The sequence below is a fragment of the Hippopotamus amphibius genome, chromosome 3 (genome assembly GCF_030028045.1).
Source record: "Hippopotamus amphibius kiboko isolate mHipAmp2 chromosome 3, mHipAmp2.hap2, whole genome shotgun sequence".
In the NCBI taxonomy this organism is placed as follows: Eukaryota; Metazoa; Chordata; class Mammalia; order Artiodactyla; family Hippopotamidae; genus Hippopotamus; species Hippopotamus amphibius.
Genome location: NC_080188.1, coordinates 83,293,026 through 83,364,243, shown reverse-complemented (window position 1 = coordinate 83,364,243; position 71,218 = coordinate 83,293,026). Strand labels below are relative to the sequence as shown.

Sequence of the window (71,218 nt, the reverse complement as noted above, 5' to 3'; positions counted from 1 at the left end):
TCCTCTGGTTCTCAAGAGCCAAACTGGTCCTCTCTGCAAAGCAGGATTTTCTTGGTGGTGCTTGAACCCAGGTCCCCGTTTGGGCTGGTCCTGGGAGCACCCAGAAAACCCGATCTGCTGGCCCCGTTTGCAGCAGAGCCATGCCAGGGGGGATTTATGGTGGAGCTGGGATGTGACAAGTGGGCCGGGAGCCTCCTCCCCCAGCAGGTGTACGGCAGCTGAGGGCTGTGGGCCCCCAGGGCCCGTGAAGCTTCTGGCAGCCTCTATTTCAGAGCCACCTGCCCCTGACTCCCTCCCCGGGTGTCTGGGCTCTGCTCTGCCCTCAAGGTTTCTGGCTACGGGAGCTCAGCAACCCAGTGCTGTCACTTTCAGGGAGTCACCTGCCTTCCTCCCACCTGGGCTCCTGACAAAGGCCCAGGGGGCACAGAGCCACTTTGAACTTGCAAATAATGCATTGGTCCTGAGGCTGGGTCCTCTTGCTGCTGTTCTGTGTTCTCTAGAGCTCTGGCCATTGCTGGATGAAGGCCGTTCACAAAGATCTCCCTTCCCGGAGGCTGCAACCACAGAAAACAGACTCCGGGAGGAACCAGTCACAGAACATCGTGCTGGATAGCTGTGTGCTCCCTCTGTGGATAGCAGGAGACAGGAGGTGACCTGGGCTGACATCGTGAAGCCCGTGCCTTGTCCTGTGTCACACAGCGGCTTCCTGGTTAGATCAGAGCCACTCAGCTCTGCTCATTCCCACCCCGTCCAAGGCCCCGTCCGCTCATCCTACCGTACTTGCTGCGTGGCAGTGACCAGTGTCTAAATGCCTTCATATTTCCATGACTGTTTCCCGTCTCGCATGTCCACCAGCACATAAGCTCCCTGGGACTTGTTTTCGCTTGTCCCTGTTGCACCCCATGCCTGAACAGTGACATGTATTAGGACCTCCGTAAACAGCTGTTGACTGACTGGTGGGCTCCGAGTCCGCGCCTCCCATCTGCCCTCAGTAGCCCCATGGACCAGGGATTTAAGAAGAAACCCCAAAGCCCAGGCCCGCTCCGGTGAATAAAATGGCTTTCCCTCTCTATTCCCTTACTGAGTGGACGCGGCTGGTCGCAAACTGGACACCTAAGGAGAAGAGCTGTGCGTCACCCTCTTCGCTCCTGCTTTGGCACTGGAGCGGTGACCTCACCCACCGCCAGGCAGGATGGACTGCTGGGTGACTCACCTGCCAGGGAGCTCAGAACCAGCTGCAAGCTCTCCCTGACGGGCACGAGGCCGTGCTGAGCAAGGGCATGGAGCGGGCTCCGTGTGTGCAGCGTGCGTACACGTGGTGGGAGGAAGCCTGGGAGACGCACGGGCTCCCATGAGCGCCATCAGCAGGGTTGGGGGGGGCAGGGGGGGTGACTCTCACCTTGTGCTGTACACATGTGCAAGGCGCAAGCGTTTGAAATAAAAACCTGCTGTGAGTAATGAAAGCTAAATACATTCTCCCTGAGAATCCAGATGGCTGTGCTTTCCCCTCCCCCTCCTCTCTTTCTATTCGACCTGGGCTGCAGGCAGACCCAGGAACTCAAAGACCTGGCCGACACCGTAGCCAAAGAGTCCAATTCAGACATACAGGAGAAGGTCTAGGCTTCAGAAGTGGAGACCCCTGGGGACGGAGGTCAAGGGTTTCACTGACCAACGCGCCAAATAGCTCTCCGGGTTCCATGGACACAAATTGCCCCTCCGACCCCCAGCAACTGCCTCCTTTTTTCTAACTGCTTTCCCAGGCCTTCTCTCCCTGGACTTAGCATCTTAATGACCGGGTCCTCTCCTAGTGCAAACAGGGCACTCACGATATGTGTTGGGGCAGCACGGTCCAGACTCTGGGTTGCACCAAACCCCCTGGGGAACTGTCTTGAGGATTTGCACCCTGCGGACCCTCTGGAAGCCCACCCGCAGTCCAGGGAGGGTCGGAAGTGACAGCTGGGACGGAGGAGGTGAGGAGGGGAGTGGGGGCAGGCTGGCCATCCCAGGGAGAACCTTTTGTAAAAAAAAAAAAAACAAAAAAGAAACCACCTGAATTTATTATTATTTTTTCATTTAAAAAACAAACCCCCGGGTGATTTTGTCCCCAAGTCCTGTTTCCACAAGGAAATGAAAGAAGCTTGGCGTCCCTCAGCCAGGCCTGAGGTGCTGGGGGCTGCAGCAGGGGTACGAGGGTCACCAGTGGGGAAAAGACATGAAAGCCCCATTTTTGGCACCATTTCTAAGCGTAGGGAGCTTACTTCTGCCAGGAAGCTGGCTGTAGCCTGGGGTTTTCCTGGTCGGACCGGGCTGGTCTGACAACAGATTTCACAGGTCTTTGAGGGGCCTAGCAGGGCACTGGCTGCGGCTGCTGCTGCTTCTGGAAGCCGGGCGGGCCGAGGGGACGAGGACCGCAGAGGCTGCGCCGGTGTTCCGCTTGGCCGCCTGGTGAGGGACCTGAGGTCAGGGGACATAGAAGAGATTCAAAGGAAGCAAACCGACTGACAGAGCAATGGGTGGGGGGACAGCGGGAGGAGGAGGATAGAGGCCTGAAGGCACGGGAACCCCCAGACACTTTCTCAGAGAGCGGCCCAGCCTGAAAGTCCAGTTTGGTAAATGGGTGGAGAGGATTTCTCTTTGGCAAAGCACAGGGTGAGGTCAGCACAAAGATAATGGCTTCTCCCTAGCATGGCCTCGCCAGGAGGGTCCTACCCATTTTAAAGCCTGCTTTTGAGGTTTCAGTTCCAGGAGAGGAAGGAGAAAGTCCTCCCTCAAGGCCTGTGAGCACAGGTGGGAAGAGAAGCCCCTCCCTGTAAGGGAGCCGCCCTGCCGGGCCCCCTCCGTCCTGAGAGTGGGGACAGCCAGCTGGGGGCCTGCATGGCCTCTCCCAGAGTCTAAGGGAGGGGCCAGGTCCTGCATCTTCCGGGCAAGACGGACACTTTCCTGGTGGCCTTTCTTGCGTCTGGAAAACAATTTTGCTGATGGCGGTTTGCACGACGAAGCCGGGGAGGCATCTCGGCTCAAAAGTGCTCTCTTTCTATTTCCCCCGGTGAGACCCTACCCACTGGTTCCCTGGACACCTCAGCTCTCCTTTAGACACCCATGGCCACAAATGTGCATACCTTCACACAGATGTGTAATCTTCTAAAGGGCACGCTTTCTCTTGCCACTGCCCCGCTTACAATTCTTCCATACATTATTGCCCTTGGGACACAGTCCGAGTGGCCCCTCAGAGCTGCACCCTGCTTCTACCCTCCCATCTCCCCCACGTCCGCCTTCCCCCGCAGCCTCGCCTCCCTGCTCCCCAGACCCGCAACCCTGCCTCCCCGCCTTGGACCTCAGGCTCCAGGAACAGACCCCGCCAGCCCTGACCACACGTGTGGTTCCGACCCAGCCTTCGACCCGGCGCCGCTGCTCGGATACCCTTCACCCATCGCCTCCTTGACAAAATACGACCCCGGCCATTACCCCCTCCATGCGGCTGGAGGTGACCACTCATTCTTCCCTGAGGCCAAGGTCCTGGGTGATGACTCATTCCTTTTTTTTAAAACTCATGTCCATGCATCCTAATGGTTAGTCTCCTGTCCCCTCCCCTCTGGACAGTGACCTTGCCAGGTCCTAACCCAATGACGGTCAATGAGAGAGAAAGGAGGGGCAGGGAAAAGAGAGAGGAAGGACCAGGCTAGACATTAAACTTGAGGTCAAAGCTTTTCTAAGGCAAAACAACCTGCAGTCAGGGACTTCCCTGGTGGCACAGTGGTTAAGAATCTGCCTGCCAATGCAGTGGATGTGGGTTCAAGCCCTGGTCCTGGAAGATCCCACATGACGCAGAGCAGCTAAGCCTGTATGCCACAACTGCTGAGCCTGCGCTCTAGAGCCCACTAACCACAATTACTGAGCCCACGCGCCACAACTACTGAAGCCCATGCGCCTAGAGCCTGTGCTCTGCAACAAGTGAAGCCACCGCACTGAGAAGCCTGCGCACTGCAATGAAGAGTAGTCCCCGCTCGCCACAACTAGAGAAAGCCCACATGTAGCAAAGAAGACCCAACACAGCCAAAAATAAAAAGTATAAATAAATGAAAAAAAAACAGTACCTGCAGTCAGAGTGGGGTCTAGGATAAGGCAAGGGAGACCCTAATACGTCACGTTGCACACGTGCAGACTGACGCCTGGGGGCGAAACCTCCTTAACTTTTGTGCCCTTGGAGCCTCTCTTCCCCCACCCTGGACCCAGCCCTGCCCAGGCTTCATTTGGATTCCTTGCAGCCCAAGTTCACTGCTGGCACAAATTCAGTGCCTGTTGGCTGGGACCTGCTGGACCAGCTCTGTTTTAGGTGTGGGACCTAATCCGACGGCGGGTGAGAAAAGCCCTGCCCTTGGAGAACTTGCAGTCTAGGAGGAGAGGAGAGAAACAGTCAACAGATCACCTTTAATGACAAACCATTGTACGGGTTATAAAGAAGGGGATGTGTGGCCTCAAAATGGGAGCCAGTCACTGAAAGACACGCCTTCCCCGGGGAAGGGAAGCCAGAGCCAGTGCCAGGCAACTCAGCCCAAGGCCACCCATGTTCATGGGCCCTTCTCCAGGCCAGGCCTCCCCAGCCCTGTGCAGCTGCCTCCCGTCCCGCCCAGAGAAATCTGGCAGGACCTACGACAGTGACTATACATAGACTTACACGCGGGGCAGTCCGGAGAAAAGCTCTCCAAGTCCTTAAGGGGATGTGTGTGGAATTGTCGACCATGGCGCCCCGTGTGGTGACGCAATGCATGGGTGACATAGGGCTCCATCAGTAGGGGACGAGTAGGAGCAACGTGATGGCCACCTTCCTACTAAGGACTCCTGTGCATCAGTAAGAATTAACAAGCTAGACGGGGACTTCCCTGGTGGTCCAGCGGCTTAGACTCCACACTTCCAGTTTTGGAGGCCCGGGCTCGATCGCTGGTCAGGGAACTAGATCCCACATGCCACATCTAACAGTCCACATGCAACTAAAGATCCTGCATGCTGCAACGAAGATCCTACATGCCGCAACTAAGACCCTGCACAACCAAACAAATAGTATTTTTTTAAGCTCTTTATTGGAATATAATTGCTTTACACCCTTATACCAGTTTTTGAGGTACACCAAAGTAAATCAGCTGTATTTATACATATATGTCCCTATCCCCTCCCTCCCGCCACTCCCTCCCACCCTCCCTGTCCTGGCCCTCCAAAGCATCACCCATCATCGAGCTGATCTCCCTTTGTTATACAGCAACTTCCCACTAGCTATCTATTTTACATTTGGTAGTGTATCTATGTCTATGCTACTCTCTCACTTCATCCCAGTTTCCCCTTCACCCCCCACACCCCCAACCCTGTGTCCTCAAGTCCATTCTCTACATCTGCATCTCCACTCTTGCCCTGTCACTGGGTTCATCAGTACCATTTCTTCAGAGTCCATATGTATATGAGTTAGCATACAATATTTGTTTTTCTCTTTCTGGCTTACTTCACTCTGTATGACAGACTCTAGGTCTATCCACCTCATTGCATATAGTTCAATTTCATTCCTTTTTATGGCTGAGTAATGTTCCATTGTATACATGTGCCACATCTTCTTTATCCATTCATCTGTTGATGGGCATTTAGGTTGCTTCCATGTCCTGGCTATTGTAAATAGTGCTGCAATAAACATTATGATACATGTTTCTTTTGGGATTATGGGTATATGCCCAGTAGTGGGATTACTGGGTCATATGGTAGTTCCATTTTTAGTTTTTTGAGGAACCTCCAAACTGTTTTCCATAGTGGCTGTACCAACTTAGAGTCCCACCAACAGTGCAGGAGAGTTCCCTTTTCTCCACACCCTCTCCAACATTTGTTGTTTCTAGATTTTCTGATGATGGCCATTCTGATCGGTGTGAGCTGATACCTTATTGTGGCTTTGACTTGCATTTCTCTAATGATTAATGATGTTGAGTATCTTTTCATGTGTTTGTTGGCCATCTGGATGTCTTCTTTGGAGAAATGTCTATTTAGGTCTTCCACCCATTTGTGGATTGGGTTATTTGCTTTTTTGGTATTAAGCTGCATGAGCTGCTTGTATATTTTGGAGATTAATCCTTTGTCCGTTGCTTCATTGGCAAGTATTTTCTCCCATTCTGAGGGTTGTCTTCTTGTCTTGTGTATAGTTTCTTTTGCTCTACAAAAGCCTTTAAGTTTCATTCAGTCCCATTTGTTTATTCTTGATTTTATTTCCATGATTCTAGGAGGGGGGTCAAAAAGGATCTTGCTTTAGTGGATGTCATAGAGTGCTCTGTCTATGTTTTCCTCTAGGAGTTTTAAAGTGTCTGGCCTTACATGTAGGTCTTTAATCCATCTGGAGCTTATTTTTGTGTATGGTGTTAGGAAGTGTTCTAATTTCATTCTTTTACATGTAGCTGTCCAATTTTCCTGGCACCACTTATTGAAGAGGCTGTCTTTTTTCCATTGTCTATTCTTGCCTCCTTTGTCAAAATAAGCTGCCCATATGCACTTGGGTTTATCTCTGAGTTCTCTATTCTGTTCCATTCATCTACCTTTCTGTTTTTGTGCCAGTACCATACTGTCTTGATCACTGTGGCTGTGTAGTATAGTTTGAAGTCAGGAAGCCTAATTCCACCAACTCCATCTTTCCTTCTCTAGATTGCTTTGGCTATTTGGGGTCTTTTGCATTTCCATAGAAATCATAAGATTTCTTGTTCTAGTTCTGTGAAAAATGCCGTTGGTAATTTGATAGGGAATGCATGGAATCTGTACACTGATTTGCGTAAGATAGTCATTTTCACAATATTGATTCTTCCAATCCAAGAACATGGTATGTCCCTCCATCTGTTTGTATCGTCTTTGATTTCTTTCATTAGTGTCTTATAGTTTTCTGCATACACGTCTTTTGCCTCCTTGGGCAGGTTTATTCCTAGGTATTTTATTCTTTTTGTTGCAATGGTAAATGGCACAGTCTTCTTAATTTCTCTCTCTGCTCTTTCGTTGTTAGTGTATAGGAATGCAAGAGATTTCTGTGCATTAATTTTATATCCTGCTACTTTACTAAATTCATTAGTGCTAGCAGTTTTCTGGTAGAATCTTTAGGGTTTTCTATGTATAATATCATGTCATCTGCAAAGAGTGACAATTGTACTTCTTCTTTTCCAATTTGGATTCCTTTTATTTCTTTTCCTTCTCTGATTGCTGTGGCTAAAACTTCCAAAACTATGTTGAGTAATAATGGTGAAAGTGGGTGCCCTTGACTTGTTCCTGTTCTTAGAGGGAATGCTTTCCATTTTTCACCATTTAGAACGATGTTGGCTGTTGGTTTGTCGTATATAGCTTTTATTATGTTGAGGTAATTTTCTTCTGTGCCCATTTTCTGGCGAGTTTTTATCATAAAAGGGTGTTGAATTTTGTCAAAAGCTTTTTCTGCGTCTATTGAGATTATCATATAGTTTTTATCCTTCAGTTTTTAATATGGTGTATCACATTGTTTGATTTGCATATATTGAAGAATCCTTGCATCCCAGGGATAAACCCCACTTGATCATGGTGTATGATCTTTTTAATGTGCTGTTGGATTCTGTTAGCTAGTATTTTGTTGAGGATTTTTGCATCTATATTCATCGGTGATATTGGCCTGTAATTTTCTATTTTTGTGACATCTTTGCCTGGTTTTGGTTTCAGGGTGATGGTAGCCTCATAGAATGAGTTTGGGAGAATTCCTCCTTCTGCTATATTTTGGATGAGTTTGAGAAGGATAGGTGTTAGCTCTTCTCTAAATGTTTGATAGAATTCACCTTTGAAGCCATCTGGCCCTGGGCTTTTGTTTGTTGGGAGATTTTTAATCATAGCCTCAATTTCCGTACTTGTGATTGGTCTGTTCATATTTTCTATTTCTTCCTGGTTCAGTCTTGGAGGATTTTACTTTTCTAAGAATTTATCCATTTCTTCCAGGTTATCCAATTTATTGGCATATAGTTGCTTGTAGTAGTCTCTCATGATCTTTTGTATTTCTGCAGTGTCAGTTGTTACTTCCCCTTTTTCATTTCTAATTCTGTTGACTTGCATCTTCTCCCTTTTTTTCCTGATAAGTTTGGCTAATGGTTTATCAATTTTGTTTATCTTCTCAAAGAACCAGCTTTTAGTTTTATTGATCTTTGCTATTGTTTCCTTCCTTTCTTTTTCATTTATTTCTGATCTGATCTTTATGATTTCTTTCCTTCTGCTCACTTTGGGGTTTCTTTGTTCTTCTTTCTCTAATTGTTTTAGGTGTAATGTTAGGTTGTTTATTTAATATTTTTCTTGTTTCTCAAGGTAGGACTGTATTGCTATAAAATTCCCTCTTAGAGCTGTTTTTGCTGTGTCCCATAGGTTTTGGGTTGTTGTGTTTTCATTGTCATTTGTTTCTGGGTATTTTTTGATTTCCTATTTGATTTCTTCAGTGATTTCTTGGTTGTTTAATAGCGTATTGTTTAGTCTCCATGTGTTTGTATTTTTTCCAGTTTTTTTCAGGTAATTGATATCTAGTCTCATGGCATTGTGGTCAGAGAAAATGCTTGATACAATTTCAATTTTTCTGAATTTACCAAAGCTTGATTTGTGACCCAAGATGTGATCTATCCTGGAGAATGTTCCGTGTGCACTTGAGAAGAAAGTGTATTCTGTAGTTATTGGATGGAATGTCCTATAAATATCAATTAAGTCGAGATGGTCTAATGTGTCATTTAAAACTTGTGTGTCCTTATTTATTTTCTGTTTGGATGATCTGTCCATTGATGTAAGTGGGATGTTAAAGTCTCCTACTGTTATTGTGTTACTGTTGATTTCCCCTTTTATGGCTGTTAGCATTTGCCTTATGTATTGAGGTGCTCCTATGTTGGGGGCATAGATATTTACAATTGTTATAGCTTCTTCTTGGATGGATCCCTTGATCATTATGTAGTGTCCTTCCTTGTCTCTTATAATAGTCTTTACTTTAAAGTCTAATGTGTCTGATATGAGTATTGCTACTCCTGCTTTCTTTTGACTTCCATTTGCATGGAATATCTTTTTCCATTCCCCTACTTTCAGTCTATATGTGTCCCTTTGTCTGAAGTGGGTTTCTTGTCGACCGCATATGTAGGGGTCTTGTTTTTGTATCCATTCAGCCAGTCTGTGTCTTTTGGTTGGAGTATTTAATCCATTTACATTTAAGGTGATTATTGACATGTATGTTCCTATTACCATTTTCTTAATTGTTTTGGGTTTGTTTTTGTAGATCTTTTCCTTCTCTTGTGTTTCCTGCTTAGAAAAGTTCCTTTAGCACTTGTTGTAAGGCTGGTTTGGTGGTGCTGAATTCTCTTAACTTTTGCTTGTCTGTAAAGCTTTTGATTTCTCCATCGAATCTGAATGAGATTCTTGCTGGGTAGAGTATTCTTGGCTGTAGGTTTCTCTCTTTCAGGACTTTCAGTATATCCTGCCACTCCCTTCTGGCCTGCAGAGCTTCTGCAGAAAGATTAGCTGTTATTCTTATGGGTTTTCCTTTGTATGTTATTTGTTGCTTTTCTCTTGCTGCTTTTCATATTTTTTCTTTGTGTTTAATTTTTATTAGTTTGATTAATATGTGCCTCGATGTATTTCTCCTTGGGTTTATTCTGTATGGGACTCTCTGCACTTCTTGGACTTGAGTAATTATTTCCTTTTCCATGTTGGGGAAGTTTTCCACTATAACCTCTTGAAATATTTTCTCAGACCCTTTCTTGTTTTCTTCTTCTTCTGGGATGCCTGTGATTCAAATGTTGGTGCGCTTAATGTTGTCACTAAGGTCTCTGAGACTGTCTTCCATTCTTTTTATTCTTTTTTCTTTTTCCTGCTCTGTGGCAGTTATTACCCCCATTCTATCTTCCAAGTCACTTATTCATTCTTCTGCCTCAGTAATTCTGCTGTTTTTACCATCTAGAGTATTTTTAATTTCAGTTACTTTGTTATCTATTACTGTTTCTTTGCTCTTTAGTTCTTCTGAGTTCTTATTAACTGTTTCTTGTATTTTCTCTATTTTGTTATCGAGATTTTCAGGCAGTTTTCCTATTTCCTCTTCATTTATTTGGTCTTGTGGGTTTTTACCTTGTTCCTTTATCTGTGATATATTTTTTTGTCATCTCATTTTCCCCCCACTTTGGATGGGTGGGATTGTGTTCCTGTCCCACTGAGTGTTTGGCCTGAGGTTTCAAGCACTGGAGTTTGTAGGCTGTTGAGTAGAGCTGGGTCTTGGTGTTAAGGTGAGAACCTCTGGGAGACCTCACTCTGATGAATATTCCCTGGGAACTGGGTTTCCCTGTTAGTCCAAAGTTTTGGACTCAGAGCTCCCACCTCAGGAGCTCAGGCCTGACCCTGGGCTTGTGAATTAAGATCCCACAAGCTGTGTGGAGCAGGAGAACAAAAAAAATTAAAAAAAAAAAAAAAGTAGGAGAGCAGCAGAAAAATAGCAAGATAAAAAATGCAATAATAGGAAAGTAACAGATGTGTCAGAAAAAAAAAAGATGGAGCAACAACTGGAAGGTAAAACAACTGTAATAGCCTAAGTGAGGAGGTGGGAAGAAAAAAAAAGAAAAAGAAAAAGAAAAAGAAAAAGAAAAAAAAAAAAGCCAGAAAAGGCCTTGGCTGTAGGGGTGGGGCTTAGACATGGGCAGGGTGGGGGGATGGGGGGGAGGTTAGGCAATGGGCAGGGCCTACACTTAGAAAAGGCCCTGGGGGTGGTGGGAAATGGAGCTTAGGCACAATGAGGCAGAGGGGCCCAGGAATGCCTCTGGTCCTGGGGGCGAAGGACCAGGTCTAGGTACCCAGCGGGCTCCCTGGACCCGAGTTGCTGGGAGAAATGCTAGGCACCTCCCCTAGTCCTCCAGTCTCGGAGGGTCCCTCCCCCTTGGGTTCTCTTCTTCCTCACCCCCTCCCTCCTATTCCCCTAGGACTCTCACAGCTGCAGAGGGCACTGGAAGGCAGGAGACCAGACTCTGACGCCCAACAGGCTTCCCAGGGCCAACGGAGCTAGGGTAACACCTGCGGCACTTCCCCAGATCTCCCAGCCTTGTAGGGTCCCTGTCTGTCTCTCTTCCTCTCCCCCACCCCCCACTCTCCTAGGTCCCAAGCAGCTGGAGGGGGCCCTGGAGTGTGAAAGACCAGGTCTGTGAGCCTAGCAGGCTTCCCAGGGCTAGTGGGCAGGGGAAATACCTTCTCCGCCTCCCTGGATCCTCCAATCCCAGAAGGCCCCCTGCCCTGCCCGCCTCTCCTCTTCTCCCCTGCTTTCCTTCTACACCCCTAGGACCAGTGAGACCTAGAGGGGCCCCTGGAGGACCGAAGACCAGGCCTGGGGTGCAACAGGCCTCCCGGTGCCAAGTGGGTAGGGAGATTTCCTGCAGTGTCTCCCCTGATCCTCTGGTCCTGCAAGGTCTCCCCACCACTGTCTGCCTCCCCTCCTCTTCTCCTCTCCTCCCTCCCTCCCACACCTGTACGACCCACTCAGCCAGAGAGACCGAGGGACCAGACTTGGGAGCCCAGCAGGCCCACTGGGCCCAAGTGGGCAGGGGAAAGGTCCTCCGCACCTCCCCTGGTCCTCTTCTCCTGGAACATCCTGCCACCAGTCTCCTGCCATGCTCCAACTTTCCCAGGACCAACGCATCTGGGAGGGGACCCTGGAGAGTTGGAGACCAGGCCTGGGAGCCCAATCGGCCTCCCTAGCCAAGAGGGTAGGTGAAATGCCCTCTCGCCTCCCTGTCCCCCAATCTCAAAACCCCCACCCCCTCCTGTCCGCGTCTCCACATCCTTGCCCCTCCTCCCTCCTTCTCACACCCCCAGGACCCAGGCAGCCCTGCAAGGGGCCTAGGACGGTGGAGGAGCCTGCTGGGGAGTCCAGCAGGCTCCCAAGCCGAGGAGATCAGCAGGCCTCCTGGCCTCCTGGGCAGGAGAAACCCAGTTTCGGTTTCCCGAACTCCCCAGCCCCCAAGGGTCCCTCCAGGCTGGAACCTCCCGCCTCACCCAGCCACCCCCCAGGGGCGCCGATCCAGTCCGACTTCCCCTGCCCCACCCCCGTGAGCTCTCCCAGGTCCTACCCGGTTGCTCCCGGGATCCTGCCATCTGCTCGGGCCTCAGGTCCCCCGCCGGCCTCCGGCAACTGACTCCACCCCCCCGTAAATATTTTTTTAAAAATTTAAAAGTAAAAACCTTAAAGAAAAAACAAGCCTGGCAAACATACAGCAACATGGAAGGATCATAAAAACTGTGTAGAATGAAGAAACAGGACGGGATTCATAGCATGCTATCACTTATATAAATTAAAAATACGCATGCAAAACAATGGGATCTACCTATATACAGACATATAGACACAGACACGCACTCACGCACACACACGCAAATCTAAGAACAGACCTTAAATACCTGATGGGCTCCTGAGGAGAGGGGGAGGGGGAGTGGAGACTACAGATGGGGGATAAAACAGCATCCAGCGTGAAAGGGCTTTGCACAGGCTGATGGTGACTGTGCTCCGAGACTGAGCCTGGGCAGCTTTATTCTGGGCGCCTGTGCTCCCACACAGAGCAGGACAGCTCAAAACCATCCAACCAACCACTAAAAACCCTGACCCAGAACACGTCACACGGGCACAGTGATCGCATTCCATTTTTCTCAGGGGTCTTAGGAATTATTCCAGTCCAATTCCCCACTTTAAGGTTGAGGAAGCCAGAGCCCAGAGAGGGCATGTGAGTTGGCCCAGATGCACAGCACTTTGGTGGCCATTGGAAGACTTGATGCAGGTCCTAACCCCTGGCTGGCCCTCCGTGTGCCAGTCTCTATCCGGTTCCATTTTCTGACCGCTCAGCCCAGCCTCCGCAGAGTGTTTGTTTAAAGGGCTTGGCTGTTTGTTTTAGCACAGGGGCGCCTAGGCTGAGGTAATTCACTGGCGTTAACAGGCCCTTCCTGTTCAGAGTTCAGGGTGAAAGCCTCCTGGGGAACTGGGAGGCTCAGGGACTACTTTATCTTTGTTGTTTAGTGTTTTTCCTCTTTCCAGGACAACTGCCTCTAGCTCAGATGAGGTCATTGACTCACCTGGGCAGGTAAGTGCAGAACCTGGACAGGGCTTTAATGGGAGTGAATCCTATTGGGAGGAAATGATATCATCGTGCTGCTGAGCGGGGGAGGAGCGAGCCTTTAAAGGACCCATCTTTCCCACAGCCCGTCCAGCGTTCGCCCTGCCCGTGGCATGTCCAGAAGCCCCGCACCGGGTGGGTATGACGTGTTGATGTCAACAGATGTGCTGGAACGCACAGAACCATAGAACTGCTGACAGGAAAATTGAACGTGGGTAGTTGGTGGAGGGTTATAGCTGTACCTTTCCTGAGGGAGGGGGGTGAACGCGTGCCGGGGAGCCTCTCCAGGGAGCAGCCCTCAAGATGGGCGACATAACGCTAATGTCCCCCAAGTCTGCGTGGCCCGGCTTTTTATAATGAAAGCACAATGTACATGCTGGGGGGAAACAGTGCACACCAGAAGAATGAACGTTCACAACTTCGACACACCCATGTACTCAATACCCGGATCAAACTGCAGAGCATTCCCAGACTGCAAAAGCCCCACGTGCCGCTTTCAGGTCCCTGCCGGCCCCCTGGGGGGTCACCCCTGTGCTGACTTCTCATGACATAGATGAGTGTGCGGCCCCGCTTTACCTCTGTCAGGATCAGGGTCAGGGTGTCCGCAGACAAAAAACTCTGTGCTAGTCGATTAAAGCCCCTTTAAACTAGGGACGTGTTTGCCCCCACTGTCCTCTAGAGAGACAGGCAGGTGACAGGCGAGGTTCCCATCCTGGGGGCGGCTGAGGCACCAAGGGAACTAAGGGATTGCCTGGTCTTGGAGTCCCACAGGCAGTCAGCAGAAACCCGGCCGCTCGGCCCTGGCCCCGGGCTGGCTCCCGGCTTGCCCTGCTCCGTCCGATGTCCACGGGCATCATGCAATGGGCGGCTGCTCTTTGCTGAGCCATCTGGGCCCTGCTGGGAGCACACAGGTTTGACATGTGATGTAGGCGCCCGGGCTGAGCTGTCAGCACTTTCCTTTAAGAGGCTTCGACGGTGACAAACCTCAGAGCCTTAAAGACATATTGGATTGTGGGAAACAGCCAAACATTGTAGCCACATGTGAGAAAGAGTGATCTCATATGCTCAAATCACTCTTAGAATTTCTCTTGTAGAAATTCCTTTGGAACCAGATGGTAAGTCACTGTTCTTTTATGTTGGGGTTGTATCACTTCTGTGTTGAAAGATGGTTATAAGCCTGTTGGACTATCCACTGTTTTTCTCACATGAGTGCCCATCAGAAAACAGAGTCCTGACCAATTGTCACCAAGCAAATGGGAAACATTCATGGAACAGACTTCCCTAATAATCCCAGTTACCACTTATTGAGCACCTTCTATGCACCAGAATATGTCTCTCCTTTTAGTAACAACCCCCAAAGGTGGGCATGATTTTTCCCATTTTACAGATGAGAAACTGAAGCTCGAATGGTAAGTGATTTCCGCAAAAGTAACCCAGCTAGCAGAGCTGGGATTCAAATCAGGTCTGTCCATCTCCACAGTCCACGCTCTCACAGGTCCTCAGAAAGGCCCTTTGGGGCAACCACAAAACCAGCGATGAGTGGGCTCTTGGAGCCCCTTCTTGGGTGAGGAGTGGAGCTACTGGTGTGAGATGTGAGAGAATGGAACAGAAGGGGTGGGCTCTGGTGTGGCCCCAACGTCCCTCACACCCTCGCCAAGAACCAGATCATTAGAATCAAAGACCGTCAGCCCTGATGGGAACTGGGAGGGCGCGGTGCCCCACCATCCTTGGAGGAACAAGGAAACAGACATTTAGAGAGGATGTGTAACTGGCCAGGCTCACTTAGGGCAGGATGAGGAGGGCTCAGGAATTCCAGGCCCCTGCACTTTCTGCAGAATTGGGTGGCCTCCTTTGTCTGTCTGTCTTGTCTTCCTTGAAGCCAGGCTGGCAGGTTTTAAGTGGGTGGAGGACACACCCACTCAGGTGGCCAAGGGCAGCAGGTAGTCCCACAGCAGAGTCAGGAAGGGAGGGTGAGCTGGGCTGCGAAGACAGAGCCCCCCCAACCCCATTCCTCGTGCTCCTGCCGGGCTTCTTTGACCTTGAAGGAGACTCCGCGCATAGCGTGTTCCCTGAACCAACACCGAGCTTGCTGCTACTGAGAGCACCTCACTTTCATACATCTGGTGGGCAAGCATTTTCCCAGAGAAAGGACACCAGGAATCCCAAGTGGGAGGGAATCTCCTGAAGACTTTGGCCCCGAGCGTGAGATCATGGGTCTTGGAAGCAGATGCATTTTATAGATCCAATAAATTAGACACAATCCTCCTAGTTATGTACAGGCAGCTGTCATGGAGCCCTACCTTCATTACTCGGCTGGGGGAGGAAGCAGAAGTGGAGGCAAAGCTGGGTTCCGTGACCAGGTCACCCGGACAGAGAGCGACAGGGTTGAGGTGAGGACCCAGTGCGCTGAGTCAGCAGGCTGCTGTGGAACCTGCTGGCCCCCTGCCTGACACACATGGGCCTCTCGGCCTCCTAGTGAGCCAGCCCCCATCACTGGACCCTCAAGAAGCTGCCAGCTGTGGGCTCTGACCTAGAACAGTGATGATAGCAAACACGTATACGGTCCAACATAGTTAATCACCTAACCCTCTCAGCTGCTCTGAAGTTACACAGGGCTATGATTTCCAAGCGGAGATGTTAAGCAATTTGCCCAAAGTCACACAGCTAATACAATGGCAGAGGGGGCAGTGGCCTAGCTGCCCTCGGAGGGCAGGCACCCAGCTACATCCATCTCCCCAACATCCCCAGAAACGTGCCAGCACCCTGTGCAAATCAAGGAGGCAGGCTCATGTTTGATATGCCTGCTGGCTGCTTCTTTCTGCTCTCAGTGCCCGAGGGTGTGGCTAAGGGGTGTCTAGCTGCCTCCTGACAGGCCTGAGGGCTGGCAGGGTGGCCACAAGGTTCCTATTGTTCTCAGTGCCTGGGGTGCCTGGCACTGTCTTTATCTTTGTTCTTGTCCCTTTTCTGGCCACTCAGGGTCCTCCTCTCTCAGAAGCCCTTTGCTCCTCTGTGGGGCCTTCCGCTGGGAGCCTTGGGTGCCCTACATTTATCTACCAAGGCCAAGTCCAGACAGAGGCAGTGGTCCTCAATCACGTGCTCCCCTAGCACACAGGTCCCCGGGTCTTCTCCTCACCCATTCGATTCCATCTGCCCATACGTGCGTGTGGGGCGCCCACTTAGTGCCGGCCCATGCCGGGTTCAGGAGGGCTCCACCCGCATCCCCACCTGACACACGCACCACTAGTCCAGGAGTCAAACACGACCAGCTGTTCTACAAGGCAGGTGGACGTCAGCATTACAATCCCAGGTGCTCTGTGAGCTCAGGGCAGGGAACGATCGATTTCCAGAGCGCAGGGTCAGAGGAGGAAAGAAGTATTAGATCTGGACTTGAAGAAGCCTGGCCTTCCGAGCAACCGCCGGTGGGCACAGGCCTGGGTGCCCTGTTTTAGAATCCCTGCAAGACTCAGAGCTTTCCAGAATCACAAGTTTCCCTTGAACTCCCGCTGAGAATCTGTCATAAGGTGACTGTCCTTGCATTCATGCCATAAGGTCAAATCCGGGAAGAATGAGCAGTGCCGCCCTGGCAACAGAGGGCCCTATGCCCAGGAGACCCTCCATGAGGGCTTCTTGGCAGAATGACAAGGATGACTGTCATGAAGCTCCTTCATGTGACGTATTAAGGTACAGCTGGGCCTCCTAGGACGTGACCCCTTCGAGGAAAAAGTGGCCTTCAGGGGCTACTTGGTCAACTCAGCAACTGAGTCTTGGGCAGTCAGCTCACAGGCTCAGAATCTTCCAGGTGGAAGGCACTTGGGGGGGCCTCCAGCCTAGAGAGGGGGACATGCAGCTTTGGTGTGAACTCCTCCTGTACCTGAAGATTTTTCTCCGTTTTGCTTTGAAACAACACAGAATAAGATTAATTCCACCACCAGGTTCTTATTGTCCTTTTTGTCCATTTGAACAGTCTGGTGACCTCATCCTCAAGCATGATGCCCAGACCCTTGGCTGTCCCGTCCTTCCCTCCACCATGATCCAGCTCATCACGCTTCCTCCTGAAAGGTGTCCCAGGGCTGAAGACAGTGTCCAGATGCGGACTGACCAGCTGGACCTCATGCTGGGTATTCACACCCCATGAATGTGGCCGAAGATGGTGCCTTGGGGTAGCCATGCAACACAACTGGCTCAGGTTCTCTCCTTCCACCTCTCCCAGGAGGAATTCCTCCACCGAAAAGTGGGAATGACAAATTTCACCCCCTACCAGGTCACTGGGATGGTGGGTGTGTGGTGAGTAACTGTCTGCAAAGCCCTAAGCCTCTGGGGAGAAGAGCAGTCTCCAGAGTCCAACCCACTATGAGCTGGTTGAGAAAAGCAGGGCCTGGGAAAGGGCTGAAAACAGTGGGCACCCTATCCAGGTGCTGATCTGGTGACTCTTATTTCTATTGTATTGGAGTCAAATCCGAACTCGGGAGTAGGAGGCCCTGTGGGGGTGGGGAGGCTGTTCGCCGTCTCTCAGCTGCAGCAAGAAGCCTGCCCTGCAGGCAGCGCAGCTCTTCCCTCTCCTCCCTGGGGATGAGTCAGCTGGTGGGAACCGCTGGTGCCTTGGGAAAGAGGGAAATACAGTTGACCAGCCAGGCTGCCGTCTCTGCTCAGCCACAGCTGAATGGAAGCACTGTTCTTTCTGCTGGAGCATTTTCCAAGGCTGAACCATCGTTTTAATCCAAATACAGCTCAATCTCCTCTACTGCCCTCCCTGAACTGGCCAAACGGTTGTCCCTGGAAGTGGCCAGACTGTCCAGACCTCAGCAACTTTCCCAATCTGATGGGGAGCTGTTTACAGCACACAGCGGTGAAAGATGAATTATTCTGCGCTGACAGACTGGGGAAGAACCAGGCCCCAGTAGTCCTTCCACTTAGGGCTTCTACACCCTAAAACAGGACGGAGGGGGCTGAGTCCCGCGGCTGAAGGCCTCGCGTGAGGGCGCTGGCCCCGGGCTGCACTGAGTCAGCACCCTGGAGAGCTGCCCCACCCCCTTCCTAAGCGGTGAGGTCAGCGCAGATGCGCCCGCCTGGCCCTGGCTCGCAGCGGGAGAGGGAACCGCGGCCACCAGACAAAGCTCCCAAGAACAGAGCTGCAGTGACTCTCATGAAGGCTGTGGAAAACTCCAGAACCCGAGAGGCCCAGGGAGCATGGCTCCAAAGAGCAGCGTTGCTGACAAAATCTTACCGTGGGCACTCAGATGGGTGTGGCATTGCTCAGCACTTCTTAGCAAATTGCTTCACTGACACTGACTTATAATCTTCCTAAAGGGCAGTCATCGCGAGACTCGAGTGAAGCGTCACTGCCTATGTTCTGGACGCTCTGATGCTTGCGTTCCTAAGAGCTCCAGACTCAAAGGAGTGGCCAAGCACACCAGCAGAGGGGCTCCTGTTGCAAGATCCAAATTAGACCACCTCCTCAGGCTCCCAACCAGGCGCTGAGCTCAGAGTGAGCTGCATCACCTGCGCAGAGGAAAAAACATCTGCACTGCCCGGCAGAGGCTCAAAGAAGGGTCCAGGCCAGAGAACAGTGTGTCAGTCCTCTGGCCTCTGTCCAGCCCACTGGTTCTCAAAAGCAGGGTGAAAAATCGCTGGGAAGTTGTTTAATGCAAATCTGGGGGCCCCTCCAGAAAGGTGCTGACTTATAGGTCTGGGGTGGGACCGGGAATCCCCCAGCAGTCCTGGGTGTCCTGTCACACACTGGAGCGCTCCACCCATGGAAAGTAGGTCCCACTGGTGCTCAGACACTGTCAGGGGTCGGGGGGCACTGTGGAGAGCTCGCCACTTGTAGCAAACACCTGGCTGTCACTGAAGTGGCCCACTGGCCCTGTGGCCGGCTGCCCTTGGCTCATGAAGGCAGGCCCTGGCCACACAGCCGGCCACCTCACAACCCTGCCACCGGCTCGCTGGTTATCAGGAGGCTAAGGGAGGGTGGCTGAGTCCAGCCTTGCTACTGGAGAATTGAAAGCAAAAGGTATGGGGCTTCCCTGGTGGTCCAGTGGTTAAGACTCCATGCTCCAAATGTAGGGGGCCCAGGTTCGATCCTTGGTCAGGAAACTAGATCCCACATGCATGCTGCAACTAAGAGTTCACATGCTGCAACTAAGGAGCCCTCGAGCCTCAACTAAGGAGCCTCCCTGCCACAACTAAGACCCAGCACAACTGAATAAATAAATATTAAAAAAGAAGAAAGCAAGCAAGCAAGCAAGCAAGCAAGCAAGCACAAGGCACACACCACCTTTCTGCTGGGCCAGTGTGCTATCAGGAAGGACAGACAAAGGGTAGTCTCCTACAAGACGTGGCCTGTATTTACTGGAGCTGGCCTAGGAGATGGGAGCTCCACTCCTGACCTCAAGAGTGGAGAGGCTTTTTCTTATCCAGCAGCAGAGAGTGAACATGACTGGTGTCCTGAGTGGTGTGCCTTCACCTCTGCTCCCTGCCACAGAGTAGGGGAGGAATGTTTGTGGCACTCTGGCATTTTCCTGTAGGAACAGTTACAAGTGAGGTTCTCTTCTATGGAAACATTGGCACCACAGTCCACCCCTGATAGGTTAAAGAGGTTTCTGATGGGCTGTCCTGGAAACCTACATATAATGCATGACACGGCTGCTCGGGGAGCGTGCATTCTGAATTCCTCAAATCTAATTGCGAGCAAACTTGGGGACAAATGATTCCTCAAATCATTTGCTTGCAAGGTGGGGACAACATCTATGACTCAGCTTTGTATGTTCCTGAGGAGGCTGAGGACAAAGCCCAGGCCCTGACTGCGGAGGCCTGGCACAAATGCACCTAAGAGGACCTCACGCAGCATTCCCACGGACAGGCTGAGCCACCTTCATTCCACTGGCTGATGGTCAGGTTGTGCCAGGCTCTCTGCGGGTCCTCGGTCAAGGGCCCGTGAATACGGAGACTGTTAGTGTTGCTCGGGGCCGTGACCCCTCCTGCAGTGGGGTCCAATTGTCCTACCTACTAACCAGGAAGCTAAAGACTCATTGCAGGGCTCTGGCCTAGAAGACAGAAAAGCCACTTTCTGCAACCACGAGAATGTTACCTTTGTCTTCACTGAGGCAATCCAGTGAGCCACAGGGCATTTTACTGGATGGTATTTGCAGATGAAAACACCCCCAGGGAGAGGTTGCTCTGAGTTACGTTTTCAGGACTGCCCCAGATTCATTCTGCGTCGCCCTGTGACGCCAAGGATGCTGGGTACAGTGACCCTGCAGACCCACTGTCACCCATTTTGCTTGTGCTCATGAACCAAATAATTTTAAGAAGTACTTAGTGGCTTGTATGTTTATAGTTTGGGGACATACAGAAAAAACAAATCTCTTCTATTTCTTTTTGGCAGGACTGAAGTATGAAGCAAAAGTATAATGAAGAATTAAGAATAAAGTTTAAGGGGCTTCCCAGGTGGCGCAGTGGTTAAGAATCCGCCTGCCAAAGCAGGGGACATGGGTTCAATCCCTGGTCCGGGAAGATCCCACATGCCGTGGAGCAACGAAGCCCAGGCGCCGCAACTACTGAGCCTGTGCTCTAGAGCCCACGAGTCACAACTACTGAGCCCATGTGCCACAACTACTGAAGCCCACATGCATAGAGCCCGTGCTCCGCAGCAAGAGAGGCCACCGCAATGAGAAGCCCGTGCACTATAATGAAGAGTAGCCCCCGCTTACCGCAACTAGAGAAAGCCCGTGTGCAGCAACGAAGACCCAATGCAGCCATAAATAAATAAATGAATAAAGAAACAAGGAAGGAAGAAAGAAAAGAAGAATAAAGTTTACGTTTCAATAGAAAATTCTGTGAACTTACAAAATGTCATCATTGTCAAATGGGAGGAGATAGAGGAAGGATACTGCACCCCTAGAGGCAGAAGTTGGTGAATCTGTGTACCTCAGAAGCCTGAATTAATAGTTCTACCAAACCATTCCAGAGCCTCTCGCCATAATATATAAATATGCAGACTCTTGAATGAAAAATTAGGAAATTATGGTCCCTGGGTTTCAACGAGAATCTTTGGGAGGAAGACTAGAACACAGGTTCCTTGTGAAAGCCATAAAATACAGGGTAAAAAGAAAACTTCTTGACACTCACAGTGGAAATAAAAGGACTTTCTTTGGTTTGGGTCAGGAGCCCCCGGTATTGCAGAGACGACGGTAGAGGGAGGGGTCCAGAGCCCCAAACTGCTTACAGCCCAGGCAGAACCAGGCTACAAATGGGTCAGCAACTCATGATGGGGACAAGGACGTCATCTACTCTCTCACCCGTTGTTGCCTGAGCCTGGGATCTTCCTCTAACCCACTGTCAGCTAAATTGGGAGAGCAGCTAGGGACTAAAACTTGATAGGAAATCCCAAGGTATGAGGCTCACCTTACCCACAATTCCCCTTTCTTTTCAAACCAACACTGCATTTCAAACAAAGGCAGGCCTCCCTCCCTCTCTGCCCATTCCTGAGGCAGCCACGGAGGTGAGCTGCGATTTCCCAACAGCGTCCTGAGCCAAAACACATGAGAACACACAGGAGCAGATCCAGACTTGCCGGCCCCACGGAGATTACACAAAGCTTGGCCCACAACATGGACTAACGTGAGTGTGTACGAGGTGCTGAACATTCCACGGATGGCCCACGTGGCACATGCATGCCCGCCTCCCAGGTCTGGCGCAAGGCCCACTCCCTGGGCTTGCAGTTAAATGCAGGTTCTGTGCTACCAAGAAGACACACGTCAACAGCCGATTTTGGCTCCTGAGGCTTTTAAAGAGAGGACTGCCGTGTCCCAAACATCTGGCACCTACTGCACCGTGCCTTCTCTCTGTGCAGGAAATGACGTTCTCTCTCAAGAGGATCACAGTCACCCATCCACAGAAGCAGCCGAGGAGAAAACATAAATCCCACAAACAGGAACTTTATTAAACTATACATTACATAAAAGAACATATAAATGGACCTTTAAATACATTCAGTTCATCTTAAATTTATATAGAAACTTATTTACACTTCTGCATTATATACTTAAATTATTTTTCCAAGCTTACTACCAATAAAAGGTAACAGAATGATCACCTGCCCACACAGATGCAGGCAAGCTGTCCACAGGGCTAAGCAAAACACCACTTCTCAGGACACCCAGCTTCTTCAATTTCAAAGCAACAACTCATTCTGAAGGTGCTTTCTTCTGAGCGGGCCTTTACGTGGGACCTCTGCTGTAGAGATGCTGGGGTTAGTTCTGGAAGCTGATCCCAGGGCAGAGAAGGGTCCTTGGTTGTTCAGGAAGACTTGGACTCTTGGCCTTAGAAGGACCCTTGAAGACCATGATCGAGGCCATGCCCCCACTTTTGCAGACTGGGAAACAGAGGATGAAGGAAAGGGAGCGACATGCCAAAACCACATGGCATCAGTGATGGAACAGGGACTTGGACTCTGGTTTCTAGGGTCCCCCCAAGGGGTCCCAACCCTGGCACTACCCACAAATCCACAAACTTCTGACCTCTTTCACAGGTCCTATGTTTTGAACATTTTTGTCTGCATGGTTAAAAACATGACTTTTTAGGCTTTTTGAGATGGTGAAAAATGGCTCAGGAGTCTCACAGCCGTCTACGTGGAGTCCTGGAAATACCTGCTCAGGGCTGCTTTTACAAGAGGTTTGTGGTCAGGTGCCTTACTTCTTCAACCATAAAGTCTACCTTTTCAATTTAGCTGACTTATGGAAGCTCAGAGTTTCCAATTAATTTGGATGGAAGGCAACACTCTGCAGGAGGGAGACTGTAACATTAACCGTATGGATTCCTCACAAATACATTGTATTTGCCAAAATCCACCTACCACTGTCAGAACTAAAATAAAGTTTCACTCATAAGTGATCAAAAGTGAAAAAAAGTGAGGGACAAGTTTTAAACAACAACAAAGTTTCAAGAATTCCCCCATTTCCCAATTAGAGGGAAATAGTGAAATTGGCACTGAGCAGAAATAATACATTTTCCTCTTTCTTTTGAATGAAGCCTGATTCCCCGCCCCCCCCCCCCCCCAAATTTCCTGATAATATAAAATCTTCTGAAAGAAATTTCATTTTTTTGGTCTGTTTTTAAAAACTTGATCTGGTTCTTCTCAGGATTTAAAACCACTGCACCAAAGAACAGATATCAACATTAAAAAAGTATCATCGCCAGAGGGAGAGAAAGAGGAGAGAGATCCTCTCCAGGCTCCAGGTCACATTAGCAAAGTAGAAAGGCTGGGAGACTGAAGGGTTTGTTCTTCCCTGTAACTAGAGTGAACACAAGTCATAGCAGCCTTCACTCAGTTTTACAACAGATACTCAAATGAGAAAACACAGAATGGGAAAGATGTGCTCAGCTGAACAGTCCCTGATGACCTTCCATCAACATATGGCACCTCTAAATTCTGGAAGCTTCCGCATCCTCCCAGGGGCTGCCACCCATCTGCCGGGAGGCTTGCCCCACTGCCCACGGCGCCTGCCCCAACACACGGGAGCATCCGATTTCCGTGCACCAGTCTCTTGCCCTCCTGTTCACACCCAAATCCTCACCAAAGTCAGCAGGGGGAGGTGAGCAAGGAAGAAAGTCTTCAAGAAGACGGAGCCAACCACAGGACACCCAAGGGCTTGCGGAAGTCCAGTTGCCAGCAATGCACGGTGTGGGCAGGTGGAACCCTGAGGCCAGGGAACATAGGAAGATAAAAACATCTTCACCATTTTTCCCCTGGGACGCATTTCACTCTGTGAAAGGGACCAACTAAAACAACGTTTAATTTTTATAATATTAAAAAATAAGTCACTGATATATAAAAACTGGCCAAAAAGCTTTTTCACTCGTTACGTATGAATGCTGTTTTCCTCGTCTGAGCCGTTCACCGGTCTCTGTGATCTGCTTGGGGGACGGGGTCCGCGGGGTCCGCCACCGGGCCCGCGTGCAAAGATGCCGGCCCATCGCAGCGGGGACGTCGGTCCAGCAGGAGTCGGCGCGGCGGGCGGCGCCCCACGGCTACACCATCGGCGACAGGAGCACTGGCAGGTGGCCCCAGCGGAGGACTTCATGTGGAACGGACATTCGGGGTCGGCCTTTGGCAGAAGCCAGTCTTCACCACCCGAACCCCAGGAAGCGAGCGGGGAGGGCGGACGCCCCTCACTTCCGTAAGGGATGGAGCCCCTTCCCCAGCGCCGCCCGACTGGCGTCCTTCAGCCGGAAGGAGGCCCTTTCCGCGGCCCCACGGCCCTTCGGCGGGGCCTGGGCGCCGGCCCCCGGGCTCTCGGCCGACTCGGGCCCCTTCCGGGGGGCGCGGGCGCTGCCGGCCCGCCGCGGGGCGCCGCCGTCCTTGGGGGCGGCGTCCTCGGGGCCCCCCTTCACCCGCAGCTGCCGCTGCGACGCGGCCCGGGTGAGGCCGGGGGCTCTGGCCGCAGCGGGGGAGCCGGTCCTCTGGCACCGAGACGAGGAGGCGACCGTGTTGCGGGCGAAGCCGGGGACCGCGCTGGGGCCGCGGGGCGCGCTGGGGGCGGGCGGGGCGCGGGGCTCCTCCTCGGGGCCGTCGGGGCCCTGGGAGCCGGCGCGGCAGATCTTGTCCTCCTCGGGCTTCTGCCGCGGCAGGTTGCGCAGGGGCTTGGCGCTGGGCTTCCTGAAGGAGCTCCTGGGCGGCGCGAGGGGCTCCCTCCCGGGCCGGGCCGCCGTCGAGGGCCTCGCAGGCGACGCGTCCGCGGGCCCCCGCGCCGAGCCGCGGCGGGACAGGGGCGCGGGCGGGTCCGCGCCGCCGGGGACCTGGCGAGGGGCGCGCTTGGCGGCGGCGGGGAGGACGCGGGCGGCGCGCGCCAGGGGCACGACCTTGCGCACGCTCTCGCTCTCCCAGCCGCTCAGCGTCCGCACCGGCCCCGCCGCCCCCGCGCCCCGCCGCGCGGCCCCCGCCGCCGCCGCCGCCTCTTTGAGGGGGCTCCGCTTCGGGGCCGTCCCGTCCCTCCCTCTGGCCGGCCTGTCCCTGGGCAGGCCCCCCTTGCAGCCTGGCTCGCTCTTCCCCGAGACGCAGACGGAGGCGGCCGCGGGAGCCTCCGCAGGCGGGCTGCAGGCGGGGCTCGAGGAGACCTGGCTGCCGCCCGTCTCCCCGGCCCCGGAGGACACGGAGCCCTCCCCGTCACCCCTCTCCCCCGGGTCCCCCCCTTCGGGTCTGGAGTCGGTTCCCTCCGAGCAGTCCAGGGTCAGCGAGCAGTCGGTGGTGTCTGAGATGTAGAACAGACGCCCAGGATCTTGGTTCTCCGGGTCGCTGCTGCCCTCAGATACGGGAGCCGTGCTGCTGGGCTCAGCGGGGGCAGCCCCGCCATCCCCCGGGGCCGGACTGGGACCGCCCTGGGCACCGCTGCCTACGGGTGTCGGGCTGCCGTTGCGGGCGCCCGGGGACTGCGGGCTCTCATCCCCCACGGACGCCAGCTCCATTGGGCTGACGTCATTCACGGTCAGCCTGGCCGGCTCCTCCGGGCCCTTGGGAGCCTGGAGGTCGAACTGGGCCAGCCCGGTCACCAGCTCGTGCTCCCTGATCCCTAGAGCCAAGGGCGAGAGCGGAGGGGACCGCACAGGACCCAGGCCCACGGGCTCGCTGTTCCTCTTTCGGAGGATGCGGACCCCACTGCGCCGAACTCGGGGTAAGGCGGAGATGGGTTCCTCAGGCTGCGGGGGCAGGAGCTGGCCCGGCCAAGCTGAGGTGGGGTCGGGGGCTTCCTCCTGGCCCACCGGGGCCGAGGCCGGAGGTCTGTGTGCTGGGCTGCAGTCCTGGTCCCTCGGTTCTCCAGGCTCCGTCCGGGCTCCGCTGGGCGGGGCCTGCCAGGGGCAGCTCCAGGGCAAACTGTTGAACTTGAGCTCCTCGGGACTGCCCGTGGAGCTCTCCAGGAAGGTCAGCAGGTCCCGGTCGGCCATGGTCCCCAGCGAGAGGCGGGAGCGGCGGGTGTTGGGGGGCCGGTAGGAGGGGCTGTTGGGCCTGGAGCAGAGAAAAGGAGGCAGGTCCTCGGCGCCCCTCTTGGTCAACAGCTCCACGTCATTCTCACTGCTGCTCCGGCCGAAGCCAAGCTCCCCAGCCGCCCAGGAATGCCGCTTCTTCTCCAGCTCCTTCTGCCGCTGCCGCCGCAGCTCCTGCGCCTGGCGGTCGTGGTTGTCCTGAAACAGGGATGGAGAGAGGCCGGAAGATGCATGAGACCCATGGGGCCCAGGTGCAATTCCAGAGCCAGCTACCCTAAGACCCCACTGAGAGACACAGGCTAGAGGAGAGGCCTGGGTCGTGAGCTTTACTGAGGGAGACCGCATGTGTTTGCACGCACACGTGTTTGCACGCACATGTGTTTGCACCCGCATGTGTGCCGGCAGCGCTGGAGACCTCGGTTCTCCCCAAGCAACGTGGGCATGACCGGGGGTGCACCCTAGGCCTGGCCCCAACCATCTGCCTAAGGCTGACATCAGATCCCTGGGCCCAACTTCCAGTCAAGGCATTGTGCCCTCAGCCTGGGCTGTGATTCCACTCGTGCCTGAGACCTCGACTCCGAAGAAACCCAACGTGGTTTCAAAGCAGGGCAAGATGGAAAGGACTTCCAGGAAAGTGCTGTTGAGGCAACAGCAGAGAGAAAAATACTACGGGTGTTAAAAAGAATCTGTGTTGCATGGATACATCTACACACACACACTCACCCGCACACATTCTACTTAACAATGATTTGGATGCATAAATGCAGATCAGGGTATTAAGAGATGCCTTTCAGTCTGTGTTCTCTGAATGCTGGCTGGTAGAGAAACACCACAGAGCCTCTGCCCCCTGTGCCCCACCCACTTCCCACAAGCAGAGAAGAGGATTTGCTTTACAAATCCTTCCACCTTTCACCCTGCTCCAAGGAGCCAGCCTTTCCCCAACAAAACTGAACCTGAACAAATGCAGACACAAGTACACTTTACTGTCTGCACCTTAAATATACTTGTGTCACGTAAATGTTCAGATCGCACACCCAAATCTGGTATCATTAGCACTGTTTGCTTGAAAATCAATTTCCTTAAACAGTAGACTCTCCCTTCCAAGTGGTGCACTTTCCTTTCCAAATTTCTGTGAGGCTCTGGCTCTGAACGGGGACTCTGGGCCCCTCCAGCAGCTCTGGCCTCAGGCTCTCCAAGGTCCCTGGGTCTTCTCCTTTCAAGGCCGCCTGTGGAGGGCGTGTGGCCAGCTCCTGGCTCTCGGGACGGCTGGGCTGAGAGCATCACATAGGTGGCCTCACGGGCCTGGAGAATTCTGACTGGGAGTGAGGGCCTTAGAAAGAGCCAATTTGGCTGCTTACCGCGCCTCTGCCTGCTGACCTCACTGCTTGGACGGGGGAGAGGAAACGTGGCCACAGGCTCAGACTCCTCTTTGCTGGACAGAGAAAGGCAGCTTGAGAACTCCAGTTACTCTGAGATACTCACTTAGGGCTGGAGAGATGTTTGAGCAACCCTCAAAGAAATTCAGCTATGGACAAATCTGCACTTAAAATACAGGGTAAGAGGTGATACACGTGTATTTGGTTCCTAATCAGCACCTGAGATGATGGGATGTTATTTTGTTTTTAATTGACAGATGAACGTTTTATTTGCAAAGCCAAGCAACCCAAAGAGTCTTCTGGCTTCTGCGTGAACTCAGAGATTATTGGACCCAGAGGCTGAAGGGCCAGAAAGCAGCGGTTGTGTTCAGACAGCAGCAGACTCCCCACTCTCTGGGCATTTTGAAGCCCGCTCTGGTCGAGGACAGCCTGGCTCCGCAGATGCCAACCGCTGGCAATGGCTACGGAGCTCGAAACAGGGGTGAGAGGACTTGGCTAGCGTCCCACTGCGACAACGTCCTCCCTGAGAGAGGAAAGCGTCTCCTGGGAAGGATCTTCAAAGAGACGTCTTAATATCATGACGGCCATCCTAAATAAACCCGCCTAACAAAATGCTTTTAGGGCATCAGAGCGAGTGCTGGGATGAGTAGCAAAGCAGCAGAGGCAGCAAACACTAGACTCCTGCCAACAGGGACAGGCTCGGGGCTGAGATGGCAGAGGCCTTCCCCGGAATCCTGAGCGACAGCTGGGCAACGCCACCTGGGCCAGTGGAGCCGCTGAAGCACAGGCAGAGGGCTGGGCGGCGAAGAGGACAAAGAAAATGCCTGATAACTCGGAAAACATGGAGATGCCCGCAGCCGTACCTTCACTGCTTTGTTGAATTTCACACAGAAGTCTCTGAATATCTGGAGGCACTCGTCCAGTTTCAGGGTGTCTTTGTCTTCACAGAAAAAGTCGATGAGGGTGTGGGCCTCGTCCTGGAGCTCTTGCTTCCAGTGCTCCAGTTCCGCCAGCTTTTCCAGGGCAAACTGTGGGGAAAGGGACAAACAGCACATGCCGAGGTGAGCGCTCCACCTGCAGCCTGGCGCCTGTGGTTCAGTCTCAGGTCTCACTGCACGTCCCTCAGAGCCAGCAGGAGAGCAGTTTACCCCAAACAAAACCTTGGGGGACCGAGGGGAACCCCTGTGCGAGGCCTGGGAACCACACAAGACTGAGGAGCTGTAACCTGGAGGATGCCACCAACCAAATGTTCCCCTGTAATGTCACTGGACACGTGGCACAGGCGTGCAGTTGGTGTCATTAAGGAAAACCCTGCATCTGTTCTTTCTTCTCTCATGACTGAGTCCTATACTGGCCAAGGGTCCAGACTTCCAGGGTCCTGGAAGTCACCTGTGTTGACCAGTTGTCTTATTTAGAGCTCTGCCCCGTTGAGAGTGGTTTAAATGTAATGACCCCAAATGCACTCTATCAGGGTCCGTGGCACCCCTGCAGGGACCAACGCCAGGCCAGGGCTTCCTACCCGAGTCAGCTCTGTCTACAGCCCACGCTTGCACCCCACATCCCCAGGCCATTCAGTAGGTTTGGGGTGGATCTGCCATTACTTTATTAAAACTCCCCATGAGGGACTTCCCTGGTGGTGCAGTGGTTAAGAATCCACCTGCCAATGCAGGGGACACAGGTTCGAGCCCTGGTCCAGGAAGATCCCACATGCCACAGAGCAACTAAGCCCGTGCACTACAACTATTGAGCTTGTGCTTTAGAGCCCGTGAGCCACAACTACTGAGCCCATGAGCTGCAACTACTGAAGCCCACGCGCCTAGAGCCCGTGCTCTGCAACAAGAGAAGCCACGGCAATGAGAAGTCCACACACTGCAACACAGAGTAGCCCCCACTCACTACAACTAGAGAAAGCCCGTGCACAGCAACAAAGACCCAATGCAGCCAAAAAAATAAATATAAATAAATAAATAAATTTATTTAAAAAAAATACTCCCCACAAGGTTCTGATGGGTACCCATGGCTTGGCACTACTGCCCTATACAAATCAATCCTCTTGACCGCTCTGTTTTCTCCTAATTCTTCTAGGACAATGTCTCTAAGACCCCTATAGACTCAAGTACGGCAGCCACACAGTGGGGCCAAAAGAAGCCTGCTCTCCTCCACTGAGCCCCGGCCCCTTCGGGACGGGGATCCCCAGGGCCGAAGCCACAAGCAAATGTCCCCGATGGCAGCTCCGTAACATTCCTATCGAGCTGAAGTGAGGAGACAGTAGGCGGAGGAGCTGTGGCCCCGGAGGGACAGCATTTGCGGTCACGCTGAAGACCCATGGTGCTTTCTTTTTCACTGGGTAACAAGGCTTATATGAAGAAGGAATGCACGGGGGATATCCCTTTAGGACATCACACTTATATTTGAGAAACTTCTTGGGTGGGGGGCCAGGCCTGGGAAATGGTGAAGCTGTGGGCTGCGCACCTGGCAGATGGGCTTGCTGCTGGGACACTGAAGAGGATCTCAAGAGAGATTCTGAGACGACGCATCCCCTCCCACTCATTCCAAACACTATCCCCCTTCAAAGCCCCTCTCTTCCACCAAGCACACGCGAGAGGTAGTAGGAAACCAAAAAATACCAGAGAAGGTAACCATCTGAGTCAGCAGCCTGAGGCAGGGTGTGCGTTCACATCGTATTTTTCTCGGTAGATGGAAGGGTATGAATGGGAGGATAAATCTTGGCCTGTCATTCTCGCACAGGGGGAAAGGTGGATTCCAGCCAAGAACAGCTCAACTGCAGCAAAACAGGACTTTGACAAGCATTGTCATGGGAGCCTCCTCCACCCGGGACATCTCATCACGATCTCGTGGGGACAGGGAGAGTGCCTGAACGCTTGCAGTCCCCTTAGAGGACTTGGGAAAGTGAAACACTCTGAACAGGGCCTGAAAAGCCACCACGCTCGGAGTTATTTGCCAAAAGCTAGCTGCTGAATCCTTCCCTCACCGTTAGGGCCACGGGCGCAAAACCCCAAAGTCACACTGGCAAAGCGTGAATGACAGACTGGTAGCCGTGGCAGCAAATTCGACTTTCCATCTTGGACTTGTCTGTTACAGACCAAAGTTCCATACCAGTGCACTCGACACTGCTCACCCAAAGGGTCAAAATGCGGAAACAGGTCTGCAAAACTGTGTTCCTGTCAATTTTCTGCTCAAAAGCCTTCAATGGTTCCCCCGGCTTGGAGCATAAAGTTTTCAGACTGGCATTCAGAGCCCTTGGTGGCCTGACCCTAACCTACCTTAAAAAATCGTATCTCTCCTATTTAAAAAGAAAGTGAACTTAAAAAAGAAAAACAAAAAGCTGTGTGGAATATTTTACTTATGGAGATAAAAATGACTACCAGGAAGACGAGCTCAGCGTGAAAACAAGGTCGTCTCTGAAGAGCAGTCTGGGGTGTGGCACTGCACCATAAGCCTTTCTGCGCTAGTATTTAGCATAAGAGATTAACATTTAACATAAGACCTGGGAAAGGAGAACTCCAGAATCCTCCTCTCTGTGTGTGACGGGCCTTCTCCTGGAATTTCTGCATTTGTTCCCTTTGTCTGAACATGCTTATTTACTGCTGAGTGTCTTCCTGTTAGGTGATTCTGTGGTGGTGTTTACTTTGTTGTCTCACTTTAAGAAGAAAATCTGTGCACTTCTAAGGGAAAATTAGAGTTTAGTGACATCTAAATGAAAATAACAGAACACGTGTTTAATAATAAAAACAAATGCCCAGCAGAGCCAAACAAAATCAAATGTTTGCTGACAGGAGCTGCAGCTCACAGCATTCGATGTGGCTTCATTACAAGGAAACGAGGGGAGGCTGAGGTTGGTCCAACCTTTGAGCACACGGTCCCTTTCCACTGCCCAGGGTGGCCCTGCCTCACGTGTTCCGGCTCACACGCCTCAAAGCCCTAACACCGAAGGTAGCACACCGTTTCACTGAAGATTGAAAGCACGAGAAAGCGCCACTTTTTTTTTTTTTTTTTTTAAATAAGGAAGATAGAAGAAGTATGTCAGACTACGTGATTAGTGAGTCACAGTGAGCTGTCACAAACACGTCCACTCTGCTGGGTTTTGTTGATGTTGTTCTGAACAGCTCCTGCCACACCTTGTGGGGCTGGTGCATTTGGGGTGGTGAGAGGCACCAGCTCTGGTGTGTTCTCCTGCCCTCCCTATAAAACATGCCAAAACGGAGTTTGTTTCTGCCACAGAAACAACTGAAGGAACAACAGCTGAAGTGCTCAGGTGTCTTAAACGATCTCCGTGGACCTTCATTCTGGTGTCCAAAAGTTGACTGGGAGACAGGACCTCCTGAACCGTGCTTTAGAAGCAAAACCTGAGTTGCCAGGCAGAAGCTGCCAAGTGTAAGTGTAAGTGATCCCAGGTCACTCCCGGGCAGTGCCCTCATGCAGACAGAGCAGAGATAAATACAGATCCTGTCCCTAACCAAAGCTTCAGGGTTAGACCATATTCAATACCCTCTGCCAATAAACCAATCCAGCAAGGACTGGGCACTGAAATATAAAGTTCCTTTTACCGACTTGGAGGAAAAAATAATGAATGGGAACCTGCTACTTCCACAAACACAGCCCTGCAAACAGAACCATCCTCGAGGGGCTGCTGAAGATGAGATCAGAGGGACTGACTTGAATCACACACACCTGAAGGAAATCTTCCATCTGCTGACAGAGCTCGCCATCCTGCCGGATGTTCTCCTTCAGAGATCTTGTCCTGACAAAGAGCGAGTGCAGCTCTGCCTCCGTGTTATCCAGAGATAATCTGAAAGAAGAAAGGGGAGAGTGAGCAGCTGGCACAGGTAGGCTGGGTATCACGCAGGGACATCAAACAAGACCCTGGAAACAGAAGGGGAGAGCTGCTGCGATTACACTTACTGCCCTCTGTATCTAGAGTTTCCTCCTGTGTTTTTTTAAGAGGTGATTCTGTCCTAAAGACACACACCAGTTCAAAGACAGCAGGCTGTAATTTTGTTCTTGCTGGTGAGATAACCCAAAGCATGGGCCTTGTGAAGCTTTTCATAAACTAGGTTTGAACACCTTTATGCCATCGGCATTAGCATTCAGCAGGACTCAGATACTTATACTTTCCTCTGGCCACAAAACGCAAATACAAATGCTCTAACCCATGCAAAGCAAGGCAGTGCATGCTGATAACCGGGACATTAAGGGTGATCAAGAAACACTATATAGACTGCATGTCGCTCGCCGCAGGCAACCAGAGTCAGCCCTCTGGGTCTCAGGGAGAACTGACACACAGCTAAGAGCTCTGCAGAGAAACGGTGGGACTGATGGCAAGGCTTTTGTTAAACATCTGTCAAACCCAGATGAATAGAGCATGAATGATGTCTATGTTGCCTGGTAAAGCGAATAGATGAAAACTAAGTCCAGGTAGAATTCAATTAGCAAATTCATAAATCAAGATGCTTTCATGCTTCCACTGTCAAGTCTAACTTTTTTTTTTATGCAACAGTTTTCCACCTTTCCTGGTCACTGGTCACCCACCTATGACCTGTTTGTACTTCACTTTCCATGTCAAAGAAATAAACCGTAGTAAATAAGTTTTTTCTAAGACAACATCTAGCTAACCTTCCCCATCTAACTCTGACCAGAGATGGAACGGTTATTTCTCTATTTATCTCTTAGAAACATTTCCACACTAGAAAGAGGAAACATATTCCCACGCACATTTCTTTTAGTAATTCAAAAACCAAAACAGTTTACATCTTAGAAGAATAAGCATATTCTTTGGGGGGAATACTCTGGTGATCTGTAAATATGAACTATGAACTGTTTACACCTCTGGACTGATAATCTCACTTTGGGAAAGACATGTCATCCGTGGTTAGATGTGCGCAGTCAGTAACACTGAGACTCGGGCCAGTGGCGGGGCGGGGCTTGGAAAGCTCTGGTTCCTGTGTTTATGTATATGCTTTACAGCTGTCCCAGCTGGATAGTGTCCCTCAGATAACAAGCAGATGACCTGAACTGGGGTGATACGTGAGGTGGGGTGCTGGAGCCAGCTCACGGGACGTGGCTGAGGCTTTGGGTATCTCTCCCCAGCTCCGCAGTCAGAGCTTGACATCAGTCATGGCAGCAGTGTTTACGTCATGGAAAGCAGCAGTTGCTACAAATCAGGACTTTCCTCCCTAAAAAGCTACTTACTGAATATTTACCACTGATGCATGGATGTGTATTGTAAATTTATAAGCACAGAACTCCAAATAGCATGTATACACAGATTACAGCTACATTAAAATACACATCTATATTAGGATCAGAAGCAAAAACTACAAAGTGATGTAAATAGAGCTTTATGTGTGATAGATGCTTTCTCTGCAAAGCTGAGTGACTAATTTAAAACAAAATCCTTTCACAGCCCTTGGTATGGTTCCAATTTCTTTAATGCAATAGAAAATAAACGTACCATGTTAGATTCTAAAGGAATCAGTGATGTATGGCCCTGGGAGCTTGACTGATATATACCAACTCCCAAGGTAATAGGCTGTGTTCTTTGAGCCCTATCTTTTGGGTGTGGAGGTATTTGAAGTTCTTAATCCATATATATATATTTTTTTTTACACAGATGATACTCATTAGAATAGACTGCAATAGGGTTTTTTTAGACTAAAAATGAAGATTAATTTTTCAAAACCCCCAAATTCCAAAGATGCACACACACCTCTGTAACCAAATGAAAGGAAGGTCTGTTTCAACAAGACAAAACTTTTAAAAGTTCAAACCTGAATCCAGAAGTTGTAAAATATTCATCAGTTTTCATAAGAAGGTAGTTTAAAAAAAGAACCAAAAAACCCAAAACAAACATGCAAACAAAAAAGCCTTGTTCTCACAATTCTCTTCCTTGCTTACCTAGCAGCCTCCTGAACGTGATGCAATTTTCCAGAAAAGCTGAGAAGCACGGCATCTTTCTTATGGGCTTCCTGGAACAAAAACAGAATTTTCTCTCACTATATGGGGATAAAACTGGTATTTTATCCACTATATGGAGAAAATTTTCTCAGGGCTTAAAGAAACCATAAAATCACTGTTCCCATTTTTAGGCTTGATACACTCAAAGTAATTCACTGAGACACGAACTCGCAGCCTGATATTCTTAGTAGGATTGACCAGAACTCTCCTACTCTCAAGAAACATTTAACTTCCCAGAGCAGCAGATCCTGACGGGAAACATGATTCATGTGTGTGAAAACTCAATGGAAGGAGGCGGCGGCTTCGCAGGGCCCACTGTTCTAAGAGAATCCAATATATCCTGCTGAAATATCACCATGCCTATGAGTACGCCTCTACTTGACCGAGCTACCTGCAGCTGGTAGACCAGTTTGCAAACTGAGTTTAATCAGAAGGTGCACAGGCCAGGGAGGTGTCTGGATTCTTTACCTGTTCAGAGGGTACAAAGAAGGTAGGCATGAAGGGGGCAGTTACCAACTCAGGAAACTCCCCCACATAGGCAGGAACCAAGCTACACAGAGCACCCGGATACAGGGCGCTAAAAGCGCAGCCGGGAGACGCTGCAAGCCACGTGGGAGGAGGAACACGTTTTCTGGTTTTAATGTCCTGAAAATTGACACTTAAATTAGTACCGAGTTCACCGTGCCCTCTGTCTTCTGCAGGGTACAGTAATAATAGTGTGTATTATTTATGGAGAGCTTACTATATTGGGAACACTGAGCTAATAAGCACGTTCTGGAATTATCTCTCTCCGCCCTCTCAATTACCTAGTTTTGAGGTATCACTACCCCCCATCATTAGATGAAGAAATTGAGGGACTTAAGGCTTAAGTAACTTGTCTGAGGAAGTACAGCTCATAAAGGACAAGTCAAAATCTCCCTGTTCTATCCCGTTCTGAAGCGCACGCTTGAAACAACCCTGCAACCCAGCTTTCCTCCCAGGTTAAGCCATGTCTGTGTGACCGCTGTCAAAATAACAAGGAGATTCAACAGGAAACACAAATGAGCACAATTCGCTATTTGAGATAATTCGACAACAAAGAGAGAACTGTCCTTGGCTGATCTTTGACTTTGTAACCAGTTACTGAGGTGTCACACAGACCCAGTCAAAAATGCAAGTGATGGACAAGGTTCAGACCCCAAACTGTGTGTGCACAGCAAGGCCCCCTAACCCCCAGGTCACAAAGGGAAAAATGGAAGTGATCCTCTCATGGCTCTGACTCCCTCACTCTACGCACAACTGGTCCAAAATCTAGTCAATTCAACATCAGAAATGTTTCAACACCCAGGCCTCTGCTCTCCATCCCTGAGGCCGTTACTCTGATTCTCAACTCTCATCAAACAATGAGCTCCAGCCTCCACCGAGAGGTATCCCTATTTCTATCCTCTGTGCACTGGAAGCCATCCTCCACATCGCCTCATTTCCCTAGAAACAAAAACATACCTGGCCATGCCACGGTGCTGTGTTGGCTCCCCATGGCTAAAGCGTGAAATCCATATTCCCCAGCTGCGGGATCTGAATCCTTCATAACCTGGCTTCCCCAATCACTCTGCCTCACTCCCCGACCCCTCCACTTCCCTCCAGGCCAGTAACCCCAGGTGCAGCTCAACTCAGGAATCTGCAAATGGAAGCTTCTTGGCACCTACTGTGCCTTTTCCTGACACTGCCTGATGCCACCTTACACCTCCGAAAAACCTCACCGCCTCCGGGGGCGGTTCACATACATTCTCCCTCTGTGCCAATCACTTCCACATACCTGGGCAACAAAGTGCAGGAGATTCATCCCAGGTTTGTTTGCTTTTGTGTCTGCCAATTTGAGCAAAGAAGACAGTTTAAATCCTACTGCATTGCCAGCATACCCTCCCTAGAGAAGACAAATCAGAAGAAAAAATAAACATACGCCTTTAGATAGACAAATAAAGCTGGAAATACAACATTTAAAATTTTTTTGAACTTTACTTACTGCGTTCATGATATTCCCAGCTTGCAGCACCAAGTGTAATATTGAATGTAGTTCTTCACACGACATCAGCTCTGTCAGAAAGAACACACCATGGCACCTTAGAGAAGCCTTCATCTCAGACACACACAAGACAGCTACCATATCCAAGTTCAAGTGTATCCGAAGCAAGCTCTGACCCTAAACTGTATAAAAGACTGAAACAAACAAAGCAGCACACTGTGTGGTATATCTGATGCACCACTGGCTGCTGGTGATGTACATCCTAGCTTTTAATTGGGAATCAAATACCTATACTTTGATAATGAAAATTTTCAAGGAGTGGAAAATACAAAAGCCTACGGAAAGCAGCACGCTATGTTATAGGACTGATCTCCTCTCAGCAATTATTTCTTTACTTTTTCCTTTACATCATTTGAGACTATATTTATGGACTATGAAAACAAATAGTGCTTAGCTGATGAACTACAAGGAGACAGAAAATAAACAGGCTGGGATGACATGTAAATAACTTGCAAAGCTCCAAGGCTTAGAGGCAGGTACCCAGAGAATCTTTCCATTTTATTCAAAACTCTACATTTCATTTGGATTGGCTTAAAGGTTTAAAAAAACAGCTCATCATTCTCATATATTGGTAAACTAGTTCTTTAAACACAAAATCTTTTGTACATACATGTATGCAAATAAACAATATTAAAAATTGCTAATGTATCTGAAAAGCTAAAAAGAAAACTTAACTATTAAAATTACAGTATAGGCAATAAAATGTCACCTATGATACTATTAATATTTTCATTAAGTCTCGCATTACTTTCAAAAAATTACACTTGGATCACTGCCTGTACTGTGTTATCTAAGAAGGCCAGGTTTTGAAGGGTAACCAGATAAGAAACGTTTCCACCATGCCCACAAATTTGCATCGCTCAATATGAAAACATAGTCTTCCATCTCTACTTGAACAGGAAAGACAATTCTTTCAAAATTGCTGCTTTAGGCTTGACATAGGAAGAAATTTTAAAAGGCCTCTATATTGAAAGAAAATTCTTCTGAACTCTTAGTCTCTTCTCTAAAATGACGAAACTATGACACGCTAAAGAGAAAAACTTAATCTCAATACACATCAGAGCAACTAAACAAGAAAACCAAATAGGAGTAAACATGCTACCACAATAACTAGGAATTCAAAAAGTGACCCGGAGAAAATCAGGCCAGAGATGCCAGCTGATGAATGCTGGAAAACGTGAGAGCCAGGGAGTGCCAGAGACTTTGCCTTGGAGCCAGAAGGAGGCAAGTGTGCTGGGCAGCCATTGCCGTATGTGCCAGAAAGCAAGCTCCCAACCTGATGGAAGGGATGTTAGAGCCCCCTGAGGAGGCTATCCAAGAGGGCAAGCAAAAATTAGCAAGTTGTTCAAAGCAACAGAAGTGACCGACTCGCCCCTCTCTCATGTAACCAGCCCACCAGGTGTTAGAGTCTGGAGGGGAAGCGGGTAGGAGAAGACAGCCCTGGAGCAGAAGCATCAGGAACCCTGGCAGAAGAGGCACGGGAGATGCCTGGGGAGGAGTCAGGAGGGAAGCAGCACTGCTTCGGGAAGAGCAGGGTCCCAGCCGCCAACAGAGGCCAGAGCATGGGAGGAGACAGGCAGGTGGCCCGGGGCCCGGGCTGTGAGCGTGGCCCACCATGCACACACACACACACAACCACACACACACACAACTACGCACACACCACACGCACAGACACACAACCACACACACCACACACTAAACACACACCACATACACACACAACTACGCATGCACCACACACACCACATACTACACACATAGACACACAACTACACACACCACATTCACACACAACTACGCATGCACCACACATACCACATACTACACACACACAGACACACTACACACACCACATACACAACTGTACGTACAAAACACACACACCCCCACCCCCACACACACACATCCCCAAACAGGCACCATATACACACTACACATACACCACACATACTAAATACACACCATACACACACCACATACACACTATACACACACAACTACACACATACCACACACACAGAACATACACCATCCACACACACACTACACACACTAAACACACACACCACACCCACACTACACACATCACACACTAAACACACACACACACACACAGAAAGCTAAGGTAGGAGAGGAAAAAGAGCAAGATGCAACCAACAAGGTTTACTCCCAAGCTCAAGATGAAAGAAACCTTCTTTTTATGGGATGATAATATGCTAAGCAATAGATTGATTGGTCAATTAGTTAAATTAATTAACTGGGGGAGGTAGAAGTAACTGGAAATAAACCTTAAATACCATCCCTGGTGACATCTCATTTCCCTTTTTAGAGCGTATCAGAAATAGAACTTTCCATATCTGATTTTTCAATTGATCAATTTTTTAAAAATAAACTGCTACCAAAATTAATAAAAACAAACTACATGAAGCATCATGTATTTACTCACCTTTTATAGCGGTTCTTAGAATCCTCATATCTGTGTATAGAGAAGAACAAGAAGGCAAAAATTCCTTCTTTAGCACCATGGCTTCAATCCGCAATGAATAGCTGAAAAACAAAAAGTACAACTGTAGAATTTGATGTTGTTGAATTAAAAACCTTACTCTGCATAGAACAGTGATGGATGATCCTTACTTTGGCACCTGAATTAAGCAGTGCAGAAAGGAGTCTGCCAGGGACAGCTTGGCCACATCTCCACTAAATGCCTTTAGTTTCTTTATCTAAAAGACAGATGAAAAAGGGGGTCAAGAAAAAAAGGACAAATGACTAAAATGTAACATCATTTTAAGTTTCATCTTAGAATTCTTTTAGGAAAATAAGGATTTCAGTGCTAAATTCAAATTAATAAAAATGTCAGCCTAAGAAAAGACAGAAAAGGAAATCATCACAGCTACTACTTTGTTGTTTAAAAGAAAAAAAAAACCCAAACAAGCAAATTAGGGAGAGGAGAGCTGGGCCACGTATGTGGGTATAAACAGTCCCATGTGAACCAGAGAGCTGGGGCCACTGGTATCCTCGGAGAGGTTACTAAAGGGAGACTGAAAGAGGATCAGTTCCAAGGGTGAAAATGTTCTGAAAGTTATAATCTGGACGGGAGATCATTGTTTGGAAGAAGGAAGAAGAGACTGGACAGTCACTACAGCAGAGTCTCTGACTCATAAATGAAAAAATCTTATTATTTTGAGTATTTTGCATATAAGCTACTTAGACTGGGGGGTTCTAACACAGATCTTGTTTCTGCGGTCAAGCTCCCCTTCACATTTAGCAGCTTTATAGGAAGGGGCCAGTGGATGTTGAGGTGGGTACAATACTGGCTCTCTGGCAGGAAGATACAAAGGGAAACAGCTTAAACAACTGAAAGGTCATGGTCAAGATATCCCCCTATGAAAAAAACATCAGGTAATAAAACAGTGTGTAGAGTGGATCCCACTTCTGTAAATTAAGAAGCATCTACTATGCCCTGACCCTCCAGGCACACACTACAAACACAGGAACAAGTCAAACCAGATATCTACACCAGGTGATGGAACCACAGTCATTATCATTTTCCTCTGCTACAAATGCCCACAATGAACATGTACTACTCCTGTAAAAAGTTAAACTAAGAGTTATTAAACACACAAACATTCCTTCAACTGTGGTAGAGGGGGAAAAAAAGTTCCGATACAGGAATATAGCCAAACAGCAAGCAATAGGGACGGAGGCAAAGAGAAAGTTCTCAAACTGCATCGGAGAGCAAGGCATGCCTTCCCCACACAGAAAACAGGACCACCCCAAAAAACATATCTCTGTGCACTGCAATGGAGAGTCTTCCAACAAAAATACTTCAGGGTCAGTAGCACCTTAAAGCCTTACTGCTAGAGTTTGTAATAATCTATAAGGGAAAAGAATCTGAAAAAGATATATATGTATTCAGCTATATATATATGTGTGTGTGTGTGTGTGTGTGTGTGTATATATATATATATATATATATCCGAATCACCTTGCTGTATGCCCAAAACTAACACAACATTGTAAACCAACTATACTTCAATTAAAAAAAAAAAGACTGCTAAAGCTGATAGCCTATCTTTGCAGCTATCTGTTCCCAGTAAGCACTTACCCCTTTCTGTTACGTTTTATAAAGCTTTCTCTCTTCCACCCCGATTATGTTAGGTACCTAACATCACCTAATAAGTTAAAAATAACCTAATTTTTAAACCTCTTGAAAAGTAGGAAATAACACTTCAAAAACACAGTGGGAGTATTCGCAAAGATCCTCAAACTGAAATATCTGCATCCGTTATCTGAAAATACAAAATGTAACAGTGCGGATGCACACCCCAGACACCCTGGTATTAAATCTGGGCCTTAAAACCACATTTCTGCCCCACAATGGGCAGCAAATAGCCATTTATAGAATTGCACTATTTCCCCTACCTTCAGGGCCCCGACGTGAATTTTCCGTTTTCAGCCTTACTAAATTTAAGGGCAGGTGGAACTTCTGCATTAGCTAAACCCAAACTAGTGCCTAGTTTCTGAACTGAGAAAGCCACAGGATACATTCTGATCCCTCCTAAACTAGAGTCCAACGATTCACCATATATGGGCAGGGGCAGAGCAGGGCTGCGCCTTTATAAGACCACATGTGTAGCATGGGCAAAACTTCTGAGGATCACAGCACGGTTTCCTGTCTAAAGCACAAGAACAGGTCATGCGAAGTACACTTGTAGATATTTCTATGAAACATGTGCTGAACTGTAAATGAACAATGATTAATCGCCTTCACTTATATAATGAGGGAAAAATGTTTATGGAGTTCAAGAGAATCATGATACTAAAGATAGTATTTGATTTAAATGCCATGTACACAGTTCTTAATTCCATTTCAAAACGAGATTTACGTTCATTAAGAGGGATTACTCTGCCTTCACAGTGAGGGAGGTAAAAAAGAGAGATGGACAAACCCTGTAATTATTATACGTTCTCATCACCAACAAAAAGCATTTATCAAACGTTGTTAGGCATCATTTTCTTGGCTGAGCCGAGAGACTCTCATTAGTGACCCGGCTGTGCCTGGTTTCTGCCCTAACAGCAGACAATGTGCTCCTTAAGACGCATGCATTCCAAAGGGCAGGCCTCCTTCATCCCCTCTAATTCCACTCACATGGCCTTGAAACAGCAAGGTTTCCCACTAGCAGACCCACCCAACAGAAGACTCCAGGGCTTCCTCCTCTCCCAGGAACAGAGTAAACAAACAAGGTAAGAACAAGGTGACAAACATGTCAGGGGAGGCAACTCGACTTGCTTTCCGAGACAGCAGTTCCACCTCCAGCCCTGCATCCCTGATGCTGAGCCCACAGCAGGGTACCAGCGCCAACAGAGGGAAGGGCTCCCTCCCCCGGCCCACCGGGCTTCTTCTCAAGCCCCCTCTCAGGGCCCAGACGGGGAGCACGCTTTTATTTCTGGGGTCTACTTTCTCCCTCTGCAAGTTTTTATCATGAGTTTGAGGCAAGATGAAAAACGTGCCAGATAAAAGCTTTGTGGTGAAGGGCAGAGAATGCCTGAAAACAAATTAACCTGGGCTTCGCCGGGCAGCTGGGCCATTTCCATTCATCAGTTCAGTGTGCTGATAAGCTGACAGTATTATTGTGAGCGACACTCACACCAGTCCTTCGTGAGAGCGGAGGTGATGCAAGGCCGGCTTGGAGCGAGGCGGGGTTTAGGGAACCTTTGCCCTTCCTTCCTCAGAGGGAGGTGGTGGAGTGCAGCCCAAGGAACTGCTCTGGGGTCAGACAAAACAGGTCAAACCCACCACCCTCAATGGGCTATCACCTGGCCCTAGACAAGCTCTGCCTAACCTGTGTGGGCCTCGGTTTCTCATCTGTTAAATGAGGAACAGCTTACAGTGTCGCTGTGAGGATTACGTGAAAAAAAAAAACACACACACACAACCACCACGGTGATGGTTTATTGAGTTTCTGTGTGCCACGCGCTGGGCCAAGCACTGGATCGCCGCTGGCCCCGTCCGGGGCCTGGAACACGGGGCACTCAATCAACATGTCACCCCTCCTTGTGCTAAAAATGAGCACAGGACGTTATCCCACAGGCTCAGCAACGCGCAGTGATGCATCTCTTGATGCGTTTATTGGCACATTTCTGCCACATTCCTCAGCCTCGCTCACTCAGCCCTGCCTCCTCCTTGGCCTCTTCTCCAACCTCCGCCCTCTACCCAGGACGCCAGGATCAGCCCGGGTCCAGGTCCAGGTGGGGCCAGAGGCCGCCCAGCACTGCCAGTCTGTCCCTGCAGCGGTGGCGGTCAGCAGGTGGCTCTCTGCCAGCACACATCCCCCGGGGGGTGGTTGAGGAAGAGGTGCCGAGCAGCCCTGGGGACTGTCAGGGTGTTCCTGCCACAGGAAGCTCTCAGGGGAGCTTGGAGGGTGTGGGGAGCCGAAGCCCAGCGTCAGCAACGTAAACAAGCAAGAGGGTGACCGAGCTTGTCAGATACGCAGCCCGAGGATGACCCTGCAGGGGTTGGGGGGGATGCGCGGCCTGGTCCAGCGGCTGGGAAGGTAGGAAGGCAGTGCGGGACCCCGGCGTCTTGTCTCCTGGCTCAGCCAGTTGTCTGGGGGTGAGAGGGTGCCTCAGGGCCTCAGGACAGCGCTGGGCTGGGTTTTAGTCATCGTGGCCTTAACAGTCTCTTCCCTCTGAATTATACCCTACACACCGCTCCCAAAACAGGGTTCTTTAAAACACGAGAGGTTTGACAGCTAAGCTGCTTCTTTGAAAGATCCCCTAGTCTTCCACAGCCTTTGCAATTTTAAATTTTTAAAATTTAATTTTTAAGTGCCTCTGATTTCTAAATTAGGAATGAAGATATTAAGGAAACTGTATTTAACCTCCTGCCTCTTCATGGCATGAAGCTGGCAGCCACCCACACGCCTAACACCCATTTAGTTGGAAATTTAGGGCTCAGTTAGGACTGGGTACCAGTGCAGTCCTAAAAAGGAGGCAGGAAAAATGCCCAAGCAGGAATAAGATTTCCAGAGCAACTCTTTTTGAAAACTCAATTCATTAAACAGTATCCATCCTAATAAAAGATTTTGAGTACACCTGAAACTAACACAATACTGTAAATCAACTATACTTCAATTTTAAAAAAAAAAGATTTTGGGGCTTCCCTGGTGGTGTAGTGGTTAAGAATTCACCTGCCAATGCCGGGGACATGGGTTCCATCTCTGGGCTGGGAAGATCCCACATGCCTGAGCAACTAAGCCCGTGCGCCACAACTATTGAGTCTGTGCTCTACACCCTGCAAGCCACAACTACTGAGCCCATGTGCTGCAACTACTGAAGCCCGAGCACCTAGAGCCAATGCTCCGCAACAAGAGAAGCCACCACAAATAAGAAGTCTGCATGCTGAAATGAAGAGTAGCCCCTACTCTCCACTACAGAAAGCCCGTGTGCAGCAACGAAGACCCAATGCAGCCAATAAATGCAAATTAATTAATTAATTAATTAAAAACAAAAGATTTTGGAGTGTCCATTCTTTACGTTAGACTAAGGAATGTCCAGTATATAGGATCCAGGGTAAATTTTGATCTAATGTACCTTTCCCTCAACTCTATAAGACCCTTTACTAACATTAACAAATGCCATTAACTAATCGTTGCTTTGGTAAGTTACAATTAATTTGCAAACAGAACACCTGAGGTAGAGAGAGCAGCTCAGAACACCTTAGACTATCCAGCTACCTACTAAGACCTGCAGTTGGCATTGTGAGTGTATTGCTCTTGGGAAAGAAAAAGCACAAATATGTTTCTCTTATTGTTATTAAGGTCAAGTTCCATAAATTATGTCTGGGAAGAAGAGTGAGATCGAGGAGGGAGGAACCAGCAATATGTGTAAGAGGGTAACTTACACTTTTTACTTTATAAGACTGTGTATTATTCAAATGTTTACAAGCACATGTATTCATGTAATTTCTTACCAAATTTTTTCAAGGGTCACTTCTTGAAGAACAGACAATATCATAAACAGACAATATCACAATTTTGGAGGTTTTACAAAACTGTTTTTCTCTTTTTTATCCTGTCAAGCTCCTAATCATTCAAAAATTCCGTTAATTCAATTCCCCCCAAGTCAATAACTTTATTATATTGTGGTACTATATTGCTATCATAGCAATCTCCACCTTTTAGTCAATTATACAGACAACACTTATCAATAATTTACCTATCTCTCCAGTTTTTAGAGCATCTTTATTCAAAAGTGTTTTTTTTCCTTTCTTTTTTAAAGTATATGTAGTATGAAACAAGCCCAGGTATGCCCTAGGCACAGATCATCCTTAGATGACAGAAAAAATGAAATTAACATTTATCAAGCTCCCATGTGCCAAGCACCGTGTTAGATGCGTAACTACGGCTTAATCATCCCGACAATCCAATGAGGTAAGCCTCATTGTACAGGTGAGGAAACTAAAGTTCACAGGACTTCTGAAACTTGCTCAACTTTCTGAATTAAGGGAAAAGCATCAATTTAAACCTAGGTTTTTTAACTCCATAAGCCATACTCTTTCTACTGGGTAACTTTTTACCGTTAGGTGAGAAAACTCTGGCTCCAGGTAGGAGAGTGCCCTTTCCCATGTGAGTTCTGACATTCCTAAAAACATTAAGCTTTTATTATCACTCCTAACACCTAAAACTCATGCCCCAAATTCCTTACCTCCTCTGACTCTGGCAAGAGCTTAAGAAATTCTCGCAACGTTTCTGATCCATAATGTTCACTCTTTCCTCGATGAATGTCTTCCACAATGGACGGAGGAGACCTTGGAAAGACAATGATCAGATGCTATTTCACGTTTGCTGGAGTGCCAAAGAAACACAGCCGGTGGAAATGAAAACAAATCACCTCCGCCCTCCTTTCCATCCCGCCTCCTTCCCAGTCTGTTGGGTGGTCTTGTGTCAGCAATCATAACAGCCCTACTGCCTGGGAAAGTGGGGGTCCTGACACATCAGAGGCCTCTTCCCCCAGAACACCATCCTCGGGCATCCCAGAGAGGTTGAAAGTAGCAACAACCACTGGGAGTATCCCTTGGGAGAAGAAAAGCCGTTCTGTGGAACTCCTGGAACCAGAGCCCTCTCCTTTCCACTTGAGGACACCTGAGTTTAACCCACCGTTTGACTCACCCATCCATCCTCCACTCACAGGGCAACACCTCAGGTGAATTTATAAATTCCCTGACATGTCAGGCTTGAATAGATGCCCCAAGGCAATTCTCCCTGGACTCTAAGCCACTAGATTAGGTTTTTATGGAGGAAAACAGCAGAAAGTGACACACACTTGGGGACTCATCAGGCCATGTGTCTAAAAACAATTTGAAGGTATGAGGATTGACTACTCCTTGTTAGAATCTGCATTTCAGCTCATACCCACAGACTCTGATGCTGACAGCAGGGACGTGACTAAAGTTTCAAATGTGTGCAAAAATCTTACTTCTTAAATTGCTTAAGAAATATCCCAATGTTCATGCTCCGTTTTGCATCCACGATAGTAATCTGGAAAAAAACAGAGACGTAAGATTATTAAAGTACAAACAAGAAGAGTGGGAAGAAAGAAGAGAATTAAAACCTATTTTCCAATGAAAATAAAGTTTTCCTTTAGAAAAATATTAATTTTATTATATTTCTGACTAAGAATTTTATTATGTTGGTCCAACACTGTTGTTTTAATGTACAACACCAGTTCTAATGTATAAGAGAATAATTCCTGAGACTTCCTTGGTGGCACAGTGGTTAAGAATCCACCTGCCAATGCAGGGGACACTGGTTCGAGCCCTGGTCTGTGTTCTGCAACAAGAGAAGCCACACACCACAACAAGGAGTAACCCCTGCTCACCACAACTAGAGAAAAGCCCGGGCGTAGCAACAAAGACCCAATGCAGCCAATAAATAAATAAATAAATAAATAGGAGAATAATTCCCAATATGTAAATCTGGTGATTAAATGATACACCTAATATAGTTTTATGATTATCAAAGTATTATCTCCCCAAACTTACTTTCTGCAATGATATATTTCCTTAATGGTAATAATTACATATATCTTTGGCATTTTTTAAATTACATATACATTCGGGGGTTTTTTGGTTACCCCATGCAGCTTGCAGGATCTTAGTTCCCTGACCAGGAATCGAATCTGGGCCCACAGCAGTGAAAGCACTGAGTTGTAACCACTGGACCACCAGAGAATTCCCATATAGATCTATTTTAATATTGTATAATTTTAAATAAATTATGTTAAATTTAAATTTTCTATATTTTCTAAATTTTAAGTTTTCTAAATTTTGCAATTTCCTTTTAGAATAACATAGCCCACATTTAAAAGCCCCAATTTGGAAACTGATGTCTTAGCATAGCAAGAATCATATGAGATTTGAACACTGAATCTACTGCAGAGTGAGTCTCAACCTTGATTTAGGGTTGTAAAAGGACCAACACTGTTATTTTCAGAAACATAATAAAATTTTTAATTTTTTCTAAAAGAAAACTTTGTTTTCATTGGAAAAGAATATATATATATATATATGTCCAGTAGCCCTTTTAGGAGGGGGTAAGAAAGTGTCCTACACTTCATTTACTCAGAATTTAAAAAGGAAAACTTTTGTGCTGTATCTACCAAGTCTAAGATGCCATTTTTTTGGCACATGAACATCTCTGGAATCAGGATATGTCTTATATAGATCATCTTTGATTTAATAAACTATGGTGCCCATTCTAATGAACCATTCAAACCCAGATTTTGGCTGCAACAGATTTAAGCTGTTCAGAATTACAGTAGTCTCCCCTTACCCGCAGTTTCAGTTACCCTCGGTCAACCAAAGTCCTAAAATATTAAATGAAACATTCCAGAAACAAACAATTCATAAGTTTTAAGTTGAGTGCTGTTCTGAGTCTCGGGACGTGAGTCATCCCCTTGTCCAGCGTATCCCGCCCGCCAGTCACGTAGCAGCCATCTTGGTTATGGCGTTATTGTCCTGGTACCAGAGGGTTCGGGCTCAAGTGACCCTTATTTTACTTAGTAATGGCCCCAAAGCGCAAGAGTAGTGATGCTGCCAACTTAGATATGCCAAAGAGAGGCTGTAAAGAGCTTCCTTTAAGTGAAAAGGTGAAAGTTCTCAACTTAATAAGGAAAAAAACTCGTATGCTTAGGTTGCGAAGATCTACGTAAGAACGAATCTTCCACCCATGAAATTGTGAAGAAGGAAAAAGAAATTCTTGCTCGTTTTGCTGCTGCACCTTAAACTGCAAAAATTACAGTCACAGTGCATGATAAGTGCTTCGTTATGATCGAAAAGGCATTAAATTTGAACGAGATATTTTGAGAGACCACGTTCACATAACTTTTATTACAGTATATTGTTATTGATGAAATAAAAATTTGTATTCTAAGGCAAATCAAGGAAAATGTAAACATAAAAATTCTTCTCTGCCCTTTGGCCTCCTCTTTCTTCTCTGCCGTGCACTGTGTATCTGTCTTACGCATCGACCAAACCTCCCCCTTGGCAGGAATACCTGCTCAACCATAAAAAGCAACATTCTCCTACCAACAAAAAGATAACTCCTTAGGAGATAACCTCCCTTCTTAATCTTATAAGGGGCCACCATGACCTATGACCCACAATTCGCTTTGTACGGGTAGATCTGGACTATGTAAAATGTCTATAATACGTCAGTTAATGTACAGCCCTCTGTCTCAAAAATTTATACAACTGGGCTTTGACCGGTCGCTAATGGGCAGAACAGTTCTCAGAGCTTTCTGAAGGGCTGTTCCCGGGTTATAATCCTCAATTTGGCTCGAATAAAAGTTTCCATCATTTTCAGATCAACTGATCAATTTTTATTCATTGATATTATAGTTGTTTTATTTTATTATTCCTTACTGTTGTTAAGCTCTTCCTGCGAGCCTAACTGATAAATTAATCATGGTTATGTATGCATAGGAAAAAACACAGTACAGAGCTTCCTCGACTTATGTCCTGATAAACCCACCGTAAACTGAAAATGCATGTAAGACGCCTAACCTAGCGAACGTCACAGCTTAGTTCAGCCTACTTTAAATGTGTTCAGAACCTTTACGTTAGCCTACAGGTGGGCAAAATCATCTAACACAAAGCCCATTTTATAATAAAGTGTTGAACATCTCCTGTAATTGATGGAATCCTGTGCTGAGAGTGGAAAACAGAATGTTTGTCAGTGTATGGGTTGTTTCCCTTTGCGCTCGCCTGGCTGATGCGAGCCGCTCCGCCCCCACTGCCCGGCATCACGAGAGGGGCTGTCCCGCAAATGGCTAGCAGGGCAAGATCAAAACTCAGAACTCCAAGTACGGCTTCTACTACATGCCTATTATTTTCACACCATCTTAAAGCTGAAAAATCTTGAGCTGAACCATCATGGGACCATGTGTACATATAGGGTTCGGTACTATCCACGGTTTCCGACATCCTCTTGGGGGTCTTGGAACTTCTCCCCCACAGATAAGGGAGAACTAGTGTAATAATTTGGAAGGGTTTTATCAGACTAAAAATTAGACAGAAACTTTTTTCAGGTGGTGGGTATTGTTAAATACAGAAGCCATTTCTTTGCAAGTAAATATCCAGGATACATGGAAGAAAGATAACCTTAAAAGTCTGCAATTTTCCCCGTTTGTGTTTTGGAAAAGGGAGACTAGCTAAATAGGAATGTTGTTATAATGCTCTTTCTTTCCAAATGTCTGTGATTCACTGTGAACAAAAAAAGAATCAGGTTTCAAATTAAGTTCCTGATCTCCGGGCCTGCTTCTAAGTTTATAAGAGGCAGCAATACTGTTAACCAAAGTTAATGGGACTTCCTGGCTAGAAGGTTAAATTTTTACAAGAGCATAGTTGCCTTCTTTTGAAGACTAATCTTAAACAATCACATTATTTACTATGCTAGGGGGTTATTTTATATTAACACAATCACCTGCCAGCCATAAACTAAACTCCCAAGCTAAAAGGACAGGCTCCTTTTAGAATCCTACCCAGGGATTATAGTTCAAGTTCAGTGTGAAGGGAGGGGAGAAGAGAGGGGAAAGAAAGGGTGAGAATAAAACCTGTCAAACTTAACATCCTTTAAGAGGAAAGCTTATACCAAAAAGAGGAATCTAAATTTAAGACAGAAAACTATATGCTTATTATAATTCACGAATTAAAAAATAAGAGCTTGTGCACTGATCTGGCTAGATACACATCCGAAGAGCTTTCTCTGCACTCGCTTCTACCCAGGATGGGGGAGAAACGTCTTTTATATTTTTTTCATTAGATTACCACCTCCTGCTATATTTAACCCTGATGGCATCACCCCACCCCCTGCCCCCACACCCCGATCCCCACCCTCATCCTCTTCACCCCTCAACCCTCTGTATGCTCAGCCTAGATCCATAGCTATTGTTGCTGGAAAAGCGGTAGAGAAATTACTGTCAGTGTTCCTATTTGACAGATAAAGAAACTGAGCCTCAGAGATGTCATTTAATACCTTCCCTAAAGCAATACTGATCTGAAATGCCCCAGGGTCTCTCCGGTTCCTGCTCACTCTAGCTCCTGCAGCTTGCAATATCGCTGAGGACACAGGACAACAGAGAAGTAGGGAAGGTTCCCCACCAGCCTTCCCTACTTCACATCGGGATGCTTCTCTGGGAATGCGGGCAGATCTGTTGAGAGCCATCTATAGGGCCTGGCCGAGACCCCTGGTGACCCCAGAGTTGCATCTGTGGGATGAAGGCCAGGACTCATGTTCTCACCAGCTGAGACAGCCACTGGGAGCAGCCCTCCACACTTAGCACGGGTGGGGGCCACGTCTTGGGGCGGGGCGGTGGGAGCACGTCTTGGGCAGCACCTGTGTCCACAGCCTAAAGTGAGGAAATGGTCCCTAATTTAAGGGAATCCAGCAATACTCATAAGGGAAAACCTGGGCTGGCCATCGCTGGGCACCGTAAGGGGAAAAAAAAGCCCAGCACCTCCTCCAAACCACAGGAAAGTGAGTCAGTTGATAACGCTGCAGGGACAGTGCCCTTCTCTCCAGGCATCCTTGGCTCTGCCCAGCATACGGGTGGTCTCCTCTCAGAGGGCATCACACGCGAGCCTTCTAAAGCAGGTATTATTACACTTTAAAGAGGGTTATCACTACACATGTAAATTAGCTTATCTTACTTCTCAAAGGCTTGCCGGCAGTTCAGACACGAGCCTGTGGGGCTGGCGGTGCTTTGAGTCACTCCCAGGAGCGCACTCCACGCGGACTGCACAGGCACAGACAAACACCCCTGAGAACAGGGATGAACTGCCCCGGCCCCTCCCTCCCCACCAGTTCCATCAATCTGTATCTACTCTTCTGGACACGGCCGGCCTGCCAAGGCAGGTACAATCAGCATGTACACAGCTTGTGACTTTTCCCGTTAGCGGCCACCCAAGAGTTATGCCATCCTGGACAAGAGAGGAGCGAAGATGTCAGGCGACGCGCTCAGCTCATCCACCTCAAGGACGTCTCATCCGCTCTAGTAACAGTCCCCGCACAGCCTGCCAGGTGGTAGGGCTGGTCAGACCCCGTAAGCACTGAAACAGCACTGCTACATGCTCAGGGAAGCATGCGAATGGCTACACACGCTTTAACACGCTTTAACAGGCTCCCCCCGCGTGTTAAAACCTCTAAATAAGCTCTCCTACTTTTCCTCTACAATTCTTGTCCTATCATCCATCCACTGCAAAATCTGCCTCCCATGTTCACTAAAGGAAGAAGGAACTTTTGTTTTTAGTTATGGTAAAATACACATAACAGTTACCATCTTAACTGTTTTTAAGTGCACAGTTCAGTGGTAATAGGTACATTCACACTATTGTGTAACATCATTCCATGCACCTCCAGAACATTTCATCTTGCAAAACGGAAACTCTGTCTCCATTAAACACTAATTCCCCACTTCCCCTCCTCACCTCCTGGCAGCCACCATTCTACTTTCTGTCTGGGTGAATCTGACTACTCTGGGTACCTCACGTAAGTGAAATCATACAGTACTTGTTCTTTGGTGACTGGTTTATGTCATTTAGCATAATGTCCTCAAGGTGGAAGAAGAAATTCTTAAACCACTTTTGTTTCAATTTGTCAAAAGAGGCTTCCTTACCTACTTAAGTAACACTAAATAATAGTTATTTCAATCCTATGTCAAATCTGCAAAGCGATATTTTAAAAATCTTCCTGTAGCCTTGAATATAGACTTAGCTTTGGGGTTTTGATGGTTTTTCATTCTTTTTTTTTTAATTTTTGGTTGTCTATCCATTGGGAAATGTTCCTCCCGACCACTCTGTGGAAAAAAATGAAAGCTGAGTTGAAGCTTTTTTTCCCCTGTCAAATATATTTCAAATATTCTACTTAGTTCTATAGTTCTGAACTGAGCATGTCTCAGGATTCTAGGACATTCTGGGACCATAACAAAAGCTGACAAAGAATGACTGATACCTGAATTACTGTGTGGGAGAATAACATTACTTTTCATATATTTAGAAAAGCCCACCTTCCTTCCTTCCTCCCTCCCACCCTCTTTCCCTTCCTCTTTTTCTAATAAGCGATTTTAATTATTTCTTATGTGGTATGATTAATTAACACTAATTGTAATATTACTGTAGACACCATGGTAAATGTCCTCAAGCGTTTCAACGTTTGCATTTTCTTTTCCATTTTTAAATTTCAGTTTTATGGAGGTATAACTGACAAACGAAACTGTAAGATATTTAAGGTGCACAGCATAGTGATTTGACATATGTCCACTATATATTTGTATATATTCCCTCCATCACCTCACCTATTTATCTTTTCGTGCGTATGTGTCATAGTTAAGTTCTACTCTCTTAGCAAATTTCAATTATGTAATACAGTGTTATCAACTACAGTCGCCAGGTTTCACATTACATCCTCAGACCCTATTCATATTATTGCGTTTTCTCTGTGGACCCCTATTTTGACCTATGATACTGATGCCTTATAAGATAGCCCCTTTGCTCTCTTGGTTCAGTTCTGTCAGTTCAGTTTACTTTCCTTGGAGGATACCAGATGGCTAGGACTGTCCTTGCCTTGAGAGCGTTTCAGATTCTGCAGGGAAACATGGGCAGCCCCAGGTAACCAGCTCTGAGGGGCTGAAGAGCAGCGCTAACAGATGGACGGGATGCTTCTCAACCGCCAGATCACCAAGCTCGGGAGAGAAGGTGGAGTTTGAGTTGAATCTCTTTATTATTATCCCCAGTAATATTCTTTGTTATTTCTAGTTACTTTGTTACATTTTAATTATCATTGTAACATCTGCAGCTTCTTCAAGTCAATTTTTAGTTAAAGATACAGAAGTCAATTTTTAGTTAACAAAGATACAGGGATAGTATTTCATAAACTTCCCCTCCTACTACATGCTCTGATTTACTACTTTAGGTGTTGTTCTTCCCATTATTCAGCCATTCCCAAACCCAGCTCTTCCCTGGCTCCCAGTAACCTCTTCCTTCAGAGTATAATGGAACTTATTTGTAACGCTTTATAAGCCCTTTAAAGCCGGAGCCAACCGCATAATGGCAGGCCATTTCTGCAGGAGGTTATTACATTTCAAGGGGACATAATCTGATCCCTGGCATGTCTGAGCCTCCAGAATTATGAGCTGCGTGGCGGCAGATTGGAAAGCCACATTTCCAAGCTAAGGATGGGTCCCTCGGCCAAACATGCTGTGTATGCATTCTCTAGTCCACACAGTTTCAACCTTGGACTCCACTTAGTACAGAGTGAATCAGAAGATTTATTACTGGTCCGTGTTAGACTCTCATTCTGCTGGGCTGCAACTTCCTTAGAAGAAAACCTAATGAGGGAAGAAAATAGCATGTACTGTGTTCTTTTACCAAAAAAAGTATATATAATATTTCTAGCCATGTTGGAGATAGCATGAAAAACGGAAACTAATTCTGGATAACCCTCTGTGATGTGATAGTATATTACCTAATCTGCCCTTAAATCCATCCACCCATACTACTTATCCTACCTGAGTACTGAAGAGTTGAAGAGTTAGATAATCTTATGATACACAGTCATGGCGATTTATTTTTTCTTTCTAGACTGCTATCTCTCAGATTAGAACCCGCATGTGTTAAAAGTAAAGATATCTGCACACCCACCATTCACAGCAGCACTATTCACAAAAGCCAAAAGGTGGAAGCAACCCAAGTGTCCATCCACAGATGACCGGATAAACAATATGTGGTCTATACATACCACGGAATATTATAAAATTCTGGCACCTGCTACAACACGGATGAAACTTGAGGACATTAAGCTGAGTGAAACAGTCCAGTCCCCAAAAGACAAATACGGTGTGAGGTACCTAGAGTAGTCAGGTTCATAGAGACAGACAGTAGAAGGGTGGCTGCCAGGGGCTGGCGGGGGCGGCGGGATGGGAAACAGAGGTTCAGTTTCGCAAGATGCAAAGGCTTCTGTGCACGGATGGTGATGGTGGCCGCCCAACGATGCAGCTGTTTCTCTGCCACTGAACTGTACGCTTACAAACTGTCAAGAGGGTGAATGTTATGGTAGGTATATTTTACCACAATTTAGAAAATAATCGTTCAGTTTCGGGGGGGTTCTTTTTTGTTTTTTTTTTAAGTTAAAGAAAAAAAAAGTGAAGAGATGTACCTAGGGTGGAGGGAGGTGAAAAGAAAGACTCTTTTTACCTGAATTTTGGATCTGGCCTAAGAAATGGTCTAAGTATTTCTGCTCCTGCCACAGGTGGGAAAAGATGCCACAATGCCCCGCCACTACCTCCCATCAGTGGGTCTTAACCTCTTGAGGTCACTAACATAAAGCAACAAGTTCCACATAGGCCCCCTGAACGACCACTGGCCAAACAGGTGTCACCAGTTTACAAAGGACACCGACCATTCTACCCTGGCAAGCTGCCTTCCCCTTTCTGTGTGTGACAGGGGCTTTCCTGAGACACGTGCTCCGTCTCCACCCGCCCAACCACTCTCTCCTTCAAAATGCTTGAAGGCCAGTAAGGAGAGCTAGGAAACAATGGGGAGAATGACCCACTGTCCAGCAAGAAGCCTCTGCTGGAAGTTGGGGCAGAGGCCAGTGTACTAAGGAAATGACTTCTTGCTCCTTCTGATACTGAAAGGATGCACTGAGGAAATATAAGGGCTTTGCATAAAGAAAAGAGCAGGGACAGCCAGGTTCAGCACAGGAGGGCACTGAGGATGTCCTGAAGACATCTTCTCAAATCATCTCACAGCTTACACCTAATTCTAGTCCTAGGGTTCTCCGCATTTTATAATAAATAGACTCTTGGCTATTTCAACAGGGGACCATACTGGCAGCTTCAAGCCCCTCCCAAGTGAATTCCTGAGCCAGACAGAAAAAGCAGGTGAATACTGTCAGCTCAAGAAGTCAATAATGCAGAGAGCTGCTACTTCACTCCAGAGCCCTGCCCACTCTCTTATCTAGTTGGCTCTATCTCCGACCTATTTTCTCTGCTCCTTTACAACAGATTAAAAAATGATTCATTTCTGTTGCCCTTTTTTTGGGGGGGGTGGGGGAGGGGCGGATAGCATTTTTTTCTTTTAACCCCTGGTTTCCTAATTATTTCTTCTAGCAAGTAGAGGTTTCTTAACTTATTTTCATGTTACTAAACAGAGAGTTCTTACAAATGTAATTTATGACTCAGTTTCTATAATGTACGGTGACCTGTATCTCCAAGCCCATGCTTTCACTTAACTTCTTACAACTTGCTAGCTTTATTTATTTTTTTTTTTATGATTTTTTTTTGATGTGGACCATTTTTAAAGTCTTCACTGAATTCGTTACAATGTTGTTTCTGGGTTTTTTGTTTGTTTTTTGGTGGTTTTTTGTTTGTTTGTTTGTGTTTTGTTTGTTTTTTTGGCCACAAGGCATGTGGAATCTTAGCTGCCCAACAAGGGATCGAACTCACACCCTCTGCAATGGAAGGCAAAGTCTTAACCACTGGACTGCCGGGGAAACCCCAACTTGCTAGCTTTATATTTTCCTCAAAGTAACACAGTTTGTGTTCACTGGAGTTGTGCTTTGTAGAAAGCCTATCTGAAAATAGCTTTAAGTTTTGGCTCTCTGGAACCTCTGTTCTACAGCCACCAAAACTGAATTCGGAGATTCGAGAAATGAAGGTCACCTCAAATCAGTTGTGGAAAGAAAGCTGGAGGAAAAAATAAAGATAAAAGTCTAAGGATGTACATTATTTAACGATGTTACTTAATCAAAGGCACTTTGTCTCAGAAAGCTCCAGTTAATCTCAGATACTGAGTTCAGGAGCTCAGGTTTTTGTTTCAATGGCGATTAATAACGCTGGACTTGAGCAGAACTTCTCCAGCAGGGGAAACACAGCAGATGTGTTGGAGGCAGGGCAGCGCTGGGAGGCTGAGGAACAAGGCCCCCAGATAGCATGTTCTCCGCATGAGGTCATAATCCTCGGGGATGTCTGGAGGATACGGCTCACACGCCTCTTACACTTTTTTGCTACTCAGCTCAAGCTCATCACATAAGGCCCTTTCCGTCATTTCTAGAGCACGTTCACTTGCATTATCTTATTCCTCAGTGATTCTAGCAGGTTTGAAACATATGCACATCCCCAGACACAAAACGACGCAGCGTGGGGAGAGCTAGTCCTCCGGTGGCCATTCTTACCTCTTCTCTGGCCTCCCTGAAGGACGAATTTAAAGACCCTCCTCTCCTAGAAGGGGAAGACTTGGTAGCATTTTCTTGTTGCCCAAACAGCTCCTCGATGGTCTTTGCATCGATCTGGTAGTGATGCTGCTGTCCGGCTGCCAAAGTCCAGATGTTGGTTTTGCCGCGAACTTGCTCCTCTGGAATGGTTTTCCAAAAAAAGCTTCTCAGCCGCTTTTTCTTACCAAGATGACTGTAGCCGTTCAGGTGAGAGGTGGAGGGTAGTCCTGGGGGGGGAGGAGGGACCGGAGGCCCCCCAGGCAGTGGAGGGGGCGGGGGAGGAGAGGCAGGAAACCCTTCCCCTGAGTATGGACATGGTGGAGGTGGAGGGGGTGGAGGAGGAGGAGGCGGTGGTGGTGGTGGTGTCGGCCCAATCATGAATCCAGCTGCCGTGGCGATATTCCCATTTCCTTTATCACTGACCAAGGAAACACAGTTCATAACATGCATAGTACTGTTGCCTTCTAAGGAGATAAGTTCTTGACCTCGGGGAAGCAGACACAGACATCAAATTCGTGTCACATTTTTCCGCCCACTAGTCTGCTGCCAGAGAAAAGGCAACTGCGTGGTGTGTCATCTTCCAAACCTGCAAAGATAAAACCACCTTAAAATCAGTGCGGGAAAACACTGCTATATGAGCGACTCCCTTCTGAGGCCAGTGCCCGTCCTCCCAGAGAAGGCGGGTATTAAAATCGACAAGGGGTCACACATCCAAGAGAGCACTAAAGGGGACTAACACTTCTCTAAATGGGAACCGAATTTTACTACCTGGAAACGCTGCCAAAGCAGCAGCAATAAATCCAACTTGGAAACCTTCCACTCATCAATAAAACACATATCTACCGAGAACCTGCAATAGGTTCAGCGAGGATCGCTCACTTTCTGAATAAGCTACTTGTTCACGAACTGGCTCGTTTTCTTCGCGCAGTGGGTCCCCAATCCCTGGGGAACTTACCCAAATGGCTGTGGCCCTAGTGACTCTGCCTTTCTCCAGTAGGGACACGCCCCCCCTACCAATCAGTGGGTCAAAGGGCATCCTCCACCTTGCACATAATAGGTAGGGTATTTGGGGATGCTAAAATAACAGCCAAACTCATCCCCCTGGAGTCAGGACCCCCATCTTCCCCCTACACTTGGTGATGCCGCTTCCCCACAAACAGAGAAAAGAATGCCAGACATGATGATGAAAGGTTCCAGCTGGAAATCAAGCTTTACCGATTGCAACTTTAGAAAAGGCCTCACTAGACGTGGAATTTCTCATTTGTAAAATGAGGAAGGTTGGGACTGGCCTCCATCGCTTCCCATGTGACTGTTTTGGGTTCTGGTTAAGCCACTCCTTGGAAACCATCAGAACTTCTCACTGCCTCTTCTGCTTCTTCTGTGATACTATCAACAGAGGAGACACACACACCCAAGGGGATGCTGCCCGAGTCACACCTACCACACGGCTGCCCCTTTTCCACTTGGTCACTGACTTATCTTGGTGGCTTGTGTTCTTATTGACCTTTCAGTGTTTGTTTTTGGTGTTCGTTTGCTGCAGACCTGATGTGAAAACAGGGGTCAAAACAACTACATTTCTTCAGATATGAGGACAGATAAGTGGAGATGTAGAACACGGGACCCCATGAGTGAGCAGCCTGACTATGTGGGTATGTGAAAAGGGGACTATTTTGTCCAGGTGGTCAAGGGTCACGTGGAGGGGCTTTTTAGACTGGACTTCTGAGAGGAATTACCTTTCTATAGCATTATTGTGTAAAGCTCACACTTACACATCTTCATCAAACAATACACAATTCTACAGGAGTAAACAGTCTGATATTACTCATTCACATAGTATGAAATGTTTTATACAGAATCATATATAAAAGACAAGACTGCCTTGGGAGTAAGAGGGGGGACTCCAAAAGCAGACTGCTTTTCCTTAGATCCTAGTTCTGCTACTTCTTTAGATGTGCAACCTGGGGTGAGGTAGGTTATTTAACCTACATTTCAGCATCCTCCTGTATACTATAAGCATATACCATTCCATTAGTTTGTAAGAGGATAAATGAGCTCATACATGTACGCCCTTACCAAGATGCCTGGCACATGTTAGCCATTATTAACTGCTGTCAACTGGCGTCGCACGCACATACAATTTCTCTTCATTTTCACAGGCACTACATTTGCTTTAAAATATGTATTGGGTTTATAGGTAAAATGCTAGGTTACCCTCAGCTGCTAGAAACATACCTTTAATATTTCCATTCTCTGCTTTCTAAGTTACTAGGTTTGTGAGCTCTGTCCCTTTTCAATACTTGGTGATTGCATATTATGTCTACATGACAAGAACAAATGTTTTTATTAAACATTTGACTATTTAAGTTCTGAAAATTACGTATGGGTAGGAAATAGCATTTCCAATTACTCACTGGATAATTTTTTTCTTTTTTAGCATTTTAACCACTTTGAAGTGTACATCAGTGGCATTAAGTATATTCACAGTGTCGTGTAGTGCTATCATGGGATAATGTTTTAGAAAATAAAACTGAAAATATTTATCCAAGCCAACTCACAGCTCACTTGAGATGTAACTAGCTTTTAAAAGGAGTTTTCCTAATTATCATTAGGGGCATAACTAGGCTGTTTTCATGGTTGGCACCCCTAAAGCAAATGACTCACTGTCAATTACAGTTTATAGTTATATTTGAACTCTTCTTTTCTCAAGACTGTACAGGTAATCTTGGCAGTTTATCCTTACATATTTTAAAATACTTCTGTACATGAAATAGCTCATGTATGGAAGAATTGCTACTCCTCCAATTCACCTCCAATTCCAGATATGCTGACTTGTTCATAGATTATCCCTGTTAAGAATGGTGATAAGCTAAAAAAAAAAATCCTCCATCCTAGAGAGCAATAACTCATTCAGTGCTGCGTTAGTATATGCACAGCTGTGCTCCTAAACCTCACCTAGCAATTGTAGAGATACTAATATAGAGTGAAAAAGACTATGTCCTTGGAGGTCGTGCAGTAACACCATCTCCTAATAGCAAAGCCCCAAAGCATATGGGCCCTTTTGAGTATAGTCTGTTTTGCAGAGGAAGCACCAGATTGAAGCTTGTCAGAGTACAAAAGTGGCACGTGTTAGCTATGCATCAGCAGGGTTCTAACCACTGCCCCGTCTTCAGAAAGAATGCTATTTCAGAAAGTTAAAGGAACAAAGGAAAATTTACAACATTGTTCCTGGTATGTTGTCCGGCTAATTTTTTCCCAGGGTCACATACAGGGATCCTAGGCCCCCAACAGCTTCTCATGAATGCGTTCTCCAGCAATGATTAGCTAAGATGCTAATGCTTTTACTACAAGCCTCAATAGCACTTTGATAGAGTTTCCCCCTTGGGCCAGGATTTCCAATGTGAAAGAGATGGCAGGAAAAAGAGAGTGCAGACAGACATTCTAACCCTTTCCACAGTCTCACGAGATATTAAAAGAGAGGATACACAAAGAGCATTCGATTGACTATGGTACTGTCCACAGTAAAGATGCAAACACATACCAAATACAATAGGAGAACACAGGTGATGCGGCAGCCCCAATGACGGCTGTTTCACACAGCGGGCAGTTGCCGGCAAGGACAATGGAATTAGCCTTAGGCTCTATCTGGAAAATGTCAAGTGTCCCATCAATCTCCCCAGGGCAAACAGAGACAGGCTTGTGTTTAACATCTCACATACAGGTTGGGGACCTCCGCAGCAGGGGGGACGGCTGCTAAGGTTGACAAGTGCCCAGTCCCGAGTAAATCATAGAGCTGCCACAGTACGTCTCTGAAGATGAGACCCTCTCTTCCAGTTCCCTGAGTGCTAATCATGACCCACTGGGGGTAAGTCTGAGTGAAGGCCCCTCCGGGGGGGAGGTTGCAGCTCAGCTGAGCATCTCTCAACTATGTGAATTTTTAATAAGGGGGTGCTGTGACCATGAACCTAGTCTTTAGCTGATTGGCAAGCAAAAATCTTAGAATGAGAATGTTTATAAGGGTCTTCAAAGGAGCCCTCTGAACCCTCCTTAACTCTCTTGCCTAAACAGCCAGCATTACTTTGCTCTTGGTGTCAGAAACATCGCTGAAGCTCTGCTCTCTTGAAGGGAGTGGGTGGGAGGGAAGAAAAGAGTAAGTATGCTTCATTTCACAGTGTCTTTAGGAGGAAAGCATGTTCCTGAAAGTCCGTTCAGGGCTCAGAGCTTTCCTGAAAGAGGGTTAGTGGGGCCTTGCTGCTCAGCTGGCCACTCACCCCCTAGGTCAACAATAATCAAAAGTAAACGCCAAGAAAAACCTGCCAGAATAACCTTTCCCCTTGATTTCTGACATGTGTCACAGATGAGGTGGGAGCAGGAAAGGCTGGCCCACACCCTTCTGATGACAAACGGGGGCAGAGCAAGCCGGGTGTGGAGAGAAGAGGCAGAGGAACACACAGCCCCGTTTTATTTGGAGGAGAAGGGAGGCTGGGGAAGGTACAATTTTAAAATATGTAATTTTTGCTCTCCACCAACTCACTGGAACAGGCTCCTCCCCCACCACCTATCTTTCAAAACCTTTCTTGACTATTGAACACAGAATGTCAACCACACAGTCGAACCAGAGCTGGCAACAGCCAGCTCTTCACCTTGGCACCCTCTCCAGCAGTGGAAGAACCCAAGCTGTTTCCAGCCCGCGCGGTTAAACAGTCCAGAGATGCCCCCGAGCGCAACCTCCTGGCAGCAGAGGAAAACAACGCCTTTTTAAAAAAATGTGCATTTTCAGTTTCTCCCAATGTCCCCAAACCAAGAAAAAAGGCAAACGAGTGCCAAAGGATGCTCTAGAGAGAGGGAAGGAAGCGCTGGCGACCCACTCCAGGAAGACAACTGGGGGTCACAGACGGCCGAACACCAGGGGCAGTTTCTGTGCAAACAGCTGTTTGAAAACGCACTCCTGGGTCCTGAAGAAACTCGGTGTAGAGGACACCGGGAGCCCGATTTCCTTCACAAAGCCTGGTCTCTGCAGTGGCGAGGGGTCCACCGCGTCCTTCCGCCCCCAACCCCCACCCCCGTCCCGCCCCAGCCACTCACCAAAGCGCCACCGGCTCGGCCGCACGACAGGCTCGGAGGGCGCCGCGTCCGCCCGGGTCGCCGGGGATCCCCGCGGCGCGGGTGCCGGTCCCCGCGGGCCGCCAGCCCCAGCGCGTCCTTATCCGGGCGGCGGCGGCAGGGGCGAGGGACCGGGCGCGGGTGCGCGGCCCAGATAGACGCCCACACGCGCCGCGCTGGCTCTGCGGCCGGGCCGTGGAGCGCGCCGGGGAGGGGCAGCCGCCCGCCGCGCGGGGACACGCAGGTCCACCGGGATGACCACAGCACACCGCTGGGCCCTCGGCCTCCCGGGAGCGCCGAGCGCGCGCGCGTCCTCTGGCAGAAGCCAGCGGAACGGCAGAGACACTAGCTCGCCCCGCCCCGGGCCCCGCGGGGGTCGCAGGCCCCGCCCCTCGCCTCCGGGGGCCCCGCCTCCCCGGGGGCCCCGCCCCCTCCGCGGGGGCCGCGGAACCTGGCTCTCCCAAGCCGGGTGCGGGGCTCGCCAGGGAAGGCGTCCCTGTGCTGGAAGCCAAAGGGGGGATCTCCCAGTTTGCGGGCTACGCCCCCCTCCTCGAACCTCGGCGGGGACACCTCCCCACATTCGGGGTCGGGGTCGCGATCGCCGGGGAGAGAGCCTCACGGCCTCAGTGCGGAGCCGCCAAAGGGAGCCGGGAAGAGCCGGCGAGAAAAACGCAGAGGGGAGACTCCTGGTGTTTGGCCCGAGGATTAAACCGAGAGCCCGTGGTGCCCGAGCTGGGGCACCGCGGAGGCTGGAGGGGACCCGCCAGCCCACCCACTCCCTCCCTAAACTTCCACAAGCGCAGGGCTCAACTTCTAACCTGAACTTCTCTCGGTCAAGGACAACGTGCCAGAGCGGACGCCGCTGGTCCTCGGTCCGCATCACCCGGACGCGGTCCCGGCCAGCCCCGCACCCACTGTCAGGAGGGGCAGGTCGTGGCTCCCAGCTGGCCAGCGAGCCGGCGCGGCGCCCCCGGGTTGCGCGCTCTTGGACGGGCGGGGATCAGCGGGGAGCTCAGTTTATCCGAAAGTCCGGGAAGCTAAAGCTGAATCAGCCGGCCCAGGCTTAACCGGGAGGCGGCCCGGGACCTAGCTCGTTCTCCGTACGCGGGTACCAGACCCGCGCGTCTTCCCCTCAAGGGGCGGATCGCTGTCCTCTGCGGCCCAGGGAGTGCAGCCCCCAAAGTCGGGGAAACGCAAACCTCCCCAGCCTCTCCTGTGTGGCTCAAAGGCAGCACAGACCCGGGTGCTGGCGGATCCCCGGCCCTCGGGAGCCGAGGAGTCTCGGTCTCCGGGTGCCCCCGAGCAGCGATGGCCCTGCCTGGGCCGCGCGGCTCACTCACCCGCGGCCCGCGCTCCCCGCGCGCGCTGCTCTCGCCCCGGCGCCCGCAGTCTCCCAGCGCCGCCGCCTGCTCCCCGGTCACTGCAGCCCGGCTGCTCTGGACCGCGAGGGGGCAGGGCGGCGCGGGGCGGGGCGCAGCCGCTGCCTCAGGTAACAATGCTGCAGACCCGGCTGCTCCCAGCGCCAGCCGCAAAGGGCAGCACGCCCTTTCCTGCTCGGCCCTTCCTCCCTCCCATCCTTGAGCGCCAGCATCGGCGCTGCGGCGCTCACCTTCACCTGCGCGGGGTCCCGGGGTCCTGAAGGCCGCCGCCGGGCACGCGGCTGCCAGCACCCGAAGGCTGGCGCGGGGCGGCCACCGAGGAAAGCAGGGGCGGCGGCGGCGGGGGACAGGGATGTGTGGACCGTGAAGCCAGGTGTCCTCGTGCAACCAGCAAGGGGAGGCGCCAAGCTGGCTCTGAACCCGCAAGTGGCTCCACAAAGGAGCCTCTGCGGCAGCCTCCGCGACACCCTCCCCTGCGCACACGCGCGCGCACACACGTGCGCACACGCACACTCATGCACGCTCAAACCCCGCGCGCGCACACAAACGCGCGCCAGGCCACCCTCTGCCCAGCGCACTCGTTTCTCCCTGGAGCACGAGGCAGCATCTGGGTGAACTGCTCCAGCCCACGTGGCCGAGTCCCAGACGGGCTCGAGCTTTCTAAAGGTCAGCTTCTCCCTGGGACCTGCCATCCGGTAAGTTTGTTACTTTTTAAAAAAATCTCCTCAGTGATGATAGTAACAGGAAACTTTCGGTTATATATAAAAGTCCACTCCAGGACTGATCAGACGCTGTCTGGGAAAGGCTCCTCACAGGAGGAAACCAAGAACGGTTTAATCGCATCATTTTTCAAAACGGCTTGTGATGCCAGCCAGTGAGAACCGAGTGATCAAAGAAAACCTATCCCGGGCAAACCAGCTGATCGGAAATCAGCTGCAGGGGCGGGGAGGCGCCCTCTGCGGGGATGAAGTCATTGCTCCCTTTGGCTCTGTGCTCCCAGATAACAGACCAGGGCTTATCCAGCCTCTGGTGCCTGATGACTTCTGCCTCTCCACCCTGGTCCACAGCCCCTGAACAACTCCCAGGACAGAATTCCCAACCTCCACAGAAATAGAAAAAGAGAAGCTATTAGGGTAAAAACTGAAAACAAACAAACAAAAACCCAAAAAGCAAAATTCTGCCCATTAATAGCCCATTTTTTAGTCATGGACCAGGCTTACCCTAACCATCAAGAGAAGCAGATCCAAGCAAGACCACGGAAAATCTCAAGGAGTGGGAAGTGTAATAAAAGAGAAGGCCCCATGCTTGGGGAGTTAATATTAACCCCAAAGGAATACTGACTGCACAGGCAAAAGTTAAATTACAGAATATCAAAGTGAGAAGCTACTGGCATCCTCTCCTCTTCTTTTATGTCAGCCTTGCCAGATGAGGAGTCTACAGCCCCTGCACACGTCCTGCTCATCAGGCTGCCTCTGACCTGGGCTTCCCCACAATGTTCTGAGTATGCTCTCTAAAATCGGTCACTTTTTTGAAGGGTCAAGTCCAGTGACCCGTCCTCTGCCCCTCAGCCCTTTGATGTCCTGAAGCATCCTGACCTATAGGCCTTCTCTCTGCCTCTCCGGGTTCCTCTGCTGACCCTTCTTGTCCTTTGAGGACAGTAACTGGATTCTTCCAGCTCTTTATTTCCCTTTACCCCATGGGTACGGCCTTCTGACTTCGACCTGGAGGGGCCCACATTTTGCGGTGCTTGAAGTTTGTATAACTCATGAGGGAGCTTTTAAAAGAAAAACAATAAAAACATATACAAACACAACATCAGCAACATGCTTTTGGAAGTGTCTGGGGAAAAGTTAGAGGCATGAAAACTTGAGCTCCAAGGTAAATCCACTTCCGATTTCCTCTTTGTCAGGGATTCTTGAATCTATATCGTCCCTGTGATGGTTCAAGTCCAAATTCATTAGCCAAAAGTCAAATCCTCTGTCTCTCAAAACTTGTACTCTTGGGACTTCCCTGGTGGTCCAGTAGGTAGGACTGCGTGCGAGCTCCCAATGCAGGGGTTCGATCCCTGGTGGGGGAACTAGATCCCACATGCATGCTGTAACTAAAACAACCCGCGTGCCTCAAGGAAGATCTCATGCGCCACAACTAAGACTCAGTGCAGCATAAATAAATGAATGAATGAATGAGTGAATAAATAAATAACTATTTAAATAAATATTTAAACAAACAAAAACTAGTACGCTTCCTGCCTGCACCTCTTACTTAAAACCTGATTTTTAAAATTCGAAATCCCAGCTTTTCTCTGGGTTCTTTTTCTCTTTTACATTTTTTATATCCAAGTATTTGCCAGATCTGTTGCTCTTTCCCAAGTAAAGTCTCTTCCATCTGTACTTTACATCCACTGCCACTACAGTGGCCCCGATTAGAGGAAAGGGGAACTGATGTTTATTTGCTGTTGGCTGTGCATCAGGCACCACATCTGATTCTCACAAGCATCCCAGAAACCCTACCTTTCCGGCTTAGACAAGTGAAACTGGACTCCTGCAGCCGCTGCCTCAGCAATCTTTCTGCCTGCCTCTCCTCTCTGCTCATGACTCTGCTGTCAGGTCAGTGTTTTTAAAAGTCTGATTTCATCATACTACCTACCTGTTCAAAACCTTCTGTAGGTTTACGTAGGTGCCTACAGGGAAGAGGTGGCCGTCTTTAGCCTGACACTGTGGCAGCATCCTGCCTCCATCTCCCACAGTTTGAAGCATCCCATTTCACTCGATTTGTAGATGTATTTTTGATGTTTTTGTGGGAGGAGGTGAGTTGCATGTCCTTTTACTCTGTCCTCTTGATTCCCTCCCATTTCTTTATGTGCAGCCCCTGAACGTGACATGCTTATTTTGACTCTACTTTTCTGTGTTGTGTGTACAAGGTGGCCAAAAAGTACTTGAACAGAGCAGAGCCCAACTCTCAAGTACAGCTAATTCCCAATGGATTGGATCTGAGGCTGCAAATCCAGAGGACAATTTAGTCTTCATTTGTTAATTGTGAGTCACACCTTCATCTCACCTAAGATTGTGCTCTGGATCTGTGGTTCATCTGTATCCTAGCAACGTGCCAGCCACTCAGTCTACAAGGAAGGCTGGAAAGAATCCTGAAGCCAAGCCGCCCAAAGTCAGCGCAGCCCCTGGAGTTTGTGGCTTGGAGGTAGCTGCTGCTGCTACTTCCTGGGCTCCTGAGCCGTGGCCAGTGGCCAGCCTGCGCTTCGCCAAGCAAGCCGTTGGCAGCATGGCAGTAGCTCAGAGTGACCTCCTGGGTGCCGGTTCCAAGCCCTGCTGAGGAATTCTGTTTGCAGTTTGCTCCTCCCTCTCCCCAGGCTGTCCCTTCCAGATTGCTCCACTTCCTTTGCCCAGTTTGTTTTCTTTTTTCTAGCTTCACCTCCCCAACCACAAGAAGCTCTCAGTTTCTCCTACATCATGCATTTTGGATATGAATCTGTCATTAGGAGCCAGGAAACAAAACTTTCAAACCAAAATGAAGCAAATGTCAGGATGCATTCTAAAGATCTTAGGGTTCTAAGACAGGCTTATTTGCTCAAGGAGTAAGTCTAATCCCCTCTGGGGACCACGGTGGCCATACTGAAATGAGTCCCCTGAGGCATCAAACTGATTTTTAAATCTTTCTCTCCCTGTCTCTTTCTCTCTGATACAGACTGAAATGTACTTAATCTTTGCTCTTCTTAAAACATACATCTGATGAGATCAGTTGTTCAGTAGATTATAGGCTGTGCCTTTGCTCTTACAGTTGGAAACTGCAAAAGAAACAAACTCTACCAACTCTGTAGTTAAAGACTTGCAGACAAATGCAAAGCCTCACCAGTCCTTCTAGCAACAGCCATTTCTAAGAGAAAGTGCTAGACCTTGTTTCCTTCAGGGAAAGAAAGTGCAAAACAAATAATATCGGCAGAATTTTTAATGTCACCATGGGTGCAGATTTGGCAAACTGCAGACACTGTATTACTATAATTTTCCAAACCACTTTGAACTGACAAAGCGAAGCTTCATTTTTGCAGGCTAAGAAATTTAAATAGTAAGTTGCCTTTAAATATAGTTAATAATGACTAGGCTCTGATCATCAAGAGGGACAAACTTTGCTTCTGGATGGTAAGTCGTGATTTCTGAACGTCTTAAATAGAGAATGTTTCCCCATGTGCTGTTGATATCCACGGCAGCATTAACGCCTTCTCCTCCACCAGAAGCAAATACAGGGACTTTGTCAACAACAGCGCCTGATTTGTTTGGGGGCAGGAGAGCTTATACACAGCTCTTACCCAACATATAGGACTGAGCTAATTAGACACCCCATGACCCTCGTTGGCCCTGTCTATGTTTCCTTAGAGCAAACTGTCCATTTTCTCTTTTTTAAGGGGGGGTGTGTGTGTGTGTCTCTCTGTGTGTGTGTGTGTGTGTGTGTGTGTGTTTGGAGACAGGGAAGGAAGAGGAGACTAAGGTAAGAGAAGAGCTGTAAGTCTCACTGTTTCACCCAGAAAACTTTCAGCTAGGCCTTTTTTAGTTTACAGTTGGTACAGTGCTTAGAAAACTGGTTGGTATTAATTATAAATGTATGTCTGGCTGTTATAACGTTCAAATTCTGAGGAAAAAATAGCTTTAAAATACAACATGAAAGCGTATCACTTCTTTCCACTACCCATCATCAAAAACAAGTGTGCTTCTCAATAAGAGGAATTAAGGTAAAGAATATGTCAGATGCCAATTTCTTTTGCTACGGGTTCTGTTTCCAAGTTGTTTACCTTCCAAGAAGTGAGAAGAGCAAACAGTAATTAGAAACCATAACACACACAGTATAGGCAGTCCCCAAACAGAAACCCAGTGAACCAACAATATTGGGACGCAGTGTGTGTGTGTGTGTGTGTGTGTGTGTGTGTGTGTGTGTGTGTGTGTCTCCCTGGGGAAATACTATGCGTATGTCCCATACAAGACTTTGTAGGGCATATGGAAGGTGGGAGAAAGGCCATGTTCGTGACTTAGCAATTTGGAAAGGCTTTTACGCTTCCCTGGGAAATCGAGTTTGTGTTTAGTTCAGTGGACCAGTTAGGAACCATCCCTTTGCACCAAGCTTCCATTTTAATAAGAAGGTAAATAGCCTGGGTATGATAGCAAATAGTCAAACCAGCCCATAACAATAGCATCTTAATATTTCTCAAGCCAGATTTATAAAAATAATGAAAATGGACCACTTTTGGAGAAAGTTAAAGAGGGTGAGCTTTTTGGTGGGAATACTGTTATTCAAGATTTCACTGGCCTTGGCCACAAAGAGGATCCCTATCAAAATACTCAGGATTATATATGGAATCTAGAAAAATGGCACTGATGAATCTAGCGGCAGGGCAGAGATAAAGACGCAGACATAGAGAACGGACTTGAGGAAGTCAAGAATGGACAGGTCGGGAAGGGGAGGCTGAGACAAAGTGAGAGAGTAGCACTGACATACCTACACTACCAAATGTAAAATAGATGGCTAGTGGGAAGCTGCTGCATAACACAGGGAGATCAGCTTGATGCTTTGTGATGACCTAGACGGGTGGGATGGGGAGGATGGGAGGGAGGCCCAAGAGGGAGGGGATATGGGGATATATGTTTACACATAGTTGATTCACTTTGCTGTACAGCAGAAACTAACACAACATTGTAAAGCAATTATACGCCAATAAAGATGTATAAAAAATACTCAGCCTCAAAAGTAGCTCACAATGGGACTTCCCTGGTGGTGCAGTGGTTAAGAATCCGCCTGCCAATACAGGGGACACGGGTTTGATCCCTGGTCCAGGAAGATCCCACAGGCCACAAATCAGCTAAGTCCGTGAGCCGCGACTACTGAGCCCGCATGCCCCAACTACCCAAGCTCGAGTGCCTAGACCCTGTGCTCCGCAACAAGAGAAGACACCCCAGTGAGAAGCCCACGAACCACAACAAAGAGTAGCCCCTGCTCGCTGCAGCTAGAGAAAGCCTGCGTGCAGCAACGAAGACATAACGCAGCCAAAAAATAAAAAATAAAGATTAAAAAAAAAAACAAAAAAACCCACAAATAAATAAATTTTTAAAAAATTAGCTCACGTTTACATCCCATTGTGGGCTGACCAGGCTAAAACTGAGAGGAGGTGCATTGAGGTTCAACCCAGGACTTATCATCTTTACTCCTAACTTGCTGGCTCCCTCCTGAAAAAAGAGGCTCCCGTGTTTAATCTAACTCGGAGAGGTGGTATTACACAGTCAGCCATCTGTGATTTAAAATGCACAAAAAAATTCCCCTCACATTTCTAAGTTCCTTTTAACTAGTGTTTTTGTGCGTATGATCAACTTTGTGTGTTAAAGAGTAAAATTTACCTGTACAAATTAATTTTCTATGGGTGGTGATTTCTCAGGGCTAGGCTACAGAAAAGAGGAAATGACTTTATTTTTAATTTTTCTTGAAATGTCGCTGGTTTTCTAAGTAAAATCCTGGACTCACTGCCCTCTGAAGCCCTTTGCTGAAGGCACAGGTGCATAAATTTCTGAATATTGGAGTTCTGAATTGTCGTGCTTCCTGTGGGATGATTAATGGCCAGTGTTGCTCCAGGTGCCTGGTTTATGATGGGGGGGGGGGGGGGAGAGGGACACAGGACGAGCACACAATTACATATAGGACTTTAATTTACATTGTACAAAGCAATTTTTAAAATTTGGAAATGGGGAATTCCCTGGCGGTCCCATGGTTAGGACTTGGCACTTTCAGTGCCGGGGCAGAGGTTCAGTCTCTGGTTGGAGAACTAAGATCCTGCAAGCTGCACGGCGTGGCCAGAAAAATAAATGAAATGAAATGAAATGAAATAAAATAAAATTTGGAGGGACTTCCCTGGCGGTGCAGTGATTAAAAATCCACCTGCCAATGCAGAGCACACGGGTTCAATCCCCGCTCCAGGAAGATCCCACATGCAGCGGAGCAACTAAGCCCGTGCGCCACAGCTATTGAGCCCGTGCTCTGCAACAAGAGAAGCCACAACAATGAGGAGTCCGAGGGCCACAATGAAGAGTAGCCCCTGCTCTCTGCAACTAGAGAAAGCCCACGTGCAGCAACGAAGACCCTACACAGTTTTCACAAAAAAAAAACAAAAAAACAGAGGAGAGAGTTTCTCTTCCCAGGAAAATTGAATACCCTCTCACTCTGGATTCGTATTTATTGACACTTCAAGTTTGGGGCTACAGAGACCTGTCACACGTGTAATTTTAAGAGGAGTATGAATAAGGAAAAGCAGAGAAAATGCTGGTTATTCACATTTCTCATTCCCCTCTCCATGCTCCCCATTATCCGAGATTTGAACACATTTTCTAGCTTTGCATTCTTTCCTTTCCAAGCGTGCCCTTTACACAGTTGATCTCAATAAGGAGACTAATTTTCAAGGGCCCTACTTGCCTGCTGGGCAGAGTCAGGTTAAACCTTGTCTACTGGAGGGGAGGGCAGAAGAAGGAATTCTAGCCCGCAGCTCTACCGCAACGGAGCTCATAAAAAAGGGGGCCCCTCGTGATCCCATGATCATGGTACAGAGTCTGCCGAAGTCACCTGGTGTTCAAAGACCTTTGTCCTGTGTGAAGGCAGGGTTAAGACACCATAAAGAAATCAGATGGGCTGATTGAGAAGGCTGGAGCAGGCATAGCAGGAGAACGGGGAGCCACAGAGAGGATGACTCACCCCCAAATTCTTATTAGCATCGGATTGTTAACAAAAGTCACATGTGATTCTACGTGGGCCAGAGCTCTGGAGAGAACCACCAGTGACACTTTTTTGCATGTGTGTGTCTTCCCTGTCAAGGTAAGGTGATTTCTTCTTCATTAGGCTGCAATCACCGAAATCACAGTAAAGGACTTTTACCAGAATTGTTTTCAAATTCCAGAAGGCCATTTTTGCAGATTCTAAGGCTTACTTGGGGGACCCTGAAACAGGCATGCACACCAGTCCTTGTGTGTCTGCTTATAATCCACACACTTGAGTAGCTAGGGAAATAGTTATTAATTTCTTTTCCTTCTCAAAAACGGGAGTACTTTAAAAAAAAAATGAGAGTACTCAGGGTGACCTCCAGATGGAAACTAAGTCATCTATTCTGAACAAGTATCCCCTAATGACCTAGAAGCTATAGACAAGTTCTGCCTCTTTGTCCAAATACACTCTAGTGCCATTAGATAAAAAGGAATCCGGCATTCTGTTAGATGGACTGGTACCAGGGAAAAAAAAGGTCAAGATTCAAAGCCTACAAATAAATAACATTGTACTATATTTAGGATTTGATTTATGCTAAGGTTAGTTGGACAACACGGATAGGACCATTTCCACGGACGGGGCTGCCCTGGCAGGAGGGTAAAACGCACCCCTCTGCCCCCAGCACGTGCACTGGCACAAGGCATTC

General features: G+C 48.4%; 1 protein-coding gene across 3 annotated transcripts; it reads right to left on the bottom strand.

Moving 5' to 3' along the window:
* Positions 1-22,059: 22,059 nt before the first annotated feature.
* Positions 22,060-63,238, bottom strand: FHDC1 (FH2 domain containing 1). 3 transcript variants are annotated; one of them, XM_057728495.1, is made up of 12 exons: positions 63,003-63,238; positions 56,255-56,879; positions 46,002-46,063; positions 45,231-45,333; positions 39,159-39,244; positions 38,971-39,071; positions 36,462-36,532; positions 36,255-36,362; positions 34,400-34,470; positions 32,177-32,294; positions 28,348-28,512; positions 22,060-26,306 (listed from the first exon to the last, which is right to left on the bottom strand). In XM_057728495.1, the coding sequence occupies exons 2-12, from the start codon at positions 56,741-56,743 to the stop codon at positions 24,300-24,302; spliced, it is 3,381 nt and encodes a 1,126-aa protein (XP_057584478.1). In that variant the 5' UTR covers positions 56,744-56,879; positions 63,003-63,238; the 3' UTR covers positions 22,060-24,299. The 3 variants fall into 3 exon arrangements, with proteins under 3 accessions (XP_057584478.1, XP_057584477.1, XP_057584476.1); XM_057728494.1 differs by lacking the exon at positions 63,003-63,238 and adding an exon at positions 62,734-62,839; XM_057728493.1 differs by lacking the exon at positions 63,003-63,238 and adding an exon at positions 61,376-62,725.
* Positions 63,239-71,218: the final 7,980 nt, after the last annotated feature.

What these genes read in the sequence shown, in the direction of transcription:
- FHDC1 (XM_057728495.1), bottom strand. Translation starts at nt 56,743, where the DNA reads ATGCATGTTATGAACTGTGTTTCCTTGGTCAGTGATAAAGGAAATGGG. An exon ending in CTGGGAATATCATGAACGCA is followed by an intron (nt 36,363 to 36,461) that starts GTAAGTAAAGTT and finishes TGTCTTCTCTAG; the next exon opens with GGAGGGTATGCTGGCAATGC. An exon ending in TCCTGCACTTTGTTGCCCAG is followed by an intron (nt 34,471 to 36,254) that starts GTATGTGGAAGT and finishes TTTTTGTTCCAG; the next exon opens with GAAGCCCATAAGAAAGATGC.